This window comes from Triticum aestivum, chromosome 2A (genome assembly GCF_018294505.1).
Source record: "Triticum aestivum cultivar Chinese Spring chromosome 2A, IWGSC CS RefSeq v2.1, whole genome shotgun sequence".
NCBI lineage: Eukaryota > Viridiplantae > Streptophyta > Magnoliopsida > Poales > Poaceae > Triticum > Triticum aestivum.
The window spans coordinates 773,708,508-773,780,596 of NC_057797.1; the positions used below are offsets into that span (position 1 = coordinate 773,708,508).

Here is a 72,089-nt window from a genome sequence, read left to right on the forward strand (position 1 = left end):
GCTTCAATATGTCTTTGGCATACTTTTCTTGTGTAAGTAAAGTACCTTCATTTAACCTTTTAACTTCTGTGCCTAGGAAATAGTGCAACTCTCCTAGATCTTTGATTGCAAATTCATTTTTCAAATTTCTCAACAAAGCTGAGGTGGCTTCTGATGAAGAGCTAGCAACAATTATATCATCAACATAAATTAACATAAATATGATCACCTTCCTTTTCTGAAAGAAGAACAGAGAAGTGTCCCCCCTTGATGGTCGAAAACCAGGTTGTTGCAGCTTTGAGCTCAACCTTGAATACCACACCCTGGGTGCCTGTTTTAGACCATATAGAGCTTTGTCCAACCTGCATACATGATGTGGCCTTGACCCATCCTCAAAACCAGGTGGCTGTCGCATATAGACCTCTTCCTCGAGAACGCCATGCAAGAACGCATTCTGTACATCCAATTGCCGAAGGCTCCATCCCCTGGAGATAGCAATAGACAAAACAAGCCTAATAGTAGCAGCTTTTACTACTGGACTAAAGGTGTCCTCATAGTCAATACCATATCTTTGTTTGAATCCTTTAGGCACTAGCCTAGCCTTGTATCTGTCTATTGTACCGTCAGATTTCCTTTTAATTTTATATACCCATTTACAGTCTATAATGTTTCTTCCTTGCTTAGGTGACACTAGATGCCATGTTTGATTTCTCATAAGAGCATCATACTCAACATCCATAGCATTTTTCCAATTTTTGTTACTCAAGGCTTCTATCAAGTTTTGTGGTTCACCGGTGGCAGCAAAATTTGCAAACTTGAAATTTTTCTTATACCTGACTGTTCCGTCCTTAGGAACCGTTGGTTTGAAAATACCTTCTTGTGATCGAGTTACTCGTGTAGACCCAGAGGCACCAGTCGAACCGGCCGCAGAAGATCCTCCTCCCATAGCCGTATCAGGTTCGACAGCGGCCACAAACAATCCGCCTCCTCGTACTGACCGGACAGGAGGATCCGCCTCGGCGCTCGAGCGGTCGATCCGCCTCGGATCAGGCACAGACGGGCTGCCAACCTCATCATGGCGCGCAGGAGTTGTTGCGCACTCAGTTGACCCGGCCCAGCTGTCATCACATGAGGACAAAAGCGGACTGGACCCACTCGCCCGTGGGCCGCCGGATTCCGTCCACCTGTCACCATAGTTTTAAATAGCCGGCTATAGCCCCGCTATAGCTCCGCTATAACTGTTTGAGGGTGTTGCCGCTAAATGATTTCATGTACAATTTGCCGCTATAGCCCGCTATAGCCCAGCTATAGCTGTTTTTAAGGGTCGCTGCTAAATGCCATAGCCCGCTATTTAAAACATTGCTTGTCACGCACGGAGAGGGTGCTCGTGACCCGCGCGCCTGTTTCCACCCGTGTGTCGGGCGCATAGGGACTGCCATCGCCAGGCGAATCCTCCCTGGGATTTGCGCCTGCTGCACCTGCTGCAGCTATGTCAGATCTCTCGGGATCGGCTCCTGTCCCTTCCTCGTGTCCTGCGCCTATGGAGCCATGCAGAAAGAGCTGATTCTGCATAAAATCATGACCACAAACAATTTTTTTCTGTAAATCAGTGTTATGACTAGTTGCCAATTGATCAACACATTCATTACCCCCGTGATCTATTGGATTTAGAAGCTCCGGGGACAAAAGAAGAATTTCTGCTCGTAGGCGAGCGCCAGCATTTGGGTGCAATTCAGAGAAAGGAAAAATTGTTTCATCAAAGACAACATCTCTTGAGATGTATATATGTCCGGTAGAAATATCTAGGCATTTAAAGCCCTTATGCAAGTTACTGTAACCAAGAAAAGCGCACCTTTTGGAGCGAAACTGAAGTTTATGTGAATTATATGGGCGCAAATTGGGCCAGCAAGCGCACCCAAAGATTCTAAGAGATGAATAACTGGGTTTTTTGTTGAACAATTTTTCAAGGGGAGTTCCAAACTTGATCACCTTGCTAGGCAACCTATTGATGAGATAGGTAGCAGCAATAAAAGCCTCATCCCAAAATTTCAAGGGCATGCAAGCTTGAGCAAGGAGGGAGAGACCTACTTCAACGATATGACGATGCTTGCGTTCGGCTGACCCATTCTGTTGATGAGCATGGGGAGATGAAACATGATGGGATATCCCTATTTTAGTAAAAAAAGGAACATGTTTTGCAAAAAAGTGTTACGAAAAAGTAAAACGGCTATAACTTTTGCATACTATGTCGGAAAAAAAGTATAATATATCAAAATGTTCAGCACGAAAATCCGCATCCGAATTTGAATGATAACTCAACAATGACAAGTATACTGAAACAAGAAATACTCAAAATGAATGAAGACTAACAACTGATAGTTTCACACTTATCTTTAGAATAACTCAAAATCATTCTTAGGGGCACTAAGGACTAAAAGCTGAAAACTGAGAGTTGCCCTTCATTGATTTCCTTATGGTTTATGGACTGGACTTACATTGTGCAATTAATCATCTGATGTAGGCATGTCATGTGCTTAAAAAAGCTGATGTTCTTCATCTTTGAGGGAGTCCTGGATTGGGGGACTTAAAATCCGCATCCGAATTTGACAGTTGTTGGCCATTTTGCAAATTTCTAGAATCCTCAAATTCTAAAAGGAAAAAAAATTATGCTCAAATTTCAGTTTTTTTGTATTTTGGTTAAATCTAATCAAACTATGGTCAAACTTCTTATTCAAGAAGTATTAGTGTTACTAAATAATTATTCAAGAATATTAGTGTTACTAAATATTTATTTCAGTTTTTTAAATTTTGGTCAAATCTGGTCAAACTATGGTCAAACTATGGTCAAACTACTCATTCAAGAAATATTAGTATTACTAAATAATTATTGTTTTTTAGAATAATAGTTTCAAACTCAAACAGTGAAACATGTGACTTAATGCTCAAGCTAAACTCCCGAGGGTTAATAGGATTGACATCTTACTATTGTCAGGAAAACAACAAGTGCGGACTTGGAAACTATGCGGAATAGAACTTGGAGGTTAAGCGTGCTCAGGCTGGAGTTGTAACAGGATGGGTGACCGGCCGGGAAGTTAGACGATTTGGAATGATGAGGGGTGATTAGAGAATATAGATTATAGATTAAATTGAGCAGTGATGAGGGGTGATTACAGATTAAATTGTAAAATAATTTAGAAAATTGAAAATTAGGAAAAAAATTCAAAAAAAATTCTCGTAAAATCTCCTTTAGTCCCGGTTTGTAAAGATGGAGCACCAGATAGCGGCCACGTGGAGGGCCTTTAATCCCGGTTCGTAACAGAACCGGGACTAAAGGGGGGGGAGGCTTTAGTCCCGACCCTTTAGTCCCGGTTCTACTAGTGTGAACGAACCAAAAATTAAGAAAAATGCATCTCTATTTATTGTTAAGGTATAAATATATATTAAATAATGACGTACAATGTCGATCATTAATGCCGAACAAAAATAACTAACATATAGATACAAAAAAGAGAAAATAGCGTCAGTTGTTTGAACTGGCCTCACGATCTTCTCCTACATCTCCACAACCTACCGTTGACGCGGGGAAAAACATCAGATGACTAATGAAATGTATGATGTTGCTAGGCAATGCCTTCAAAAAGGATCACGACAACGTTGAGGACTCCAACCAAATATCTATGGACACTCTTCAGAATATGTAATATCTGATTTTATGTTTTGGGTGTTTAGGTTTAAGGACCCCGCTAGTAGGGAAGCGTCCATGTAATGGCTGCTACACCTCTCCTATCTTTATACTCTATGATGTAACATCATGCCCCTGGGAAAACTTCAATAAAGACACACCACGCGCACATCAACAATCCTGATCTAGTTGCAAGGCAACATACATCACTGCCACCAACTTCTCATCGAATCTAGCACCATCACCAAACCTATCTATCTGTTATGTCTTCCCGCTAACCAGATCCTACCGTTGAAGGAGCCGATGACCGCCATGCATTACAAAAGAAAATACTGGTAATAGATTGAGGACCTTGCCACTAGAGCCAGGTCGGTCCTATTCTTGGTAAATCTTATTTGACGCATGCAGGAGTCAAATGGATGTTGTGACGCCCGCTCGCGATGTGAATTGGGGCGACCCACTTCAGGTTTTCCTTTGCTACACAGCTCTAGAGTTTTACTACATATTTATGTTGATGTTTTTTCAGGTCTTTCCCTCGCAATGCTGCTACAACTCCTTTTGTTTTGGTTTATTTGTTTGTTTGTTTGTTTGTTTGTTTGTTTGTTTGTTTGTTTGTTGTTGTTGTTGTTGTTGTTGTTGTTGTTGTTGTTGTTGTTGTTGTTGTTGTTTGTTTGTTTGTTAGTTAGTTTTGGTTTTTCTCTTACTGTTTCGTTTGCACCGCGACAACGGCTTCTTTGGTTTCTATTGTGGTCTTTGTTCTGGTTTTTTCCTTTTTCTATTTTGGTTCTTTTTTATTTCTTTTTTTTTGTTTAACCTCCCCCCCCCCCCATTTTCTTTTCAAAATACAAGGTAAACAATTTAATACACGGTGAATAATTTTTAAAACATGTTGAACATTTATTTAATACCCAACAAACAATTTTTGATACACTGTGAACATATTGTTAAACATGCTGAATATAATTTTAATACAGGATGGTTTTTTATAAACATGGATTTTTTTAATAAACAACGAAATTTTATTAAACACCGTGAACATTTTTTAATACATAGTGAATATTTTTTTGAAGTACATGGTGAAGTTGTTTTAACTAGTGTTCATCTATTTTTATATAAACTAGCAAAGTGGCCCGCTCGATGCGTGGGCTAGAACTTTAGAAGTTTAATAATGAGCACATATTATTTAGTTTGTTTAAAGAAAAATTGGGATAAAACCTAATCACGTTGCAACTATAAGACTTTTGAGAACATAGTTTGGTCTTAGGTATGTTTGATTTTCTCATTTACATATAAACATATATGGTATGCACCCATCATTTTCCTTAATGCGTCAAAAATATATGGGAAATATACCTATGACTGTCTGATTGCTGGAATAGTGGATAAATCAGTTTCAAAACATAGTAGAAGTGAAATAAAATGTTTACACCAAGCACTATTTTAGTTCTCTAGAAGTTTTTGTTACGAACAAAGTTATACTTTGGAAATTTGACTACATATGACTTTTAAATAGTTGGATTTGGAACCTGAAAATTATAAGCATAAGTTTCTCTCAAACCATACCTTTATAATATATGTTTTTACAAATATATTTCAATATGAATTAGGTTTTACAAGTATGTTACAACAATAATTTGTTCACAATTATGTTTTCTAATTTGTGTTGACATCCTAAATGGAAGCTTTAGTTGATAATGAATGGTGTCTAAATTACTCTAGTGATGTAATGAATTTTTTAGGCTATATGATACGTTTAAGGAATATAGTAACAAACAATTATATAGATTAGTTACTGGAAATGCATTTGTTTGGTTGCATTCCAGTAAGAAAATTTACGTAGCGAATGAACATCACTTCATGTAACTCACTTTCAACTCGCTGGTATCCCACTGCCATATGCACGGTTACACATTCAATCCAAGTGTGATTGAAGGAGCAAACAACTAGACCTACACACATACAAGAGTGATGACCATTTAATCTATATAGTAGTGTGAATGGGTCTGTCAACGATGAAAAGCTACAAGAAAGGAGTGTCTTCTAGATTCGATATTGAGGGGACTTGAAGAATGAGAACTAACCACAGTAACAGTAAATTGGAGATTAGATCAACATCGTGCCATTGCCATGCTAGTGACCCGGGACTATGAGGTATGCAGAGATGTCCTGCAGTTCTCCGTAGAACTTGAAGATTCTAGGAGGCAATGGACAATAGAGGGCATGGGGTGAAGCGCTGGGCATGGTTTTTCTACCTTGAACCTGCCCAAATAAAAACCTTTCAGCCCAGAAAAGAAATTCACTTTCAATGATTGTAGATGTAAAGAATTATGTAGAAGTATGTATATTCAGTTGTATTTTAATTTTCACATATGTCAATGGTGTAAGGATTGAAATTCTAAAACTCTTGCATGTCGGTTTTCCAAGGTAAAAAAAACAGGTACAAAATGTACCAAACTTTGCATACTATATAATCTAGAATAAAAATCGATCCTGCAATCATGGATATGTGTCAATGGTGCAAGGATTTTAGACGTGACTGATTGTGCATGCAGCAATGCATGTGATGGATGGCCGTGGAATTCCATGGCCATCTACCTTACTTCGGCCATGTTGCACGTTTCTGAGGCTGATATTGCCATCCGGTGACCAGCTAGCCGGGGTTCATCACTCATATGTTTGTGTGCCCACGCTTTAAAAATGCAGTGTAGATCAGTGTGTATGGATTTGGCTTATTGATGGAATTGGAATACATGCGAGATATATACAGAAAAGATGCAATGGGAGAGATGAATAAGGGAACTCAATACCACAAATTTCTTTCCTTGTCTCTTCAGGTTGTTTTCGAGATGACTACTGGTCTCGTTGAGTTCTTTTTTCACATGTGAACAATCTTTATCTTCTCCTACCTTAAAAAAAATAAGCATAGGGATCGAGCAATGTAGTGTATGTTCTAGAAGAGTGTCCTTGGTGTAAAGAATTATGTAGAAGTATGTATATTCAGTTGTATTTTAATTTTCACATATGTCAATGGTGTAAGGATTGATATTCTAAAACTCTTGCCTGTCGGTTTTCCAAGGTAAAAAAAACAGGTACAAAATGTACCAAACTTTGCATACTGTATAATCTAGAATAAAAATCGATCCTGCAATCATGGATACGTGTCAATGGTGCAACGATTTTGGACGTGACTGATTGTTCATGCAGCAATGCATGTGATGGATGGCCGTGGAATTCCATGGCCATCTACCTTACTTCGTCCATGTTGCACGTTTCTGAGGCTGATATTGCCATCCGGTGACCAGCGAGCGGGGGTTCATCACTTATATGTTTGTGTGCCCATGCTTTAAAAATGCAGAGTAGACCAGTGTGTATGGACTTGGCTTATTGATGGAATTAGAATACATGCGAGATATATACAGAAAAGATGCAATGGGAGAGATGAATAAGGAAAGTCAATACCACAAATTTCTTTCCTTGTCTCTTCAGGTTGTTTTCGAGATGACTACTGGTCTCTTTGAGTTGTTGTTTTTTCACATGTGAATAATCTTTATCTTCTCCTGTTAAAAGGTAGATTGTAGCGTGTCAACTTGTGCACGTATATGTGTGTGCGTCGGTTGTAATCCTATGCGTGAGTTGTAACCAAGGTAGGTTGTTACAAGTCTGCCTTATCTTGTATAGCTTGGATTAGGGGCCAAGACTTCAACAACCTACCTCAAACCGCATGTAATCCTGTGCTATATAAATTAACACGGATGCGTCCCTGATGAGATCATCAAACGCTTAACCTAGTTTCTTTCATGGTAATCAGAGCCTATCTCGGATTCATCCATGGCGAGCTCCTCCACAAATTCGTTCCCCTCGTCTCCCTTTGCACACTTCGCCACAGAGAAGCTTACGAGAGGGAACGAAGCACTTTGGCGCGCCACCCTCCTCTCGGCCATCCGGGGGGCGCAGATGGTGTCCTTCCTCGACCTCGATCAGGTGGTGCCACCCGTGCACATTGAGGTCACCTCCGACGACAGCAAAACCAAGTCCAAGGCTCCGAACCCGGAGTTTGGCGCGTGGTATGCGCGAGATCAACAGGTTTTCTCCTACCTGCTGACGACGCTACCGCGCGAGATGTCCATCCAAGTGGCAACATGCCATACCGAAGCTGAGTTGTGGAAAACTGTGCAAGGGATGCTGGCATCGCATACCCGCGCACAGACTGTCAACGTCAGGATTGCTCTGGCGAACCTCCAGAAGGGCAACCTCTCCGTCGCTGAGTACGTCGGTAAGGTCAGAACACTTTGTGATGAGTTAGTTGCTTCAGGAAAGAAGGTGGACGAGGAAGATGTCATCTCCCACATCCTCGCTGGACTCGATGAGGAGTTCGATCCCGTGGTTTCTGCCATGTGCTCACAGGTCGAGCCTGTTGGGGTGCCGGAGCTGTACTCGCGGCTCCTAAGCTTCGACACTCACATGAACTTGCGTGGTGGGTTTTCTCAGTCGTTTGCAAATGTGGCGACACGTGGGCGCTTCAACAACAAGCAAGGCGGCGGTGATCGCGGTCGTGGCTTCCCCAACAAGCAAAGTGGCGGTGGCGGCGGTGATCGCAACCGCAACTACTCCAAGCTACCCAACCGTGAAAACGGGGGAGGCGGTGGCAATGGAGGCAGAAGCGGCGGGAACTACAACAACAATCCCTCCGCCAAGCTTACCTGCCAGATCTGCGGCAAGATTGGACACCCTGCATGGAAGTGTTGGAAGAGGTATGACTCTTCCTACTAGGGAGGAGAAGAACAATAGCACCATCGCTCGGCAAACATGGCGGCCCCCCAGTATGGAGTTGATACCAACTGGTATCTTGACATCAGCGCGACAGACCACGTCACGGGAGACTTAGAGAAGCCGACAGTTCGCGACTGCTACATGGGAAACGAGCAAATCCACACAGCTAGTGGATCAGGTATGACTATTGCCCACATTGGTCAATCACACATATATACCCCTGAACGAGATCTTGTTCTTAAAAATATCCTTCATGTTATCTCTGCTAGCCGTATTTCCGTTGATAACAACTCTTTCATTGAGATTCATCCCTATTCTTTTTTGTTAAGGATCAGGCAACGAAGAGAACCCTTCTTCACGGAAGGGGTAGGCGAGGCCTATACCCTATAAAACACATGGAACAAGATGCCAAGAAGCATGTGCTCAGTGTCACCTCTCCTTCTTCGGAGAGATGGCACCGACGTCTAGGACACCCTTCATTGATTATTGTTAGCAAAATAATTAGCAAGAATAAGCTTCCATGTGTTAGTTTATCAAATAATGAACTTGTTTGTGATGCTTGCCAGAAGGGCAAGAGCCATCAGTTACCATATCCAAAGTCTATAAGTGAATCCAAGTTTCCTTTGGAACTTATCTTTTCTAATGTATGGGCACCAGCTGTTGAATCAGTAGGTTGAAAAAAAAATACTATGTGAGCTTCATAAATGACTTCAGTAAGTTCACATGGATCTACCTAATAAAACATAAGTCAGAAGTTTTTCAAAAATTTCATGACTTCCAAAATCTTGTTGGAAGACAATTCAGCCGAAAAATCCTTGCCCTCCAAACGGATTGGGGGGGGGGGGAGAAAGTTTTTAAATTTTCCTAACTAGTAGATGTAGTAATATAACTACATCTCGAAGGATTTTATTTTTTAAAGTTTTTATCTTTTTTCTCAAAACTAAAATGGCGATACACGGGGGGGGGGAGATTGAGACACGAACCCTTTAGTCTCGGTCAGTTTGAGACACGGACCGGGACTAAAGGGCATCGCACCCTTTAGTCCCGGTTTGTTTCTCAAATCAGGACTAAAGGTCTAATCTTTTGTCCCGATTTGAGATACGAACCGGGACTAAAGGTCTCATTTGAACCGGGCCTAATGCCTTTAGCCGCTCGAACCGGGACTAATGCTCACATTAGTCCCGGTTCGTAATGCAACCGGGACTAATGTGTATATTGAGCTGTGACCAAAGCCCTGCTTTCTACTAGTGTCACGATATAGAATTATTTTCTCCCGTACCTATCTAAGGCGGTACTAAGTTTTTTATCTGTCCAAGCATAAATAAATTTTCGGGCTGGGCCTATAAACCGTGCAGTTAAGGGGCCTACTCCACTTTCTTTTCATTCTATTGGGCCACAGGGTGTTAGTCCATTAGATGGGCCAAGGGGCCTACTTCGCAGTTTTTCTTTGATTGGGCCACGGGAAAAAAATAAATCCACAAAAATATATTAGCGTTTTTTCTGTAACCCACGCTTCGAGTAGGCCGACTGCATTTACATAAGGATACTACGTTGGGCATATGTTGGTCCTGAAAAAAATCATCAACTCAATAAGTCATGCTCGTTCTATTATCATTAAATAGTACCACCTCGCCCTCTTAGAACCAAAACCACCAATTTATATACGCTTTGGAGTTACCTGTTATCGATCAACTCAATAAGTCAGCTTGAGAATCAATAAGTGAAATAGTGAATGATGACGTGAGAAGAAGAGAATGAGTCCCACTAAAGGAAGGAATACGTGTCCTATGTGGGCTAATTAGGTGGTGCATAATTAAACAGCTTGCTGCATGATTAAAGAAAGGTTGCACGCTATGCATACTGGGTTTAGTAAGTGGTGCGTAATGAAACGATGGTGGACGAAAGACAAGATGAATGCGAAGAAGCTCGTTGTCCGAGGTATGCATGCAGCAGGGTGGAGTGGGCTGCATCTTAGCAGAAGCGTGGGCGGTGCGTTTGCTGCTAAGACTATAAAGCCAGCCGTAATCCTGTTTATCAGCGGGGCAAGTGCTAGCCAGTTTGAGATAAAAAGAAAAGGCTGTACGTGCGGCCGGAAAAAAAAAGACGGTGCGTCTTCTACCTCCGTCTAGAGAGAGAGCTGCCCCAACATTTTATTGCTAGTAATTATTAATGTATGATTGTGTACATCGCATTGGTGTAGATGTCTAGTTTTTTTTTTTGTTTATTTAATAATCTTCATAGTTTGGACTGTACCGGGTTAATTCACATCGGCCAAATGATCCACTTAGATGACAGCCATGATGTTTCAGCTAAGTATGATACTACGCAGAACCTGTACTCGACTTTATCCATTGCCATGTCACGAAATGTTCAAACTTACCATTAATTGGAGGGCCCTCGTCGCCTTGAGGGCTCCCCTTGTAGCGTGGCCCCTCGACCTTAACTCCATCGAAGCACGTAAGCAACCTCGATTGCAGTTGTCCCCGTCCTCGTCCTCGTCCTCGTCATCATCTTCGTCTTCCCCCTTCTCAGGCCCTGACTCTGCTGAACTGGAGCGGCGCATCCGAACTTCGATTGATCGTTCTGAGGTTTAATCTTTTCCTCTGTCCATCCGACTCCATCCTGCAGTTTGCTGTGCCTGATTAGTTACTGCTTGTTGGAGAACTAATAACAGTTGAGCAGTTAGCTTTACCGATTGCCGCATGCTTAATACCAAGAGGATTTGGTTTGTTTTGCCTCCTTTTAGGCTTTGTTCGGTTTGGTTGTAGTACTTGTGTTTTTTTTTTGAGATGGAACATACGCATTACATTTATATCACGGCTGAAACGCCGGTTACAGCACGGGTTACATCCACCGGGTAGCTATGAAACCACTCACGTCGCTCACCTTGAGCTAGCCCAGCGCCCATAGTAGCCAGCAGGTGTGCTGGCATGTTACATTCTCGGGGTACGTACAACACTTGTGTGTGAATGAATAAACTGGGTCCCTAGCTTATCTTTGATTTGTGTGAACAAATTACCGAGAGGAGCCAGATCATAGCTGTTGGAGGTAACGGCTTGGACAAGATTTTGGCAATCAGTTTCGAACTGAAGTCTGCCCACACCAAGCTGGTCGGCCATATCAACTGCATTCATGAGCGCCAATGTTTCAGCATGGAGGGCGTCTGTCAAAACACCTGCCGCTCCCGCAGCCGCGAACAGAATATCCGACCCCAGCCGCCATTCCCTGAGTTCCTTGAGAAAGCACCATCAACATTAATCTTCACAAATTCCTGTCGGGGTGGCACCCAATTACATTGATATTTTGTTTGCACTGCAGGCTTTGATGAAAGGAAAGTCTTCCATTCATTTGCATGCTGCTGGACAGTATAGCGGAAAGCTTCAGTTTTGAGTCTCTTTTCCCCGTGCCTTTCACGATTGCGTTCAGTCCACCACAGCCAAAGAAGTGCAATGCTCAGTAGTTTCTTCTCTCCAGGGAGCTGCAGGATAGCCTGGATGACTTCCTGTGACGAGTGCAGGTTGGACAATTGGATTCGGATGTCTTCCAGATGAAGAGCGCGCCAACGGTGCCTCACAAACTTGCAGTTCAAAAATAGGTGGCCGCCATCCTCAAAGTATTTTGCACAGACTGCGCATCTGGTGCCCAGTTCAACCCCACGGCGTCTGATGTTCATGTATAAAGGGTGGCTGTTATGTGCAAGCCTTCAAAGGAAGTGATGTACTCTCGGTGGGAAATTCACTTTCCAAAGGGAAGTGAACATCTCTGTAGTCTGGGGTGCAATATTCGAGCTTTGCCCCGATTGCCTGGTTGTCTCCCGTTTCATCATATCTACATGGAGCTTGTAAGCAGATTTTACAGAGAACATGCCTTTGCTGTCCAAATGCCAGGCCAGGAAATCCTCATTTTGCTCTCTAATCGGTATGCTTAGAATTGCCATAACATCATCTTCATGGAAACACTCCTGTACCAGCCCTTGATCCCATGTCCCGGTCATTGGATTAATTAGTTCCGAGACTCGAGAAAGAATGTTTTGTCCTTGGGAAGAAGATGGGCGCCGGGTAATGCCTCTTGGTATCCAGGGATCCTCCCAAATTCTCACCTTTTCTCCATCTCCAATCCTCCAAATAAGTCCCTCCTTCAGCACCTCGAGCCCTTTTAAAATACTTCGCCACACGTAGCTCATTCCTTTTACCGGCTCCGCTGCAAGGACATCGCCCGCTGGGAAGTATTTTGCTCTGAGGACTTGAGCGCAGAGAGAATTTGGGTCTTGGACGAGCCGGCACCCCTGTTTAGCTAGCATGGCCATGTTGAAAGAGTGTAGATCCCAAAAACCCAGCCCTCCCTCTTTCTTCGGCAACTTCATTTTTTCCCAGCCAATCCAGTGCATCTTATTCTCCTCTCCCAGTCCGTTCCACCAATAGTGATTTATAAGTTGGCTTATTTCATCACATAGTCCTTTAGTCAGATCGAAAAATGCCATTGCATGAGTAGGGATTGCCTGCGCGATTTCCTTCACGTAAATCTCCTTTCCCGCCATAGAGAGGCACATATCAATCCCTCCTTGAATACGTCCTGCAATCTTGTCCTTGATGTAATTGAAGCACTGTTTTTTAGCTCTTCCCACTTAGGTTGGCAACCCAAGATATTTCCCTCCATTTGCAACAGTACCCAGCTGAAGTTCTTGCATCATCAAATTTTTGAAGCTATGGCTAGCATTGGCGCTGAACATTACCGAAGACTTATCCCGGTTTATTACTTGTCGTGAACACTCTTCATACGCTTGCAGCAATGCGTTTATAGTCTGAGCCGCTTGTACACTAGCCTCCATCACCAACAGGGAGTCATCCGCGAAGAGAACATAGTTGCAAAGTTCAAACTTTATATGTTGTTTTGTTGGGTACAAACACAAAGAGTTTCTGTAGTGCCAGAGCACGAAACTTGATGCAAAGTTGGATGGCCCAGATAGAAGGTGCACAGAAAAGCGGCGACAATGATTCGACATCTTGAGGGAATACATATATTTTTTAATGTTAAAAACTAATTAGCTAGTTATGTTGAGTGTTTAATACTGTTTGGAGGCAGTTCACAAAGTTGTAACTGTAGGCAATTAATGATGTTAATGATGCTTTTCATTCGAGTAGTACGGTCCAGTAAATTGCTACATCCTTGGAGATAATGGCGACACACAAGTTGATCGTGGAGGTGGCAAGTGCTCAAGATTTGTTTCCTAAGTACGGGAAAGGTTCTATGAGTGCCTATGTCAAGCTTAAATTTGGTGGTCAGCGTTTTTACACGACTGTCAAGCTGAAGGATCTAAACCCAGTGTGGAACGAGCGCTTCTGCTTTCACTTGTTTGATCTGTCGCATCTTCCCGAGCTTTCTCTTGAAGCATGTGTCTACTTTTTTTCTTTTTGAAAAGAAGGAAAACTCTAAGTGAAGCATGTGTCTGCTATGTCAACAAACCTGTTGAGAAGGCTCCAGGTCCTTGCTTGGCAAGGTTAGAATTGCTGGGACCTCATTCGTGCCCTTCTCGGATGCTGTTGTTATTCCTTATCAACTGGATAAGCGCCCACTGGTGGAAAAAGGGCCTTTGGTCGCGGTTGCGCAACCGCGACCAGACGGGCGCGACTAAAGGCCCCCCCCTTTAGTCGCGGTTGCTTAAGAACCGCGACTAAAGGCCCGTCCACGTGGGCGGAGGACCTTTAGTCGCGGTTCTTGTGGCTAACCGCGACTAAAGGCCACCACAGGTTTTTGAAAAAAAAAATTGAATTTTTTTTTCAAATTTCTGAATTATTTTAACCTCTAGTCTCTAATCACCACCCCTCATCACTTCTCAATTTATTCTTTTATCACCCCTCATCATTCCAAATCATCTAACTTCCCAACCGGTCACCCATCCCTCTCACTACTCCAGCCCAAGCACGCTTAACTTCCGGGTTCTATTCTCCCACGCTCCAAGTCTGCACTTGTTGTTTTCCTGACAATAATAAGATGTCAATCCTATTAACCTTCAGGAATTTTGCTTGAGCATGAAGTGACACATTTCACTGTTTGAGTTTGAAACTATTGTTTTAAAAAACAATAATTATTTAGTAACACTAATATTTCTTGAATAATTAGTTTGACCATTGTTTGACCACAGTTTGACCACAGTTGACCACAGTTTGACCAGATTTGACCAAAATTGAAATAATTAAAATAATTATTTAGTAACACTAATATTCTAGAATAATTAGTTTGACCATTGTTTGACCATAGTTTGCGCACTGTTTGAATATTTTTCAATTTTTTCCACTCTAGATCTTACAAGCCCCGTAACTTTTTTTCTATTAGGTTTTTGAGGATTTTAAAAATGTTTAACGGGGTTTCCCCGTTAAATTTGGATGTAACTTTTCGAGTAGATGATTTTTCATATAAAAAACTTTTTCATCCGAGTTAGTATGCAAAAGTTATGCCCATTTTTACAAATTTCAGAGAGATTTTGCAAATAAAGTCAAAATTCACATTTGCAAATTTTCCCAACAACTAGACCACATATCACATGAGAAACTTATTTTCTTTTATTTTTTTGACATTTCCATTATTTTCTTTTATTTTTTTTTAAACTGAAAAGGCGATCCCGGGGGGGGTAGAGTTTGAAAATGGGACCTTTAGTACCGGTTCGTGGCACGAACCGGGACTAAAGGTCTCAACCCCATTAGTTCCGGTTCGTGCCACAAACCGCGACTAAAAGGGAGGAGCTTTAGTCGCGGTTGGCCTGGCCAACCGCGACTAAAGGCCTTTGGGCACCTTTAGTCGCGGTTGGCCTGGCCAACCGCGACTAAAGCCCGCGAGCGCCCTGGGCCCAGGCATTTGGTCGCGGTTCATCTGCCGAACCGCGACTAAAGACTTCATTAGTCGCGGTTCCTACAGTTTCGCGACTAATGGGGCTGGACGGAAGCCTCTTTTTCTACTAGTGGCCAGATGTTCTCGTGTGTCAAAGGGACATTGGCTCTCAAAGTATATACCACTGATGACCCATGTGCATTGCAGCTTTAAACACTCTTGGGATGATCAATAGTTCTAACAATCTGGAAAGCATGTTACAGGATCAGAGTTCAAGACCACCTAGTATACCACTGCAACATTTGAAAGAAATCACAAATAACTTCTCTGAAGATCGAATACTTGGACATGGTGGTATTGGTGTGGTATATAAGGATAGTCTACCGTTGTGTGTATTGCTTTGTGTCAAACTTACCTTTGTCTACCTTTCAAACATATGGAACTATAGTTGACCCAAAAAGGCATATCCATACATAGTAATTAATGCAAGATCAGCTTTGACTAGCGAGTGCTGCATAATGGGGAAATGATTATTGTGAAGAAGATTGTATTGTCATTAATGCCGAGCCCACAGAAGCAATTTGAGAATGAAGTTTATCATCTTATGATCATTAAGAACCCCAAAGTAGTGCGATGTATAGGCTACTGCTACGAAATAAAGAATGCGTGTTTGGAGTACAATGGAAAATATGTTTTTGCAGAGAAGGCGGAAAGGCTGCTTTGCTTGGAGTATCTGCCCAAAGGAAGCCTCGACAAGTATCTATCAGGTACCACATTCAATATGGGATGTTGTTTCTCTTTTTAATATCTGTTCGAGACTCTAGTTTTTTGAACTTTGAGCATAGATCATAAAAGGGTATTTTATTCACATATAGTGAGAACACAATATATTTTTAAGGTAGCATATTTTGGTTACAATGCAGATGAATCTTCTGGACTTGAATGGAGCACATGTTACAAAATAATCATGGGGATTTGCAATGGTTTACGTCACCTTCATGAGCAAAATGATAAACCTATTGTACACTTGGACCTAAAACCTGCCAACATAATGCTCGATGACAGTATGTGTTGAGTATCGTGATTATTAGGAAAGCTAGGATAGCGTAGGATATTATTCTACCTTGCCTTGTACTCCAAAATGATCATGTAATCCTATATATATATATATATATATATATATATATATATATATATATATATATATATATATATATATATATATATATATGCCCATGAGGCTCAAGCAATACAACGACAATTTCACCAAAACCCTTTCTCCCTTCTAACATGGTATCTATCGCAAGTCGATCCTAAACCCTAACCGCCGCCGCCAGGACGGTCAGCCTCCATGACCGCCGCCGGGGGCCGCGCCGCCCGTACCTAGGGTTCGTCCGCCGGCCGTGCTGGTCGGCTGCCCTAAAGAGTCTTTTTCCTGATCCTTTGATCCAGGTTTTCTCTCTCTCGCCGGTCGCTTTGATCGGCGTCTATTTTTTGGTTTTCCGTTCTATGTGATCCGGTTGCGTCGCCCACCGCCGCCGTCGACCCCGTGCACCTCTACTCCAACACCGGCGCGATCGGACGGCTTCTTCAGTGACCCGACGGCCTCGCGCATCGTCCGCGCGTCTGCCAGTCGGTCGCCCCGATCCGGCGGCCTCGCGCGGTGTCCTTGCGTCGGCCCGCCAGTCGCCCCGACCCGGCAGCCTCGCGTCATGCGGCGGCTCTACACCGCCACCCTTCGTGCGACGGCTCGCCCGTCGATCTATACCGGTCGTCACCGCCCTGCTCCAACCGGGACACCTGCTTCACCCCGACCCGGCGGCCTCGCGCCATGTGGCGGCCAATCATAGCCGCCCTGCCGCCCGCCGCCGCCGGCTTCATCTTGGACTCCGCCGCCACCGCGCCTCCACCGAACGGCGTCTCCAACCTCCCGCGCGATCGGATTGATCACCCGCCCGCCGCTGCGATCCGCCTCATCTACGTCGTGCGACCAACCTGGCCCGTCGGTTGTGCGCGCCTCCGCAGGCCCCGTGAAGACCGTCCCGAGTTCAGCGCGCCCCTCTACCGATCGAGCAATGGGTTGCCACTGCGTCGCCCCGTCGGGCCGCAGCGCCGCCGCCCCGTGGTTCTTCTCCCAGCTGCACCGACCCGCGTCACCGCTGCGTCGCCCCTTCGGGCCGTAGTACCACGGCCCACGGTCCACCGCCGCCCAGAGACCGTCCGCTCCAGGTTGTCCCCATGGCAGCACTGACCCTCGCGCCGCCACTGCGTCACCCCGTCGGGCCGTAGCGAGCGTGGCACGCGGTCCACGCCGCCGTCCAGAGGCCGTCCCCGCGGTTGCACCGACCCGCGCTCCTCTGCCGCGCCGCCCCTTCGGGTTGTCGCACCGCGGCCCGCGGTCCCTGCCGCCGCCCCGAGGTCTTCCCGCCGTCACCCCGACCTGCCCGCCGCCGCTGCGTCACCCCTTCGGGCCGTAGTGCGGCGGCCCACCGTCCACTTCGTCGTCCACGCGTGTTGACTTTCCGTGGTATGCGTCGCGCCACCTCCCATGGCGCGGGAACGCCACCGTCCATGCCGGTCTTCGTCATGCTGTCGGGTTCTTCGCCTACTTCGAGCACCGCCGCCGCGCTCCTAACCTAGCCGCCGTCGCCGCCGTCAGGCCGCCGCCGCCGCTCTTCTTTGGCCGCCACCGCTACCCACGTAGCCGTCGTCGCCCGTCCACCTCCTTCGTCTTCGTCCAGCACCGGCCCGTCGCCAGCGTCGTCGTCATCTACCCCGACCACTTCGTCTACTCCGACAACCGCAGGCGACATTGGCTCCGCGCTGATTGACGCCGCAACCATCGTCGAGTCCTTCTTTGCTGGCCTCTCTGACTCCTCCGACATGGCGTACAACTTGTGCAGGTCCTCGTCTATGCATGCCCGGTGCTGGCAACACCGATGCGTGCCTTCGTCCATGATGTTTCCCCGGGCCTGGCAAGCCTGGTGTGGCGCTTCGTCAACTTCGTCTTCGTCCATCTACGCATGCCCGGTGCTGGCAACACCGGTGTGTGCCTTCGTCTATGATGTGTCCCCGGGCTTGGCAAACCCGCCGCGACGCGTCGTCAACAACGTCTTCTTCCCGGCGCACCACTACTTTGACACCACTTCGCCCATGCTAACTCGGCGCGCTCTTGCGCCCGCGGCTCCACGGCGACATCCTCGACACCGGCTCCCCGACTCGACATCGACCACGACATTCTATGCGCGGCTACCTCGACCACGGCTACACCACCCTCGGCTCTCGGCTAGATCAACAAACGCCACGACTCCGCGATGCGTCGACCGTTACGACTGTGGGGGGTCCGTCGGCTTGCATTCGGATTCTTCTCCAGTCTCACTGTCTGCGTGGCTACCTTTGTGACTGCAGGGGGATGTTGAGTATCGTGATTATTAGGAAAGCTAGGATAGCGTAGGATATTATTCTACCGTGCCTTGTACTCCAAGATGATCATGTAATCCTATATATATGCCCATGAGGCTCAAGCAATACAACGACAATTCCATCAAAACCCTTTCTCCCTTCTAACAGTATGGAGCCAAAAATTATAGACTTCGGTGTATCAAGACTTCTTGACAAAGAACAAACTATTTGCACTTCATCTCGTGATGGAACACTGTGTGTTGATGTCATGCATTACCTTTTCTTTTTGTAAGAAAGATATGTTCCATTTACACTCACATTAACAATTCAAGTTTATGTCCGTGATGCGATTCAGCGGTTACATGGCACCAGAATTCCTACACAGCGGTACAATTACACGAAAGTCAGACATATTTAGTTTGGGTGTAATAATCTTGGAGATAATAACGGGACGGAGGGATTACGTGGATGTTACTCCAAATTCTTCATATTAATTTATCGAGGATGTAAGAAAATTTTGTTTCGCATTTAAGATAGAGATCCTTCTCTAAAGAGATGATGTTGCACGTTACATTTTCGTGCTCATATTTTAGTTATTTGTTCTGATTTTACAGGCACTTAAGAAATGGAGAAATACCCTAGAGAGAGCACCCGGATATAGGTCCCTAGAAATAGAATGCCAACAGATAAAAAGATGCATTCAGAGTGAGGCATTTTTGCTCCCGGGATCATCTGCATCTGCGCTCAATAAAAAATCAAAACAAATACTAGAAAAATTCGAAAAATTCCATTTTTTGGCATGGTAGATAACTTGGTGCCTGATGTACGCTCCAAATTTCAAATCATTTGGACATCTGAGTAGCTCTCGGCAAAAAAAAAACAAATTTGGGGTCTGTTAAATAGTGTACTATTCATATACTGCTTTGACCCAATTTGTCTTTTTTGCTGAGAGCTACTCAAATATCCAAATGCTCTGAAATTTGGAGTGCACCTCACGCACCAAATTATCTCCCTTGCACAAAAAATTTGGATTTTTTTAATGTTTTTGAATTTTGTATGAATTGTTTCTTGAGGGGTCCAGATGAGCCCGGGCTCGGAATTGGATATTCGAATCAGGTAGCTCTAATCTGCATGAACTTTGAGCGTGCAGAAAGGCCTCGAATGATGAAAATTATCAATATGCTTCAAGGTCTGGAAAGTATTGACTTTGACATTACAAATGTGGAGACATCATCTGGATGTTTTGGAAGTACGGGTTAGTATTAAGTTTTAAAATAAATGTAGTATTCAATAAATCGATTGGTTTGCTTTCCATATATTATTGTAATGTACTTATTCATGCTTTCTGCAGATTTTGGTATGCCGAAAAAATTGATGAAGTTACGTTGCCAAGAGCTTCAGATAGCTCGTAGAGATTTTAGCAACATTGTTGGCTCTGTAGTCTGCAAAGGAACAATCAAGGATGGGCCTGAGGTTTCTATTATACAATTATGTGCCCGTGAAGATCATTGGACTAGCCAACATGAACTTTTATACCAAAAGTAGGTAGCTTTCTACAGTTATATAGAGCAAAGAAAAATAATTTGTCTGGACTTCTCAAGAAACTAAATGGAGAATCTTTTAGGTTATTGATCTGGCAACGTTAAACATGAGAACATAGCATAGTTCATGGGATATTGCAGAGAAAGTGACCCATTTTACAGGATGGTTGTCTTTGAATGCACATCAAATGGGACCCTATATGAGCACGTACACCGTAAGGCAGCCTCTTTTGTGTATAGTTATATTCTGCCCAATTATTGCATTTTACATGGGTCGTAATTAAACTTGATCTCGATATTTTATTTCCTTTAGATGGGAAAGCAGCTCAATTATCTTGGGACAGACGAATGAAAATAGCTATCAGTATTGCCAAAGGTTTAAGGTATTTGCACAGTGAGCTGCAACCTCCATCCACTATATCGAAGTTGAACTCCAAGTCAGTTTATGTTACAGAAGATTTTACTCCCAAGGTACCATATGCGTGTATTTCCTTAATCTTCCTCGCAAGCTTATTTTTCAAGTGCATATACTATCTAAGTTGGTGTATTGACCATTTTACTTCCCCCTGGTTGTTTTCACCTGGTTGATTTTGAATGCTGGAAAACAATGTTCTCCAAGCATTCGAAGATGCTCGGCCACTTGAATAATGAATCCTCTTTCCCTGGTCACCTGGACTTTTTGAAGGACATGCCTAGTGAAGTCCAATGCAATTCATTTGCTTTTGGAGTGATTTTGCTGGAGATCATTAGTGGACAGCTTCCTTACTGCAAGGACAACGGATATTTGGTTCACTGGGTGAGCCGATATGAATTTCCCCAGCCTCAAAAATCATATATAACATGAAATGAAATGTTGAAACAACCTTTTATTGCATTTGTAGCGAAAGTTGAAACTGCTCAGTCTGATTGCCTACATATTTTTGTAGGCTATCAAGTACCTCCAGCAGCCGAAGGAGATCAGTAAGCTGGTCGACCCGGAGCTGACCAACGTGAGACCTGAGGAGCTTGCTGTGATCTGCAACGTGGTGAGACGAGGCCTCGAACCCCGCCGTTCTCAGAGACTGTCATTGCAGACCATCGCAGGGGATCTAGAGAATGGCATTGGCTTATCCTTAACTCTAATGACCGGCAAACACGGAGGCGTCACCACTGCCCCCCATGACATTCACCACACAAACTGTCCAACACAATCAAACACAGAACATGGTGCAACATCATGTCAGGAAGGGAGCAGCACTGCATCTCTGAGCCCCCACACGACTAAGCCACACGGAATTGCATGGCGGCCAAGCATTATGCGAGGATCTGAGATAAACCCAAAACGCCGGCTCGCCAACTTTAGCAAGCGATTTATAAATAGAGCCAAGGAGGTGAGAAGCCAGCGTGCAAGAAATCAGTGTTAGCATTGGCGAAAATATACAGTAGGTCGAGGTGAGGCGTGTGCTACAATGACAACGTGAGCTCTACCCACGCAAGGAGGACTCCTTGAGGATGCGGGTCGCTGAGGGGTCGATGCCGGTCTCCAGGCCCCCATGATGATCTACATCAACGGCCGCTTGGACGGGTTGCACTGGTGGAAAACAGGCTTCCGTCCAGCCCCATAAGTCGCGAAGCTGTAGGAACCGCGACTAATGGGACCTTTAGTCGCGGTTCTGGAGGTGAACCGCGACCAAAGGCCTGGGCCCAGGGCGCTCGGTGGCCAGCTGGCGCACGTGAGGGTCTTTAGTCGCGGTTGGCCAGGACAACCGCGACTAAAGGCCTTCGGGCACCTTTAGTCACGGTTTGCCAGGCCAACCGCAACTAAAGCCCCTCCCCTATATATACCCATCCAGCAGCCAACACTTAGCCATTTGGAGCCATTCTCTTCACAAGTGGGTGTAGGTTTGCTTTTGGTTCCTCTTATGCACATAAGGTGTTTGATGAAATGCCCCAAGAGTATGAAACAAACATGACATGAAGTGTTGGAGCCACACTCCTCGATCGCGGTTAGCAACTTGATGAACCTTTGATGTGTCATTGATAAAATATGCATGTGTGCAGTTCATTGTTTAATTTATATTGTTTGTAGCTAGTTAGTTTAACAAATGCATGATGGTTAATTATATATTTTATATTATAATAATGCAGATGAATCGGCAATGGATGTACGGTAACCGACTCTCCGGCGAGTTCACTACGGGTTTGAAAGATTTCCTCGTAGTGGCTAATGCGAACAAGCAGGGGGGTTTTGTTATCTGTCCATGTGTTATCTGTAAGAATCAGAAGGGTTACTCTTCCTCAAGAGATGTTCACATGCATCTGCTTCGGCACGGTTTCATGCCAAGCTATAATTGTTGGACCAAGCATGGAGAAAGAGGGGTTATAATGGAAGAAGATGAAGAAGGGGATGATTTCATCGATGAAAGCTATCTTGCTCATTTCGGTGATACTTTCATGGAGGATGCTGAAGGTGAAGGGGAAGGTGAAGAAGAGGCACGTGATGATCCCGTTGATGATCTTGGTCGGACCATTGCTGATGCACGGAGACGCTGCGAAACTGAAAAGGAGAGGGAGAATTTGGATCGCATGTTAGAGGATCACAGAAAGGCGCTGTACCCCGGATGCGATGATGGTCTGAAAAAGCTGGGCTGCACACTGGATTTGCTGAAATGGAAGGCAGAGGCAGGTGTAGCTGACTCGGCATTTGAAAACTTGCTGAAAATGTTGAAGAATATGTTTCCAAAGGATAACGAGTTGCCCGCCAGTACGTACGAAGCAAAGAAGGTTGTCTGCCCTCTAGGTTTAGAGGTTCTGAAGATACATGCATGCATCAACGACTGCATCCTCTACCGCGGTGAATACGAGAATTTGAATGAATGCCCGGTATGCACTGCATTGCGTTATAAGATCAGAGGCGATGACCCTGGTGACGATGTTGAGGGCCAGAAACCCAGGAAGAGGGTTCCCGCCAAGGTGATGTGGTATGCTCCTATAATACCACGGTTGAAACGTCTGTTCAGGAACAAAGAGCATGCCAAGTTGTTGCGATGGCACAAAGAGGACCGTAAGTCGGACGGGGAGTTGAGACACACCGCAGATGGAACGCAATGGAGAAAGATCGACAGATGGTTCAAAGATTTTGCAGCTGACGCAAGGAACATAAGATTTGCTCTAAGTACGGATGGCATGAATCCTTTTGGCGAGCAGAGCTCCAGCCATAGCACCTGGCCCGTGACTCTATGCATCTACAACCTTCCTCCTTGGTTGTGCATGAAGCGGAAGTTCATTATGATGCCAGTGCTCATCCAAGGTCCGAAGCAACCCGGCAACGACATCGATGTGTACCTAAGGCCATTAGTTGATGAACTTTTACAGCTGTGGGGTGGTGTCCGTGTGTGGGATGAGCACAAACAAGAGGAATTTGACCTACGAGCGTTGCTTTTCGTAACCATCAACGATTGGCCTGCTCTTAGTAACCTTTCGGGACTGTCAAATAAGGGATACAATGCATGCACGCACTGCTTACATGAGACTGAAAGTGTACATTTGCCAAATTGTAAGAAGAACGTGTACCTTGGGCATCGTCGATTTCTTCCGAAAATTCATCCAGTAAGAAAGAAAGGCAAGCATTACAACGGCAAGGCAGATCACCGGCCGAAGCCTGCGGAACGCACTGGTGCTGAGGTATTTGATATGGTCAAGGATTTGAAAGTCATCTTTGGAAAGGGTCCTGGCGGACAATCAGTTCCGAAGGGAGCTGACGGGCACGCAGCCATGTGGAAGAAGAAATCTATATTCTGGGAGCTAGAATATTGGAAAGTCCTAGATGTCCGCTCTGCAATCGACGTGATGCACGTTACGAAGAATATTTGCGTGAACCTCCTAAGCTTCTTGGGCGTGTATGGGAAGACAAATGATACAAAGGAAGCACGGCAGGACCAGCAACGTTTGAAAGACCCTGATGACCGGCATCCGGAATGGTTTCAAGGTCGTGCCAGCTACGCTCTGACCAAAGAAGAGAAGGTCATCTTTTTTGAATGCCTGAGCAGTATGAAGGTCCCGTCTGGATTCTCGTCCAATATAAAGGGAATAATAAACATGGCGGAGAAAAAGTTCCAAAACCTGAAGTCTCACGACTGCCACGTGATTATGACGCAATTGCTTCCGATTGCTTTGAGGGGGCTCCTGCCGGAAAATGTTCGAGTAGCCATTGTGAAGCTATGTGCATTCCTCAATGCAATCTCTCAGAAGGTAATCAATCCAGAAGTTCTACCACGGTTACAGAACGATGTGATCCAATGTCTTGTCAGTTTCGAGTTGGTGTTCCCGCCATCCTTCTTCAATATTATGACGCACCTCCTGGTTCACCTAGTCGAAGAGATTTTCGTTCTCGGTCCTGTATTTCTACACAATATGTTCCCCTTCGAGAGGTTCATGGGAGTATTAAAGAAATATGTTCGTAACCGTGCTAGGCCAGAAGGAAGCATCGCCAAGGGCTATGGAAATGAGGAGGTAATTGAGTTTTGTGTTGACTTTGTTCCTGACCTTAAGCCGATTGGTCTTCCTCGATCGCGGCACGAGGGGAGACTAAGTGGAAAAGGCACGATCGGAAGGAAATCAACGATATGTATGGACGGCCATTCTCTGACTGAAGCACACCACACTGTACTGACCAATTCCAGCTTGGTGGCTCCGTACTTTGAGAAACACAAGAATATTTTACGCTCGGACAACCCGGGGAAGCCTGAATCCTGGATTAGGAAGGCCCACATGGAGACTTTCGGCAGTTGGTTGAGAAAACATTTAATGAATGACAATGATGTTGTAGATCAGCTGTACATGTTGGCCAAGACACCATCTTCGACTATAACGACTTTCCAAGGGTACGAGATAAATGGGAATACATTTTACACGATCGCCCAAGATAAAAAGAGCACCAACCAAAACAGTGGTGTCCGCTTTGATGCAGCAACCGAGAATGGGCAAAAGGTCACATATTATGGTTACATAGAGGAGATATGGGAACTTGACTATGGACCCTCCTTTAAGGTCCCTTTGTTCCGGTGCAAATGGTTCAAGCTAACAGGAGGTGGGGTAAAGGTGGACCAGCAATACGGAATGACAATGGTGGATTTCAACAATCTTGGTTACCTTGACGAACCATTCGTCCTAGCGAAAGATGTCGCTCAGGTTTTCTATGTGAAGGACATGAGTAGCAAACCGAGGAAACGGAAAGATAAGAAAACGATCAGTACATCATGCGATGATCCAAAGCGCCACATTGTTCTTTCAGGGAAAAGAAACATCGTGGGAGTGGAGGACAAGACAGACATGTCAGAAGATTATAATATGTTTGCTGAAATTCCGCCCTTCAAAGTGAACACCGACCCAAGCATTAAGTTAAATGATGAGGATGCTCCATGGATACGGCACAATCGTAAGCAAGCAGGGACACAAGGGAAGAAATGATGTGTAATAATTTATTGTACCAAACTTTGTTGAATGGATCATGTGAATTATATTACCCGTGATGTGTTTGGTGTCCATTTTCGAATGATACATGAAATTTGGAGTGATGTAGTCCATGACGCTCTGCAGAGTCCGGCCGTACCACCATAGCCGACGACCGGCCTCTGGTATATTATTTTGAATTGAATTAGTTTTATTTTTCTGAATTTTTTGATATATTATTTGTATTTTTAACATTTTGAATTGAATTAGTTTTATTTTTCTGAATTTTTTGATATATTATTTGTATTTTTAACATTTTGAATTGAATTAGTTTTATTTTTCTTAATTTTTTGATATATTATTTGTATTTTTAGAATTTTGAATTGAATTAGTTTTATTTTTCTGAATTTTTTGATATATTATTTGTATTTTTAGAATTTTGAATTGAATTAGTTTTATTTTTCTGAATTTTTTGATATATTATTTGTATTTTTAACATTTTGAATTGAATTAGTTTTTTTTTCTGAATTTTTTGATATATTATTTGTATTTTTAACATATTGAATTGAATTAGTTCTATTTTTCTTAATTTTTTGATATATTATTTGTATTTTTAACATATTGAATTGAATTAGTTTTATTTTTCTTAATTTTTTGATATATTATTTGTATTTTTAGAATTTTGAATTGAATTAGTTTTATTTTTCTGAATTTTTTGATATATTATTTGTATTTTTAAGATTTTGAAAAAGAAAAAGTATTTGGAAAATACCTTTAGTCGCGGTTGGCCTGCCCAACCGCGACTAAAGGTGGTTGCGCGCGGGAACGAAAAACCCGCCAAAAAAGTCCTTTAGTCGCGGGTCGCCTCCCCAACCGCGACTAAAGGTTACCCTTTAGTCGCGGGTCGCCTCCCCGACCGCGACTAAAGGTTCTCCTTTAGTCGCGGGTCGCCTCCCCAACCGCGACTAAAGGCCCTTTAGTCGCGGGTCGCCTCCCCAACCGCGACTAAAGGGGGGGGGCTATAAATACAACCGCCCGACCCGTCGCCTCCATTTCTCCGCTCGTTCTCTGCCGCGCCGAAGGCCTGCCGCCCTCGCCCTCGACGCCGCCCGCCGTCGACCTCGCCCTCGACGCCGCCCGCCGTCGCCCGCGCCCTCGACGCCGCCCGCCGTCGCCCGCCGCCCCTCTCGCCCACGTACGGCGCCCGCCGCCCCCTTTCGCCCTAGTACGCCGCCCGCCGGCCTCCCTCGCCCACCACCGCGCCGCCTCGCTGCCCTCAACGCCGGCGGCCGGCCTCGCCGCCCTCAACGCCGGCGTTGATCGAGAGAGAGAGAGAGAGAGCAGAGAGAGAGCAGAGAGAGAGAGCAGAGAGCAGGGAGAAAGAGCGATGATCGAGAGAGAGAGAGAGAGCAGAGAGAGAGAGCAGAGAGCAGAGAGAGAGAGAGAGAGAGAGCAGAGAGAGAGAGAGAGAGAATTTTTTAACTAGTTAATTAACAAAAAAACGGTAAAATTTGATAATTAACAAAAACGGTAAATAACTTAGTTTAACAAAAACGGTAAATAACTTAAAACTTGATAATTAACAAAAAAACCCGTAAAATTTGATAATTAACAAAAAAAACGTATATACGGAGAGGGGCGGCGAGGGGGGCGGCGATGCGCGCGGTGTTTTTTTAGGGATCGAGAGGGGACGGCGAGGGTTATAAATGTGTTGTCCTCGCCTCCCCTCTCTGTGACGCCGTCGTCTGCCGCCCCGTCTCGCGCTCTACCGCGACACCCTCTCCCACCCCTTCCTCGCCCCCTCCTTTTGCCACCGCCCTTTCGCCACCGCCACCGCCACCGCCCCCCTTCTTCACTTAATTAATTTGTTTTTACTACATGTTTTCAGGACTGACATAATGGCGGACGATAGAGCTGACCCGATTATGGACAACTATGATCCGGACGGTGAAGCACATATGTTCGGCATCATAAACGGCGATATTCTATATGTGCCGACCGGAGAAGAAGAAGATGATATCTCTTCTTATCTGAACCTTGACGGTGAAGATGAAGGGCGCCGTCAGCAAGATGATGCCGAACAAACGTCGATAAACGACGATCTTCAAATGGAAGTAGCAACCACCTCCGGCGCCGAGGTATATATATACATTGAGCCTCTGGTGATACAAACTAACTGATTTGAATAAATATGTGTGTACTAACGCGCGCGACTCTTTCTTATTTTAGCCCTCGGCCGGATCGTCGAAACAATCGAGTACGTCGTCAAAGCGTGGCGCAACCAAGACGATGAAACAAGGAGAAACATGCACCATCGAGGTTGTCGACAGTGCAACCGGCAGGCCGCTGGAGCCCCGCAAGAACGCCACCAAGTTTGTCAGCCAATGCGGAGCCATTGTTAGAGACAACGTCTCGATCACCGTCCAGGAGTGGAATGAGCCAAAGAAGGCACGAATTGATGGTTTCACTTTTGTCGATAAGAGAACAAAAAAAGATTGCTTCAAGAAGCTTATGGAACATTTCGTTCTACCTCCGGAATACAACAAATTCGATGAGGAGGGTAACAAGATTGAGGAAAACAAGGAGAGGAGGAGGCTAGTCAAACAGTTCGCTCTTCATAAGATGGCCGACGCATTCCGGAAATTCAAGCAAAATCTAGCCCATGACTTTGTCAAGCAGAACAAGACTCCGGATTTCAAAGGACAATATGAGAAACTGAAACATGATTGGCCAGAATTTGTGAAGCAAAAGAAATCGGAGCAGTTCATTCAAATATCGAAAAAAATAAGGAAAATGCGGCTAAGAAGGAGTACAATCATGTTATGGGGCCAGGAGGGTATCGCATTTGGGTGCCTAGGTTGGAGAAGATGGAGAACGAGCTGAGGGCGCGAGGAATCCGTCCAGGTACGGAGGGATGGGACCCAAGGGCCAAAAGCTGGTGGTACGGGCATGGGGGAACGCTGAACCCGGAGACAGGGGAGTGTGTTTACCGGGGCAAATTAATTAAACCCACCCAAGCCCTTATTAACGCAATGAGGGATGCTCAACAGGGGAAGATCAAGTTCAACAGAGAGAACGACGCGCTGACAAAAGCCCTCGGGAATCCTGAACACGGAGGACGTGTACGAGGCATGGGGCACATTCCGTGGAAAATAGGGTTCCCCCAGAACGATGACCCGTACGGTTACAGAAGCCGTAAGAGAAAGATGGATCGGGAAGCAGATGTTGTGGCGCGGTTGGCATCGGAAATGGATGTGATGAAGAAAACCATGAGTGTACTAGTAGCCGAAAGAGATGCAGCTCGGGTGCAGCATGAAGATCATCCAGCGGATCTCGGAAGCCAGCAGCGGAGAAGCAGCGTGGCTTCCACGGAGGCCCCACCGGCTGGTGCAGATGCACCGACGATCGAAATTACTGCACCGGAGCCTCTGGTGGTCGAAATTACTGCACCGGAGCCTCTGGTGGTCGAAATTACTTCACCGGAGCCTCCTCGCTACCCCGTGGACGATATAAAGGAGATGAAAGAATGTCATCTGTATTATCCTATCGGGAACATGTCCATGAAGGTAGCCATCGGCAGTGCTTTACCATGTTTACCTGGAGCACTCCACCACAACAACCCCATTCAAGATGGCTATGCTCGTGTCACGGTGGAGGACATAGTCCAAGGGTTTGAGGACCTGGAGATTGACATTGCTACACCTGAAGGGGAGAAAAGACTTGGAGATGTCAAGCGCCATTTCATTCTATGGCAAAAGAAGTTTATCAAGTTTCCAGGCGAGGCGCCAAGGACAACAAGTCCACCCCCCTACGGTGGTGGTGGTGGCGGTGGCGGTGGTGGTGGTGGTGGTGGTGGTGGCGGTTCACCTACACCTCCGTCACGTCAGCCGACGCCGCCCCCCAGTCCACAACGTCCGGCGGGTGATCAGCCGCCGCCCCCCAGTCCTCGTCCGGCGGGTGATCAGACGCCGCCCCCCAATCCACCTCCGGCAAAGAAGCAGAAGCAGTCCTGGATTATTAACCCGGACCCTTATGTACCTAAGACCACAAAGGTACCGGAGCCATCACTGAAGCCTCTCCCCACAAGGCCTTGGGAACGTAGTGCCGAGGAAGTCGACGCGGCCGCGGCTGCTGATTTGGAGAAATGGAAGGCGGACTGCAAGAAGAAAAGAGAGCCCGAGCCCAAGCCAGTATTTTCTGATGAGCAAAAGAAGTGGGCTAAGTCATTTTTGAGCACACCGTCCCAAGCCGCGAAGAATCTGCCTAACGACTATGCACGTGAACTTCGCAGGCAGGCACTCATGTTCAAGGAGAACAAAGAGCGGGAGAAGGCCGAAAGTAAAAAAAGCGGGAAACAAGTTGCCCAGCTCGGGGAACAAAGTAAACAATCGATTGCCCCGCTTATAGTGGAAGCCTTCTGTCCGGATGCCCCCGAGATCATACAAGCTGCGGCAGCACAGGGATTGACTGTAACGAGTGCCAGAGAACAAGCGGCCAACTTAGGTATTACTCTTCGTGAACTGTTAGGCCTTGATGAGGCGCCAGTGAAGGAGGTAGTAATTACATATGTCAAGAATGGGCCTCTCGTCGAGCCTGCGCAGGAAAAGGATCTACCTCCACAAATGAAAGGTCTGCTGAAATGGTACAAGGGTTACATAAAAAATAAAAACGCCAAAGAATATATTTATGCGGAAGTTAGACATGAGCATCACTTCAAACATTACTATGTACAAATTGAACTGAGTGAATTGTTCCAGCTTTTCAATCTGCGCGAGCTCGATAAATCTATCATCAGTTGCTACGTTCTGTAAGTGATTTATTAATTTCTACCCCATCTCGTTCATATTGCCTGCACTATATATATGTCCTAACTATATTGTTGTGTCCGCTATTATACATGCAGAATGAAGATTAAGGAATGCAGAGTAAGGAACATCCATGATGTTGGGTTCATTGACCCACACATCGTTAATGGACATGTGTTGGAGCGTTACCCCGCCGACGTGGAGGCAGACCTGTGGCAGTTTCTTACAAAGCAGGAACTCAAAAGTGATATTCTATTTCCTTACCATTTTGAGTGAGTGTTTCTGTCTTGAGCACATTCTCTTTTGTTTACTCCATGCATGGTATGTGGCCGGCTAATCGATGAGTTATGCATGACGTACTGTGCATGTATCGTGTCCGCAGGTTCCACTGGATTCTGCTAGTAATTAAAGTTAACACCTCAGAATGTCTCGTCCACGACTCTGTGAATATGGATCCAAAGCTTTGGGGCGGCATGAGAAGAATGCTGCAGAAGTAATTATTTTCATTCATTTGCGCTCTATATCGATCGGCCTATTTCGTTCATTTCCTAATATCAAGTAACTAATTAATAACTCTCTTGTTCATTTAATTTTCTTTGCCTCGTAGGGTTTGGAGACGGTTCGTAGATACAAAGGTCGGTGAATTCAAAAAAGAGCTAGAATTCAAAATGTTAAAGGCTAAGAATGCTGGGGATATTCAGCCACCGGAGACCAATCTATGTGGATACTATGTCTGTGAGATGATCCGGAGATACACCTCTGAGCGGGTTCCGAGTGATACCAATGCTCAGAGGAATAACCTCCGGTGGATGCTTAGTCCAGAAGCTCGCTTCCGACCACTTCAAGAGGAACTAGCTGGATGGTTCAGCAGGGAAGTCCTCCATCCTAAAGGAGAACACTATTACGAGGACGTAGAACTTTATATGCATTAAATCATGTATGGAAACTTGTTCAAAATTGTATATGGTCATCCGATGATATTGAATATATATTGTATATTCCTCTTGAATTCTTTTTGGTTCTAATTTCAAATTTATTTGAAATTGTACATTCTTATGCATGTATGTAGTACCGTAGAATATATGAAACTCCTTCAAAATTAAAATAAAGCACAAAAGAAATAAAACAATACAAATTAAACAGAAAACAGGTTTAAGGGGGGGGGCTAAAACCCTAAACCTGCGGCGGCCTTTAGTCGCGGTTGGCCAGAAGAACCGCGACTAAAGGTCCTCCGCCCCGACGGCCACCTGGCGCCCACGTGGACGGGCCTTTAGTCGCGGTTCTTAAGCAACCGCGACTAAAGGGGGGGGCCTTTAGTCGCGCCCGTTCGGTCGCGGTTGCGCAACCGCGACTAATGGCAGTTGCGAACCGCGACCAAAGGCCCTTTTTCCACCTGTGTTGGGGTCGACGCACTGGCTCATCTCGTGCCGCAGATCACCGATAGGTCCTCGGTTCGCACGTTTGTCAGCTCCCCAATCTCTTCGGGCTGCTGGAGATACTTTATGTCCTGCAAAAAATGTGGTGAAGCTGAACGAGCAGTTTGAACTTTCTTGTTAAGGACCTCTTCAGTTGGTGATAGATTGTTTCTACGGTTCATTTTACTTCTATGAAATTTTGAGTAAGACATTTGCTGTGAATGACCTCATTATAGTGAAGTTATGTTTTCATGCGTCCTTGGACTTTTTTTTCAAACCATGTAGGAGAGCTGCATGTCACAACTACAGAAAGAAGAAAGGGCAGCACCTCATAATACAAACGACCAAACAGCCCCATAATACAAACGACCGAAAAACAATAGTCTACAAAACAATGGAAACAAGACAACAGAAAAGAGAAACAATCGTATCCGGCCAGAACTAAGAGAGCATTTCTAACCGATCCTTTAAAAACATTTACAGGAGTAAAATATTGTTTTTACTCCTTTAAACCACATCTAGCCAATCCCTTACCTCCTTGGAGTGAAACTTTTACTCCACGGCCGCCCCGACTTTCAATACTCCCTCGATCATCTTTCTCCCCCGCTCGGCTGCATCCACTCCGGCCATGGCTGCGCTCCTCGTCGTTGCGAACACTAGTGCAGAATCGGGCAATAGCACCGGTTCGTAAGGCCCTTTAGTACCGGTTTGGTAACCGGCGCTAAAATGTAGGCACTAAAGCCCCCCCCCCCCTTTAGTACCGGTTCAGCACGAACCGGTGCTAAAGGGCAACCACGTGGCACGAGCCAGCATCGGGGGCAGGGAGCCCTTTAGTACCGGTTGGTGTCACCAACCGGTATTAAAATGTTGGGGGGGGGGTTGGGTTTATGATTTCTTTTTCATTTAATTTTGTGTTTTCCATTTAATTATTTTTCGTTTGCTGGTATTTTACGATACTACATATTGTACACGTTATGCATATATATAAATAGAATTTCTAGTAGAACCGATCAATATATATAGGGTCGCGATATTCGTTATCCTGGATGAGGAATAGTTATTCTTCACCCCCCTCTATTTTACCATCAATGCACCATAAATTTGCGTTCCATAAGTTTTGTCTTATTTCCGACGCAAAAAGCGACCGTAAGAAAAAATATAATCACCGTAAAAAATATTTTATATTATGTAAAATTACAAACGTAAAAACATAGTCTAAAATACACATAAACTGTAAATTTTCTTGTCTTATGACCTATATTTTTATTTTTTTATGTCAAATTTTACGTAGTGAATCAATAGGAATATAACTATTTGAATTTGAAACGTAATTTAATTATGAAATGATCGTAAGATTACCTGGGGTGAAGAATAACTTATTCTGCACCCTGGATGATGAATAATAACTATATATAGGTAAAATGTTTGGGGCACCTAGGTGCCTGGACACCTAGCTGGTTTTTCATTAATGCCTCGTGGATTCAAACCCATTAAATTTTGCATGCAAGATTTTCCATATGTGATACTAGCGCGCATGCATTTGTTTCTAAACAATACATACATCCATAACTTCGCTTCCATGCACGATCGTCCTTTATTCTTTCCAAAATAAAAATATATACCTTAGTACAGACGACATGGTTGATATACCCAAGGTACGGTAGATAGAAATGATATACCAAAGAAATATGCAAAATCAAAGAACATACGTATGGAGTATTGATAGAGATATATGGTACGTTGGGCTCAAAGGATATACGTAGGTATCACATACTCTCCACTATGTATGAAGAACTGGTGGAGATACACGTTGTTGGGTTCGATGAAAAAAATATACCCACATATGTATGGTCTCATACCGTGGGTATATAATACCTTGTAATTTTCTTAAAGGTCTTAAACATGTGTGGGTGTATGATACCTTCAATTCTTAAAATATTTACATTGAGTCGCAAGTTTTTGTATGGACGTTATATTCTGTTCCCGCAAAAAAATGGATGCTATATCCTAATTATTGGATAGCCATTTTTTGTATGATATATTCATCGTACGTATCACATACTCTCTACTGTGTATAAAGAACTGATAGTTATATCATTATTTATTTATTGTGCTGTTTAATAATTTCTAGACATGTCGATAGTTTTGCTAGTTTTCTTGATATATCAATTTTTATATTTTTTAAATATGGCAACTGTTTATTTTTTTGTGGTATATTATTGCTAGCTATGTCACATATCATGGGTATTTTTTTGGAATATGGTTTAAGGGTATGTCACACTTATTTACTTTTATAATGTAAAATGCATTGGATATGACATACCCACAATATTTCAAAATATTTGTGGGTATTCGATTCCGTGGAATGCTTTTCTAAAGTGACAAAGAACACATTGCATTTTTGTTCGATAGTTTTCTAATAGGTATCTAATACTAAAAGCGGAAAATGTTTCTGCCATGAAACAACTGTGGGTATGTGAAATTTATGGATATGCATGAGATATTTTGTCTAATATGTGAACTATGAATTATTCTCCTTGAACACATTACTACCATTTGTTTAAATTAGATAATATTTAAAAAATACGTCTGACATAACAGTACCATATACCTCTTATTAATTCAAGCATGTAAAAATATCTCCATATACCTGAGAACATGAATGTATACAAATCATGAGGCATTTATTTCTGATTTCTCTCTCCTATTTCTATTAATGACTCCAAATATGCAACATCGCCATGCATGTTATTCTCTTTCCTTTTTTCTACTACAGAATTGTTCCAATGCATGGTGTGCATGAGCCTTATTTATGGTATCCAATTAGCGATTAATGCATTTAATACACATACCTGTTGCAATAGCACACATCTAAAAGCAATTGAACGATGGAAAGGCAAGGAGTCTGGACACCTAGGTGTCCCAAACTGCCGTCCTATTTATATATATATATATATATATATATATATATATATATATATATATATATATATCATCGAATGTCTCACAACTACCATTAATTAATTCACACATATATACAAACATATATATCATCGAATTTCTCCTAATTGGTGCCTTCGGAGCCAGTGGCATTAGCCTAGCTAATTGGTGCCTTCGGAGCACGATAACAATTGAAAGTGGTTTATGGGGGCGGTAGCGGGTCATAGTATTCTCCTTTGGGATCTATAACCTGGTCGAGCAAAAATCCCGCTATTTCCTCTTGAATTGCTTCTATGCGGTCATGTGCTAGGAGCTTGTCTCGCACCTCTTTGAACTGTTAAGAAGGAGATCAATATGTATGTGTATTAGTTGTGTGACTAGATATCGATAATGGTGTAAAATTTGTGAATAGTGTTCTGACCATCGATATCGTACCCACTCCTATCTTTGAGATTTGCTCCTTTCGGGTGCCATCATGCGAATGTTCTCGCAAACGTAGTATGCACATAGATCATTCCCCGGCGCCTGCTTCAGGGCCTTTACGAGAATAGAATTTGATCAGATAATAATTAATCAAGTATGATAATTAAAGAGATGGCAGCTAGCTAGTACTACTTAATTACTTACCTTGGGTCGATACCATTTCAGACTTTGTTTCCATGGGCCTGGAGTGACCCTGATGAACTTTGCCCAAGCCCTGTCCGCCGACAAAGAAAATAAATAAATGGGTTATTAAATAGTTGTTATCAGGAAATGACGAACTAATTAAATAGGCCGAGATATAGTTAATAATGATTGAAATTACCTGTTGACTATCCCCTTCACGATGGTGTAGTCACTTGCTTTCTTAAGTAGTGAGTTAGTACTTCAACTGTTCCTTCATCAACTTTAATGATTAACAAGATCTAGTGAAATCTGCATGCACACACGTTTGCATGTCTTAATTAAGCGGGCATATGTAAGCAAAAACATGTAGCTATAGCTAGTAGGGAAAAACAGAATTTGTAGTACAAGACAGTGTGACTCACTGGAAGTTGTAAGGAAGTAGTATATCTTCATTGTATTTGAGTTCCTTGAAGAACTGTAGCATGCTTTCCTCTACACTATTTTCGTGATATGGATCTATTTTCCATGTGTATTCATTAATGGTATTTGGGTCAACGAACCCAATGCCATAGCATCCACCTTTTTTCATTTCATAAATCTTCATCCTGCATAATACCACAGAAAAGAATATAATGAGGATAATTACAGGTAATGATTGATCAAAATGATCACTACAGCTAGCTTGAGACTTAAATTACAGAAAGAAATCACTTACAGACAATAGCAACTGACGATAGATTTGTCGAGTGCGTCTTTATTGTATAGCTGAAATAGTTCTGAATACTCAACGGTCACAGCTTTCTCATGGTAGTAATGCTCCTTGTTGACATTCACCATGAGGGACTCTCGATTGGAAATCTTGGTAATGTCCATGTACCATTGATGCAATTCATACATTCTCGTTGGGAGCTTATTGACCTCCTCTGGCTTGACCAAAGGTTGGCCCCGGGCATATTTCCGTTTTATTTCCTTCTCTCTAGTCGGAGACATGGGCTCGATATCAAGGAGTTGTCCAACAGTGATCCCGATCGATTCAGCCTGCGCAATATGCTCCTCGGTTATTACCACATCGCCCACCCCGGGAACGTTAACGGTTTGCCCACAATAATATTGGGCGCGCCTACTCTCATGTGTTGTTGGCACAACAAGCGGGGGGGTTGATTGCGCCGCCTGTTCTCCTAGCTGGGGAACGGTTTTACCGCTGCTTTTGCCAGCTGATTTGCTCGAGCTCGAGCTCGCCTCTTTCTGTAGACGTGCTCGATTTAACTTCCTGAGGTGGCGCTCATAGTCTGTGTCAAAAGGCTTGGGAGCTGGTGGTCTAGCCATACGAATGAAGTGGTCAATCTTTTCCACAGGCACTTTCTCCCTTGGCGGCGGTGGCGGTTTTGGTGCAAAATGGGCTTCCACCTCGGCCTTCGATATGGCTACGTTTTCCTCCTCGGACTTATCGTAAGGCCTCTGCGGAAGAGGCGCGAGGCTTGGACCATATTGAAATCACTTGCCTCCGCCTGTACCTACAGTACTACCTCGACTTGTACCGCTACGCACCATAGCTGAGGCGGCTCTCTTCCGTGATTGCTGAGGCGGCGAAGACGGCTGACGTGGCTGAGTTGGAGGAGGAGGAGTGGCCTGAAGCTGTGCCGGACTTGGAGGAGGAGTGATCTGAAGCTGTGCCGGACTTGGAGGAGGAGTGGCCTGACGCTTTGCCGTACTTGGAGGAGGAGTGGCCTAACGCGTTGGTGGACTTGGAGGAGCGGGAGTCTGCTGACTCGGTGGCGGACTGCGACGAGGAGTCGGATGACGCGGTGTCGGTGGCCTTCGAAACATGATGCAATCATTTCTCCATAGGATGATACGATGGTTGGCCTCTCCTAGTGTGTGCTCATCGTCACCTCCAGGAACGTCAAGCTCTAGCCCCCAATATTGGTCCACCACCTCATCAACCAAGACACGAGCATAGCCCGCTGGAATCGGGTTGCAACGGAAGGTTGCCTCGGGGGGATTTGTAAAAGCAAGGGCGTCTGCCACCTTCATGGATATGTTCTTCATTTTGAAGTGTATCTCGCAGTTAGTGTTCTCCATGATGTCACCCACTGGGTAGCTATCCAGCAATGCGTCGCCCGGGGCGGAACCCACGCTGCTTCTCGGCATGGATGGGACGGTGCTATCCATTGGTGGATCATCCGCTAGCTGCTGAGACCCCCTTTGCTGGCTAAGTGAGTCGATCTGCTCCTGCTGCCGCTGGAATTTGATTGCCAAGTCCGCATGCGCTGATTCTAGGCCTTGAAGGCGTTCATAGTCTAGCTTCCTCTGCTCCTCCTCCATCTTCCTCTTCTTCTCCTCCGCAGTCTTCTTTCTCGCACGGGTTCTGTAGTCGGCGTTCCAGTCCGAAAACCCCTCATACCATAGAATAGTGCCCATGCCTCGTGTTTTTCCCGGGTGTTCAGGATTTCCCAGGGCACGCATAAGCTCGTCGTTCTCTCTGTTTGGCTCGAACAACCTGGATCGAGCCTCTTCTATTGTAACAAGTAGCTTATCTTTGGCTCCGTCCAGACATGCCCTCTTCGAAACTTTGCCTGTCTTCGGATCCAACTCCCCCCCATGCGCATAGAACCAAGTCCTGCACCTGGGGGCCAGCTCAATGTTTCTGGAGTGACACCTGCATCCAGCATCTCTTTCTCATACTTATCTCACTTAGGCATTCCCACCGCATAGCCACCTGGCCCCAGCTTATGGAACTTTTCGAGTAGATGATTTTTCATATAAAAAACTTTTTCATCCGAGTTAGTATGCAAAAGTTATGTCCATTTTTACAAATTCCAAAGAGATTTTGCAAATAAAGTCAAAATTCACATTTGCAAATTTTCCCAACAACTAGACCACATATCACATGGGAAACTTATTTTTTTTATTTTTTTGACATTTCCATCATTTTCTTTTATTTTTTTAAACTGAAAAGGCGATCCAAAGGGGGGGTAGAGTTTGAAAATGGGACCTTTAGTACCGGTTCGTGGCACCAACCGGGACTAAAGGTCTCAACCCCATTAGTCCCGGTTCGTGCGTCAAACCGGGACTAAAGGTGTAATCTTTAGTTCCGGTTTGACGCACGAACCGGGACTAATGGTCATCGAACCCTTTAGTCCCGGTTCATGTCTTAAACCGGGACTAAAGGGCCCGAGTGAACCGGGACTAATGCCTTAGCCGCATGAACCGGGACCAATGCTCACATTCGTCCCGGTTCGTGACTGAACCGGGACTAATGTGAATATTGCCCCGTGACCATATCCATGTTTTCTACTAGTGAATACTCCCTCGATCATCTTTCTCCCCCGCTCAGCTGCATCCACTCCGGCCATGGCTGCGCTCCTCGTCGTTGCGAACCCGGCGGCGCTCCCCGTGCCATCCCCGGCCACGAGTAAAGGTGCAACAGGATAGAGGAACACCCACATAGAGAAGTGGCCGCCGGCTGACCACACTATGGCCGGACTAGGAGAACGATGAACGGAATAACCCATTGTCCCACTCAGACGAAGAAACACCCAAGCCATTGCTCATGGAGGAATAATTTTCCCACTTTGTCGCACACGCTTACGATTGCGCACGGTGAGATTCTACCAAATTGCTTTGCATCTATCCTAGGTCCTAGCTAGCTCATGAATATCATCGAGTGGCGAGAAGTAGTTGTTGGCCGTGTGGAAGGAGGGAGAAGTAAGAAGTAAGAAGTAAGAAGAAGAGGGAAAGAGGCTTCCATGGGGAAAGTAGTGGCTGCACCCACCTTCGGTGGACCCACGCAAAGAAAACATAGCGAAACATTTCAAAAAATTCTGAACATGTGTGTGAATGATCATTTTGTCTTTTTTGTAGAGAGCTCCTCGAATGTTATTTGACCGCCAAACTTTGCAAGTGTCAATAACATTTGTAGATAATCATTCCCACAAAGTTTCAGATTTTTTTTGAACTGTTTTGATATGTTTTCTTGCGTGGGTGTACTGTGGGTGCACTGAGCTGGGGTGTAGAAAAACCACTCTCGGGTTCCATGTGGAGTCTAGCTTGTTTCAGGAGTTAAATTTAGGCGCTCGGCTTGATACCACTTTTTTTTAGCGGAGCAAATATAAGAAGTGAAAGAATAAAAGTCCATATAAAGGCCTAAATTATAAGTGACCGATTGAAGATGCAATAAGACAGGATTTATATACCACTTAAAAGTCCCGTCTCTCGTTTTATCTAACAGCCTCCGTATGGTTGCTTACGATGGATTGGCACAGCCGGCAGAACTCACGCGAGCGAGAGCACCTGTCCAAGGTTCAGAATGCGCTGGAGTCAGTGTAGCACTTGCTTGCTCGCTTATCTATTCCAAGCTTGAGGAAAATATTTTTTGCCGGCACTCAGATTTATCATCTTTGATGCTCCGTGGCCATACGTTTGACTCAGCTGCCGGCCTTTTGATGCTCCCACTCGGTGTGTAGCCATACGTTTGACTCACCTGCAGGCCGGGCAGAAAAAAGTACCCGACCTTATCCAGTGCCCAGCCACCAAATCTTCAAAGTTGCCCATGATTGGAAAGTTCTCTTGTTGTTTTTAAGCTAATTAGAAGCTCTTAACATTCTCCTCTCGGCCGAGCACAACCCTTGTAGCCCGGCCGGCTCCTTAATTAACTCTGCCGAAGCACACGGCATTCTCCTCTCGCAGGCATATCATTGAGGCTGTCTTCCTCCTTCCTCCTCTAACGGACTGGCCGGCGCATCGTATTTCGTATCCGAACTTCCATTGAAGGTTTAATCTTTTCCACTAACTCAAAATATTCCTTGGCCCGCCGTTTGCTACTGCTTGTTGGAGAAATATTTGCAGTTTACTCTTCCAAAACCATCGTCTAAGGTACTGCTCCACTCTATGTATTGGCTAAAACTGGGAGTATCTTTCGCAAGATGTGTAGGTTGCACATCTTTTGAGTATATTATGATAACAAATTTTGGCTTAAATTAGGAGCATCTTTCGCAAGATGTTTAGGTTGCACATCTTTTCAGTATATTATGATAACGAGCTCTGGCTTAAATTAGGAGTATCTTTTGCAAGATGTGTTTAGGTTGCACATCTTTTGAGTATATTATGATAACGAGTTTTGGCTTAAATTAGAAGTATCTTTCGAAAGATTTTTTGGTTGCACATCTTTATACTTGTAACCGACGATGGTGCTTCTCATTTGTGTAGTACAAATAGTCAAGTAAACCGCAACGTCACTAGAGGCAATGGTGACATACAAGTTGGTGGTGGAGGTGGCAAGTGCGCGTGGACTGTCCCCCAAGTACGGTAAAGGATCTGCCAGCGCGTGTGTAGATCTCAAATTTGACGGCCAACGCTTCTGCACGGCCATTAGGCTGGTCATAGTGGGGTAACATAAGTAGTATCATGTACTTAGAACTAACGAACATGCTTATGTGGCAGGCAATTAAAAAAGAGAGAGATGGTTATAGTAACATTGGTAGATATCGTAACATAATAAATATGGTGCTACTATGTGTCATGCATGGCAATAAATGAGACCAGCTATGATACTAATGTATAATACTATGCACTATAGATGTAGTAACATAGACTAGTAACATATGCATGTTACTAGTCTAAGTTACGCCCCACTATGACCAGCCTTAAGGAGAAGACACTGGACCCAGTGTGGAATGAGCGCTTTTGCTTCGACGTGTCTTATCCATCACGTCTTTCTGAGAGCATCTCCAGCCGCGCTCTCAAGAAGGCCCCCCAGACGATTTTTCGGCCGCCGGCGTCAAAAAATCGGCCCAGTCGCGCCCCCAAGGGCCCAGTTTTCGCCGGCTCGGGCCAAAATTGGCGCCGGCGGACCCAACCCGAACCCGGCGCGCTGGGGGTCGCTCGGGGGCGCCGGGCGAATCGTTTTTGGCGCGAAGAGCCGCGAGCCAGCCGCGTCAGCGACTCGACTCTCTTCTCGCCGCTTCGTCGTCCTCATCGCCTCGTTTCCCGCGACGAATCAATGCCAAAGCTGCGCGCTGCCGCGCCGGTCAGCCTCCATTGATGCCTCACGGGCGGCGCAGTGAAGGCCGGGCGACGCGCGTCCCCTCGGCCGCCACGCCATCAAGCCACGCGTAACGCTGCCGTCACGCCGAGCAGCTCGAGGCCACCAACGGCGTCGTGCCCTCCGGCAGGCTCAACTCTGAGGGCCGGCGCCGGTGGTGGGGCGTGCCCGGCCGCACGTTGGAGGCCGTCCTCGAGTACATCGAGGGCGGCAACACGCCGCGCCTCGAGTACCCCGCTCTCCCGTCCTTCTCACGCCGTTGTGGAAGCTCCTGGACGCCGAGGCGCATGGAGCGGCCCAGGGCGTCCTCCTCCTCGTCCGGCCGCTCGTCGGGCTCTCCCTGCCTCCGCCCCATCAAGCCGGAGGCCCAGGACACGCCTGTCAGCGCGCGCACCCGCAGCTCTGGCGTCCGCATCGGCGACTCCCCCCCCCCCCCCACCGGCCGCTTCGTCCTCGTCGAGCCCAAGCCGGAGCCCGGCGTCCCCGTGGAGTACGAGGAGATAACCCGGCGCGGCTTCTCCGATCAGGACGCCCTGCGGTGGGCGCGGGACGACTACCTCCGCGACGAGATGGTCCGGGAGCGCCGGGCCCTGGAGGAGATCGCCGCCCGCAAGCGTGGGCGCGAGGACGACCACGGCATCGTGGTCCTCGACAACGACGACGACGACGACGCCCCCGGACCGTCCGACCCGCCGCGCCAACCGGGGGAGAGATGCAGCAGGGACGGCGGCGGCGGAGACGACGACGACAACGACGGTGGCGACTACATGCGGTTCTACCGCCTCCTCGGCATGTAGAACTGCAAAGGCGGGCGGCGGGCGGCGAGGTAGACGGCGAGATAGACGGCGAGGAGCGGCGATGGAGACGGCGGGGGCAGCCCGTGCTAGTTTTTTTTTGTAAAATATGTTTAAATTTGAACGAACTCGCCGATATTTGCGTTAAATTTGAGCCGTGTTTGTGCCGTATTTGACTTTTTTTTTAAAAACGTGGGCGCCGCGACTGGGGGGCATCACGCCCGCAGTGCGCGATTTAGCGCTGGTGCACCTCCAGGGGGCGATTTTTAGCCTTTCCTAGAAGGCCAACGGCTGAAGATGCTCTAAGCTAGCTCTTGATACATACGTTTACAATGTCGGAAAATCTAACGACGGCTCTAGGTCCTTCGAGTTCGACCTCGGGAAGGTCAGAATCAACGGGACCTCATTGGTGCCCGCCCATTACGCCGTTTTCATGCATCATGTGCTCAAGAAGCGCCGGATGCGGTCGCATGCGAAAGGGACATTGGTTCTCAGAGTATACATCATCGCTTCACACCCTTTTGAACCGATAGGTAGTAGTTTGAATAGCCTAGAAAGCATATTACAAGATCAGAGTTCAAAACCGTGCAGTGTGCCACTACAATATTTGAAAGAGATCACAAATAACTTCTCTCGTGAGCGAATACTTGGCCAAGGTGGTGCTGGCGTAGTATATAAGGTAAAATTATAGCATATCTTTTCTATTGTTTGAAATTTATCTTTGTGCGCCTTTCAAATATATTTAACTATACTAGTTCCCAAAACCTCATGTCCTTGCATAGTAATTAATAGGACATCAACTTTAACCAGGGAGTGCAGCAAAATGGGAACATGATTGCTGTGAAGAAGATTGTATCAACATTAATGCCAGGCCTGCAGGAGCAGTTTGAGGATGAAGTTTATCATCTTATGACGCTTAAGCACCCCAATACAGTGTGATGTGTAGGCTACTGCTATGAAATACAGAATGTATGTCTAGAGTACAATGGGAAATATGTTTTTGCAGAGCAGGCGGAAAGGTTGATTTGCTTGGAATATTTGCCAAAAGGAAGTCTTAATAGCCATCTATGAGGTATCACATTCAATATGAGATGTTCTTTCTGTGTACAGTATGTGTTAGAGGGAAAAAACTTAAAAGGAAAAAAAATGTAAGCGTACTGCAATTGGGTTGAGCTAATGCTGCTATGATACACACGTGTGTGAGGAATAGTAGCGGGTCGCAAGGATGAACAGTGTACATATGAATAGCATTTCCTGTTTCTTTTTTTATATATAAACACAGAAAAGAAAAGAAAATCAAAATAAACAAATGTAATAAAACTGCTATGTAGGCCTATAATATAACAAAATTTTCAGAAAATACAGAGAATAATATGAACAATTTTTTAAGTTCAAATAAGCTTCACAATAATTCATATGATGCAAACAGTTGTATTGTTGCATTTAAAGCCAAAAAAGTTATTTTTAAAATACCAAAATAATTTCAAGTTTATTTTATTCTAGTTATTTCTTGGAAGGAATCATTTTACCTCATTTCAGTATTTTTATTTATCAGAAAAAATGAATTTTAATAAAACCAAATAACTCATAATTGGGTTTGAATTTGAATTTCAGACCACTTTCAAATCTTTTCTGTTTTCCCTTATTAAAATATATTTCAATTGTTTCTGCAAATTTGAAGGGTCACATTCCTTCTCTCTTTTGAATAAGTTTCTAGAGGATTTGAACTTCAAAACTCCATTTCAACTAAAAAAAGTGAATTTTTCAAAAGGAACTAAAGGGCTTTCAAATACGTTCTTTAAACTTCCAACTCTCTTTCTTATAATTTGAAGAAGTCATTTTATCTTCTCTCATGAAACTCATTGAGTTGCATAAAGTTTCTGAATTTGAAATATTTTCAAATGGAATCCAAATCTTTTCAAAAACCCAATTTCATTTCTTTGATGGAAGAAGTCATGTCATCTTCACTCTAGGGTTTTGTGGTTGAATTGAATTTGAATTCATGGAGATCAAATGAAAAAATGAAAGTTTTGGGAAAGCTCTTTTATTGTCTCTCATTCAATTTCCAAAAGTTTCAAATTTTCACTCAATTTCACACAATCAATCACTCAACAATCAAACAAGAAATCAATAATATTTATTTAATATAACATTCCAAAAATTAAAATGTTGGAATGTTACACCTTGTGAAGGATTTCTGCTTTGTTGTGGGAGCACAATTTTGTTTTATCTATGTGAAATCTACAGTCTGCGAGCACATATTAGTTCACTTCCGAAGCATAACTTTTGTCTGAAAAAACGTTCGTCAAAACTTATCAACGTGTGAACTAATTTTAAAAATCTTGGATGCAATGCTAAAAAGATATGTAATTTAAGTGCACGATTCACTAGATATTTGATGTTAAATTGACGGATCTAAGAAAACATTAATACTATCCTAAAAAAAGACCAGAAAGTAATTCCGTTATGACGTTTTTTATGGCAAGTTTAGTTATCCGAGAATGACAATTTTAGTTGTGAACAATGATAACTTTTTGTTTGGATATCAAGTTTTAGATTTTTTAGGTTTGTTTTTTATGGCAATTTTAGTGTAAAAACCATCAAAATGGTCTTACCTCATGCTACATATAGGTGGCCACAGGATACCTGGCCCGGCTGACCCGGCCCGGGCTTGGGCCTGAGTTTTGAGCCCGAAGCACATATTGGGGCGGGCCTAGGCTTGGGTATTTGGTGTTTTAAAGAAAGGGCCTGGCCTGAGGCCCAGCGGCTTTTTCTCTGACGGGCTGGGTTTGGGCCTGAAAACCAGGCCCGATGACCGAGCTGGGCCGGGCCCAGGCGTAGGTTTTCTGCCTCGGGCTTGGTTAGGCCCGGCCCGGCCCAACGGATGGCCAGGTATGCCACACGACACTTATCATTTGAGAAAAGAAAATTGCCTCAAAAAAAATTTGAGAAAAGAAAAAACCCATCAATACTGAATCTGGGATAACATTTCCAAGGCCACACATGTGTCACACTTTTGGCCGCAATGCACCCCATCGTCTCCGGCACCGCCGCCGCCGCCAGAAATCGAGGCACACCGACTCCAGCAACCTCCTCCAGTCCTTGAGCGCCGTCCCCTACCTCCTCCTCCCACGGAATCGAGCCCCCATCAGCCGAGTGTCTCCCCCGACCTGCTTCGGCCGCCGGTTTTGACCCTCACCGCTTCCGGCCTTGGTAATCTACCACCGGATTTGACTCTGTAGATCCACCCCAGTGTAAGCTTTCATTTCCATGCGTATTATTAGTGACCGCTATTCAGCTAATGGTGCAGCAACTTGCAGCAGCCTCTAATGGCGGATCCGGTGACTGCTGCTGCTGCTGCCATAGGATGGGGCCTGAAAGCCGTAGGCTGGGTCGCCTCGCCGGTCATCTCCGACCTTTTCAAGAAATGCTCCTCCTTCGTCAGCTTTGACACATCGGAGAAGCTGAGAAAACTTGAGCCGAAGATTTTTCTGCTGGAGCGGGTGATGGAGATGATGGCGGAGAGCCCTCACAGGGTTCGTCTCCAGCAGCTGTTCGAGGACCTCAAGACTGCTTTCTACGAAGCTGAAGACATCTTGGATGATGTTGAGTATCATCGCCTCAAGAAGGAGGTCCAAGATTACGAGCTCACCTCAGACCGTCAGACGGGCCTCCAAGTACCATGGATTTGCTGAAGCACAAGGTCCAGTCCCTGGCCGTCTCCCCCCTAACAAATAAGGTCGTTTGCCATCCTCAAGCTCTTCTGTTTTCAGATTTCTCTCTCGCCCTCAAAACTTATCGTGTATAAAATGTTCCAAACTTGTTCTTTTACTGAACCACTGCTCCCACTGAAGTATAACTACGTGTTGAGTTGTTAGTGACACTTAGGTCGGGCTATCAAATCTTAGAAAAATCAGGTTCTTTCCTCTTTTGATGCATTACAGCTTTTTGGAAAATCCACTTAATCTGTGACAAGCGAGAGTACTAGTCAGAGGCTTAAAGCATACAAGGAAGGACAAAATGGATAAAAATGAGCGTTGGCACAGCTGACCGAGGCAAGTGGCACTCAGCTTTTAGCTTGCGGATATGTTGGCGGGATGCCAGAGATTTCCCCCAAAATGTGTTAGCACTTAGCACTACCTATTTTCGTTATTAAGCGTGGATCCTTGCCTGTGATTTTGTTTTGCAGGAGACTGGTATGTCCAAAAAGCAATTAAAACGGAGCCTGGAGAAAATAGAAAAGGTTACAAATGAAGCACACCAAATTTTGGAATGGCTGAACTTGCCCACTGTAAATAAGGGACAGCCTAGTGCAGCCAATGCATGTACCACTGCAACTTCCCCAGTAAAGGTAATTGGTCGAGATGAGGATCGTGACAAGATCATAGAAATGCTTCATGAGAATGCCAGTCATGGTAAGACAAACATGAATAGCAGTCTATGTTATTCTGTTGTTGGAATTCATGGCATAGCTGGATCTGGGAAATCAACCCTTGCACAGTTTGTTTTTGCCCAGGAAGAAAAAGACAAGCTAGCCGAAAAAGATGGCCATTTTGGCATTCTATTATGGGTTCATGTCTCTCAAAAACCTAGCATCGAGGTCATTTACAGGCGAATGTTTGAGGCAATTGAAGGATATGATTGTGAACTTAATAGTCTTGATAGGCTACAACAAGAACTGAAGGATATCCTGACTAGCAAAAGGTTTTTCTTGGTACTAGATGATGTCTGGTGCAACAAGGATGTTGGCGAGCAGAATCTGCCACAATTACTTTCTCCATTCAAGATTGGAAAGAGAGGAAGCAAGATCCTAGCGACAAGTCGAAATGTAGATGCCTTCTCGGATCTTGGTCCTGATGTGAGATGCGCCAATTTTCCAATTAGTGACTTGGGTGATAGTATGTTCCTTGAGCTATTCATGTACCATGCACTTGGAGATAGGCACGCAGACGATGGAGTTGGGAGCACACTCTGGAATATTGGGGTTCACATTGCAAAAAAGCTTAAGAGGTCACCTCTAGCAGCCAGTACAGTGGGAGGACAACTACGTAAAAGAAAAAATGTTGAGTTTTGGAGAAGAGCTAGAGATCGGGACTTACTGAACGAGACGATGGGAGCTCTATCATGGAGCTACCAGCATCTTAATGAGCAGATTAGACAATGCTTTGCTTACTGTAGTATGTTCCCCAGAGGGCATCATTTCAGACCTAATGTGTTACTTAAGTTGTGGGTGGCAGAAGGGTTTATAAGAAGTACTAATGCAGGTAAGGAAATGGAAGATGTTGGTCAGGATTACTTTGATGAACTTGTGTCAATCTCATTTCTGCAATATGGGGGAAAGGAGTCCTGCGGTGAGGACTACTATTTAATGCATGATCTGATGTATGATTTAGCAGAGAGGATCGCTGGACACGATTGCTTTAGAATTGAGGATGGATGGACAGGAGAAATTCCTCCAGGTGTTCGCCATCTTTTTATTGATACTTATAATGGGGAGAAGCTTGCCATGAAGATTTTTCAACTGGAAAATTTACGCACTCTCATCATTAAAGTTATCAAATTATGGACACCACGTGATGAAGAAGTTTTCAAGAATATAATCATGAGGCTGCAAAAATTGCGGGTACTGAACGTGACTTTTGGTTTGACTTGGCATGTCAATTTCTTAGAACCTATTGGTGTCAAGCATATACGTCACCTTACTTACAGGATCAGCAAATCACATGGTCTCATTTTACCAAGGACCTTTAAAAAACTTCACCACATTCAGACACTTGATTTTGGTAATTGCAAACGTCTTTCGCTCTCCAAAGATGAAGTTGGGATTAATTTGGTTAGCTTGCGGCATGTAGGGAATGCCAGCATTTTGAAGTTGGTGAACATTGCCAGGTCGACATCACTCCAAGAGTTAGGACCATACTTCACAGTAAGTAAGGAAAGAGGTTGCAATATAAAACATCTGAGGGATCTAAACCAGCTTCGTGGCCGTCTGCGCATTAGAGGTGTTGAAAATGTTAAAAGCAGTGAGGAAGCTCTTGAAGCCAAGCTAGCTGATAAGGAGCAACTCACCGAGCTAGAACTATGCTGGGATTGTGATCAGGAGAGCTGCAATCCAGAAGTTGAAGTAGAGGTACTTGAGGGTCTATGCCCTCCGAAGGATCTTGAAAAACTGGAACTCTGCGGGTACAATGGAGCGAGATACCCTAATTGGATGGTGGGTAGGCAGAATGGTGGCTTAAAGTGCCTGCAAGTACTTAAGCTCTGGAAATGCAGCTTAGGGCCTGCTCCCGTTTTTGAGGTCTTCACTCTACTTCGTGTCCTCTCTCTTTCGGCATGCATCTGGGTGACCTTACCAGATAACATGGTGCGCCTGAAATCACTCGAGGAACTGTCCATTGAATTATGTCAGAATATCCAGTCTCTTCCAGCCCTGCCCCACTCACTCAAGAAACTGTCCATCAAATATTGTAAGAATATTCGGTCTCTTCCAGTACTGCCCCAGTCCCTTGAGGAATTGTCCATCGATTATTGCCCGAATATTCAGTCTCTTCCAGTGCTGCCCCAGGCCCTCACGAAACTGTCCACTGTTGATTGCCCGAATATCCAGTCGCCTCCAGAACTGCTCCGGTCCCTTGAGGAGTTTGAAGTTTGAACTCGAGCGCTGCAATGAGGTGCTCACGAGATCGTGTGAAACAATTGGAGATCCAAACCGGCAAAAGATTCAGCACATTCAGAAGAAAAAAATTGGACCAAGTAACTGCATGAGTGATTGGGTACACCATATAGATCCCCATGATGCTTACTTTTCCTATTGTGTATTCTGGAAAATTTCGCTATGTAGGTTCCATAAGTACGAGCCATTACTAGTTCTGATTATGCATCTTAAATTCCTTGGCTTAACCTGCCAAAAAACAAAGCTGTACAGTTTGATGACAATGTTTCCAGCATCTGAACACGTGGGTCGTCTGGGCGCATCTGCTTGGTTCTTTGATACCGGGTTATCTGGGACTGAAGGGTGCTGTCTACCGATCCTGTCATACAGCAAGAACGGTGCAGAATGCCATGTCCGAAGTTGATGAACAGTGAAACTACTCGTTTCCTATTGTTTGCGAAATCGTTGAATGTTAAGTGCTGAATTTATGAATTGCCCATGGATTTTTAAAATATGGGACGACGAACAATAGTTTCCTGTATTGTAATATCTTGCAGTGCTGAACCCTGAATTGACTAGTTCCCTTTGGTTTGTAATAGTGTGGAATGATGAACGCTGAATTTATACATTTCCTGAAGTTTGTGGTAATTTCCAGTTATGATGTGAGCAAGCCTGATTCGCAAAAAGGTAAAAATAAATGACGTGAGCATGCCTGAATTTGATAAGATTGTGCTGGTCGTTTGGGTATGAAGGAATGGCTGCGTTTTCTGTTCGTCTCAACTCTCAACTCTCAAGAGATATGTTGGATGATTTGCAGTAGATGGTTGCTGGGAGTGATTTTCTTTACTGTTTTTAATGAATACATATGGTACACGATTGTCTCGCTGAAGTAAATCTGCGTGTCCATTCATCTTTGACAAGCGACCATATTGCCTGACACTGCTTACGCTTCTCGGCGCAACGCTACCCGGGGCGCAGGATGTTGGGCGACAATTCAAACTCCCCTGCTTTGTCCCTAGATTTACAACCGAATTGGGGGATTCCTAGCGGTCCAAGTCCAAATGGGAGAACCTATTGAATCCTGTGTCTCACCACTTTGAATTATCTTAATATGTCTGTTTGCATATCATCAGAATTTATCAAGCTTAGAGTAGCTTCTTTGCGGACATATTGCAAGCACACTATTGTTAGCACTATACATCCAAGATCATGCAATGATTCAGGACTTGCTGCCAAACCTCGCCGCGAAAACTGGCGCGGTTGTGGTCACAAGGGTAATAACCAGGTACGCACTACCTGAAGCAGTTCCATGAATGATCTTTATTTTTTCTTGAGGCAGATCTCAATGTAGTTGCAACTTGCCCGTCCAGATTGATCAGTGAGTTCAGTGCTTTCGCAGTACGGTACGGGCTAACTGTTCTCATTAAAGTACATGAAAGAATGGCTAATAGTAGCAGCTGCTTCCAAACGAGACCTGTTTTGGATGAATAAATAAAATCACCCTTTTTTACCGACTGTATAGCCCTTTATTAGACTATAGGATAGTTTCACCGTCATCGATCTATCAGTTTAGACTGTAGAAGCGAGGAAATCTGGGGGATACTATGAGCTAACAAATGATTAAAACCATCTTGGTTTAGTACGTAGTGCTGCCAAAAATGAATCTTGATTTAGTTGCAGCATACTAGTACTTTGCTTCCTCCACAACTTCTGATTGCTGAAAAACAACAACGTGCAGAATTGAAACAAAAATGTGCAGATATTAATAGACGCATATATGTGATGTCCATGAGAGCAATGCTCTAAGTAGCTACTATCATCATTAAGTGGGGAGTGGTTGATGGCTCTCCCTCTCACATAATACTCCACACCAAACTCACCTCACCACCCCTGTCCTCACACCCAATGGTACTAGTCGACAACACATGAGGCCAAAAGTGTAGTCTAGAGCACAGTACCCTTGTCATTACATCAGGACATCTAGGTCTAGTAACTACAACACATCAGGCCAAGGTGCTCTGGTTGATTCTGACTCTAGTACTCCATCGCACTGTTCTTCCAGCAATTTCTTTTCCCTTCCTAGCTACTAGGAGCTGGACAAAAACTGCAAGGAAGAAAAAGTTGCAGTAGATCTTGAGATTTTCTGTCTGATTTTTGCTTTGTATGTTTGTATGGATATTGGATAGGCTTCAGTTGCAAGGCAGAGCAAACAGTCCTCAGTGCCAGTTGGCCATTGTGGGATATGTGGTATGGTGCAAGTGAGTAGTGAGTATTGAGTAGAGGGACTTTGGTGTCCTTGCTTAGGAGGATCTCCTCAAAGGAAAGGAAGCTGGCTGTACTCGCTTCAGACTCACACCAGTACACCACTGGTTGCCTGCTGCTTCACAGCTCACACACATACTGTCAGAAGATACAAAGTCAAAGAAAGGTACACTTTTTGATCCTCTCTTTATGTTAATTTACATGAGAAAGTTGCCAATGTCGAAAGAGAGGAAAAAATTGGTGAGCATTTACAAGTTGTGGAAGAGTTTGTCCAGTTTGCCTATGAAGAACAAACCAGACAAAAACTGAATTATAAGCCTGGTTTGAGGAGACAGTTTTTAACAATAATCCAGTTTGTTTCTGCAGAATCTATGCGTGTTGTCTGTTGAAAGACAACAAGATAGAGAGAGTTAGAAAGGTACACTTTTCAATCTTCACTTTATGTTAATTTACATTGAGAGATTTGCCACTGTTGAAAGACAACAAAAGATGTCAGCATGTATAAGTTGCTGAGTTTGTTCAGTTTGCCTCTAAACAAACCAGACAAAAACTGAATTATACGCCTGGTTTCAGGCTACTGTTAACCGGAAATAATCCAGTTTGTTTCTGCAGAATCTATGCATGTTGTCTGATATGCCGGGAACCTGGTGCGCGCATGCATTATCGTTCCAACACTAGTGACAAAGCATCATTTTAAAAAAAGCCGCCTTCTTCTTTCCTTTGTTTATTTATTAATCAAATCATGACACCGCCTCATCTTCCTTTCCCATTAACTACCTACCAGCTACAACTTTTACAAAAGCATCGCGTCATCAAAAGGCCACTAGCATGTGTAGCATCTGCTTGCTTCCTGGATAGATCATTAAGTACCGCGCTTTTGTCCTCTAATAACAACACTTTCTGCTAATGATAGTGCAATCTAATCAAGCAATCATGCTTAGCAGAAGCAACAGGTGTTGGGATCATGGCTGCCTCAGCCTGAAACCATTACATCTTTTTAATACTGAAATTGTTAGTAGTACATTATTTGAAGGACAAGAAGGATAAGATGTTGGCCATGGCTGCTGTAGCCATGGACGGATGGACCCACATGCTGATGATGATTTTGCTGAAGAGAATTAAAAGGTGGCAACATCAGAGAGGGAAAGGAAGATGGAGGGAGGGGGCAGCAGGGAGACCAGAAAGACCTGGCCCTCAAGTGAGCACATGCATGCCTTGAATATCCAAGACCTGCTTGCTTGTGGCATGAGTGCTACCATTGATCACAACTTCTTTTTTCCTGAATAGTACTATCACTGAGATGTTTAGTTGGTGTGGGGTGCCATCATCTTCTAGCCAAGGATAAAATAGGGTTTGCCAAGAAGAAGGATGTACAATCTAGGTATATTTTTTGGATAAATTGATACTAATACTCTACTCTGACAGTTGAAGGAAAAATAGCAAGTAGGATCTGTGACATGACTGGTAAGTGCTACTGCCCTGTTCTCAGCTGGAGACACGTACCACTACGACCATTGAGATCTCTAGTTGGTGTGCCATCATCTTCAAGCTAAGAATAAAATAGGCTTTGGTAATAATCTCTTATGCCAGTTGTAGAAAAGAAAAAAAAAAGTAAGTAGGATATGTGATATGCCTAGTAAGTACACTTGGCCTGATTCAGCTGGAAACGCTTGCACTCAGATCTCTAGTTGGTGTGCCATCAACTTGTAACAGGGACAAGGGCCACCACTTGCCCCCTCCAAGAAAACTACCTACACATTTCTACTGCCGAAAAAGGAAGATGCATGGGGTAATTTCTCCCCTGCTAGCCCAATAAAACAAGCACACTCTCTTGGCAGAAAGGAAAAAAAGAGAGAAAAGAAATAAAGGGGGCAGCCTGCATCTTGGAGACAGTTTTGCTTGCTTGCAGATGACTCGAGGTCCATGCGTTTTTCCGCAGAGGACATGGGATGGGAGTGCCGATCCGCTGCGAATGATGATGATCATGGCCATGTATCTGATGAAAATGCACTTATGATGCACACAAGTGGCAAGCCTGGCTTTCATTTCTATTCCGAAATTGCTTCACTTACGGATGATGATTACGGAAACTGTCGTACGGACATATGTGCCAGCGCCTAATTCATCCCTCCCCCCTGAATTTCGGAGATGATTTCATTTCAGTCCGTAAGTTTAAACGCGTTGAAAGTTGCCTGTAAGTGTAGCATCTCTCTTTCTATTCTATGCGTTTCTGCACGGCGTTCTGCCATGTTCCCTGCGCCTGGGTTTGAAGTTTGAACAAGGCTTTGGAATTTAGACGGTCTCCTGTTGCCAGACCAGAAATGTCTGCCTGCCTGCCTGCCTGGTTGACCTACTTCTCCTCCGTTGTTGCAATTTGCAGCCAACTTTCAAACTGCTCATTCTGAATCACTACATCTGCAGCCAGCTTTCAACTGTTTACTCAGAATCTATACATTCTTGCAGGCTACCAGGTACCTCGAGCGGCCTGAGGAGATCGGTGAGCTAGTCGACCCGAAGCTGACCAATGTCCGGGACGAAAACGTGAAGTTGATCTGCAAGTTGATCTGGAAGTCAAAAACATATGTCTTCTTAGCAAGTGGCTATTTAAACTATCATCTGAGACGGAAGCTACTTGGGCACAGATTTTGCGTAATAAGTATCTTTACGCTAAAACCTTGGCTCAGGTAAATGTGATACCTTCCGACTCACCTTTTTGGAAGGGTTTGATGAGAGTTAAACAAATTTTCTTCAACAAGTCCAAATTTATTGTCGGGAATGGTGCCACTACGAGGTTTTGGGAGGATACGTGGCTTGGGGAGACTCCCCTTGCACTTCAATATCCTACTCTGTACAACATTGTGCGACGTAGAGAAGCCTACGTTGCAACTGTTTTACAATCCACTCCTCTCAATATTAGTTTTCGGAGAACGCTAGTTGGAAATCGGTGGGAGGCCTGGCTCCACCTTGTTAGACGTTTAATGCAGGTGCAGCTCACCCAGCAACCAGATCAGCTGTCTTGGAAACTTACTAGGAACGGTGTGTTCTCAGTTAAATCTATGTATCTGGATGTCATTAACTCTAGCATTGTCCCTTCCTCCATTCACGTTTGGAGAGTTAAGGTTCCCTTACGTATCAAAGTGTTTATGTGGTTTGTGCATAAACAAGTCATTTTGACTAAAGATAACTTGGCAAAACGCAACTGGATGGGCTCATCTAGGTGTAGCTTTTGCGATCATAACGAAAACATCAAACACCTCTTTCTCGATTGTCCGTTGGCTAAGATTCTGTGGCGGTCAATTAATATTGCGTTTAATATCAATCCGCCCACCTCTATCAATATGTTATTTGGAATATGGCTTGATGGGGTTGATTCCGATACTGCAAGACACATTCGTGTTGGAGTTTGTGCTTTACTCTGGGCAGTATGGAACTGCAGAAATGACTTGGTTTTTAACAGATCAACAAATATTCATTTTTTGCAGGTTATCTTCAGGGCCACGGCTTTCATCCGTATGTGGTCGCTACTCACTCCGACGGAGGCCAGGGAGCGTTTGGTTACTGCGTCTACCCGATGGGAGATGGTAGCGCCGGCTATTTTCAACCGGTTTGGATGGTGGTCATGTAATAGGATAGGCATGTAGTGCTCCTATTGTGTTTGCCAGCCGGTTGTGGCTTTGGGTTTGAGCTCTTTCGAGCTTTTTGTATTTTTCTTCGCACCACGTTACTCGATGACTATGTTACTGGATTTATTTTTATTTATATGAGCCGTATGCATCTTTCTGATACAGAGGCTGGGGTAAAACCCCTTTTCGAAAAAAAAAACGTCGAAATGCATCGGTCCAACAGACCATCGCACAAGATCTAGAGAAAAGCATGCATCCATTCCCAACTCCTAACAGAAAAACAAGGTTGGGGCAAGGTGCAACATCATTTTAGATAAGGAGCAGCATTGCATTTTCTGAGCCCCCACACTGACACTACAACTAAGGCACACAGAATTACATGGCGGCCGAACTGGGCAAGCGGTATCAGAGAATCCAAGCTAAACCCAGCCCACTGGCTCACCGACTTTAGCAAGCGTTGTACTCCCTCTATAAAGAAATATAAGACCGCTTCGATCACTGAAGAAGTGATCTAAACGCTCTTATATTTATTTACAGAGGGAGTACAAGTAGAGGCAAGGAGGCAGAGAAGGCGGCGTGCAACAGATCAGTGTTAGCAATTGACGAAAATCTACAGTGGGACGAGGTGAGGCGTGTGCTACAACGACAGGGCGAGCTCAGCCCACGCCAGGGACGACTCCTTGAGGATGCCGGCCGCCGAGAGGTCGATGCCGGTCTCCAGCGCCCCCGCGATGATCTGCATCGACGGCCGCTTGGACGGGTCGGGGTCGACGCACCGGCTCACCACGCTGCAGATCACCGCCAGGTCCTCCGTCCGCACGTTGGTCAGCTCCGGGTCGACCAGCTTCCCGATCTCCTCTGGCTGCTGGAGGTACTTGACGGCCTGCAGAAATGTAGAGGATCAGAAATTCAGACTGAGCAGTTATTTGAACTTTCGCTGCAAATGACTTCTTCAGTTGATGAAATGATAGATTGTGCCAGCATTTCATTTTACTTGAACGCGATCTTTGAGTAACAAATGCACTGTTATTGCAATGAGGTTGAGAAACGGACTGGCTCACCCAGTCTACCAAGTAGCCTTTGTCCTTGCAGTAGGGAAGCCGCCCGCTGATGATCTCGAGCAAGATCACTCCAAAGGCAAACGTGTTGCCTTGGATGTCCATGTACTTATCCTCCGAAGAGTCCCGGCTAGGGAAAGAGGCTTTGTTGCTGAAGTGGCCGAGCGCCTTCTCGTGCCTCGAAAACAGCATTTTCCAGCACTCAAAGTCGACCAGCTGTTGTTCATTTCACCAAGTCAGAGACTGTGTTCATCTGAAAGGTAAGCTCCAAAGAGATAGTACTAGTCCACAGGTAAAATCCAAGCATACAGTACCTTGGGGGTAAAATCTTCTGTAACGTAAACTGAATTGGAGTTCAGCTCTGATATAGCGAACGGAGGCTGCGACTCGGTGTGCAGATACCTTAAACCTTGGGCGATGCCGATGGCTATTTTCATTCGTCTGAGCCAAGAAAATTGGGCTGCTTCCCCATCTAAAGCAAGAAAAACAAATGAGATCAAATCTACGATACACAGAAAATGCAAATATTTAGCCCGTCGTAACGAAATCGAAGAGATAGGCTTACAGTGTAGGTGCTCGTACAGTGTCCCATTTGATGCGTACTCAAAGACTAACATCCTCGAGAATGGGTCACTCTCTCTGCAATAGCCCAGAAACTTTGCTATGTTCTCATGATTCAGCCTTGCCAGATCAATAACCTACAATGTACATCCCATTTTATTTATTTATTTGAGCTACTATAAAAAGTGTTTCTGAGCCGCAATCTTAGACAAATCCACTACCTTGTTTTGGTAAAAGAGTTCATGCTGACTAGTCCAATGACCTTCAAAGGCGCATAATGATATGACAGAAACCTCAGGCCCATCCTTCATTGTTCCTTTGTAGACTACAGTCTCCGGAGTTGAGCCAATAATGTTGCTAAAATCCTCACATGCTACTTCAAGTTCCTGGCGACTCAGCTTTGGCAAACTTTTCAGCATATCAGAATCTGAAAGAAGCATGAACACATTGGCAACAATATATCTTAGACAAAATAATCAATTTATAAGATAAAGTTAATACCAACCAATGAGTACTGTTATCTCGTCGCTCCAACTTTTTGATCTACTCCATGATGATATTCTTATAGAAGGCTTTAGATTGCAGCTTCTGGAGGCAGTAATTGCAGCAGTGATCACGAAAACAAGCAGGAGAGCACCGGTTGCGATTTCCAAAACAATAAGCCAAGTCGGTTGCTGCACTTTATTATGCTTATGCTCAGAAGCAGGGCGTTTGAATCCCTTTAAATTAGCAGCTGTAGACGCGCCTAAAACAAGAGTAGATTTCAGTCGATGGAAGTTGAAGTTCACCTCAGGCCACTACTAAGTGCTAGTTATACATTAAATAGCTATAACCCATATTGGTGGTGCACGAGTTTCAACATAAGGTTTTGCCTAAGTATCAAAACTACCCTTGAAGAAATGAATATGCCTCATGAGCAGTGATGGTAAATCCTACAGAATTTTTTTATAAGGGCAGCATGTATATTATTATAAAGCATGATGTTCAGTACTTCTCGGATTAACTGAGTTGAATTCCAATGTCCATGCAAAAAATTCAAGAAATATGTCATCATTTCTAGTTAACACTGCAATAGTTGTGTAGCTTGTAGAGGCTGGGTCACATACTTGCACAAATTTGATGAGCACGTTGTCGGATAGAGTAGTCATCCTGGAGGCAGTTCCCCTGAAAACTAGACCTGCAAACTAGCCATGTAAATGGATGGACTTCTAACTGATATTAACAGTGGGAGGTGCCTTTTGTAATAATACCTTGGAAGATACTTCAAACAAATTGGGATTTTTCCAACAAGGAAGTTGAAGGAGAAATCTGCAACGCTTAATCGAGGAGACGGGCATAGTCCACTGTGAGGTGTGGACCTGACGAAGCAAACATACAGTATTCAGATATAGTAATAATTTACTGGAACATGGTCACATACTCACATATTGGTTTTGTTAAGTGTATTTAATGAACATGTTATCAACAGAAAATGGTAACAAAAGCCCATGGACAAATTCAGCAAGTATTACCACTGATACTTGTCCTTTTGGTCCTATTCTAGCTAATCATTACTCTGAAGTTCAGTTCAGTCTATTATTTTTGATGAATCATGAACATTTTGATGTCACAAACTAAATTTTTTTTCATGACCTTCTTAGTTCTTACATCATATCCAATTTTCCATCAGTATTGAGTTTATATAATTCCAATTTCTTTAATATATATAGCACCATATACAGAAAAGAAAAGGAGTTTGGAAAAGTCACCGACCCGGTATCTGCCATAGGAGAAAAACCAGTAGCATTGCCACCAGGAATTGACCCTTTCAGCCTGTTCCTGTCCAACCTAAGCTGAACAAGATTTGGTAGCTTGCCCAGCTGTGGTGGTATGTTCCCGGTTAGCCCGTTGGAATGCAAGTTTCTACAAGAGACGAATGAAGAAGGCATTAGTTTGAGTAGCAAAGAAGCAGCCAGACTTAAGAACTCCAAATGTACAGACAAATCAATCGGTATCTTACATTACGCTCACGCTGTTCAGTCCACTCAGCTCAGGAGGTATAGGGCCAGCAAGCCGGTTAGCGCCCAAATCCAAGACCCTGAGGTTCCTCAGCGATCCTACCTGCTTCGGGATCGTGCCGAAGAGCAGGTTGTGATCCAAATACCTGCCCAAAACACAGACATTCAGGGAAACCAGGCCCTTCAGTGCACAGCTGAAGACACAATGAAGACTGAAGCAGCACATACAGCTCTTGCAAGAAGATGAGCTGCCCGAGCTCCGGCGCGATGAACCCCTTGAGCGACGCGTTCGACAGCCTCCTGCAAAGCACAAAGCCAAATTCATCATCCAATGGTCGTAATCAGCGGTCTCATCCCGGCGTGATTTCGACTGATTAGATTATGCAAGTACAAATTTCGGTTGGCCTTTCCCTGTTGCCCAAACCTACTGCTGAATGAATGACTGACTGACTGACTGCTGATCTAACTGGCACATCAGTCCACTCTCACAAGCCATCTGCACATTTCCCACATCACCGAGCATCTATCCGCATCACAGCTGACCGAATCCACTTTGTTCCGTTCTGGGGAGGAGATTAAAGTACAAATCGTAGTCACCGAACCCTCTTTTAGGCTTTTACCCCCAACCTAAGCGCGTTGAGCTGGTGTGACAGGTAGGTGGTGGTAGTGATGAGCAGAGCAGAGCTTGAGTGAGATCTAGAGGAGTGAGGGGGGAGCTTACAGGGAGACGACGGAGCCGTGGGGCGAGGAGCAGACGACGCCGCGCCAGTCGCAGGCGTCCCCGTCGGCGTCCGTCCAGTCGGCCAGCGCCGAGTGCGGGTCCTCGATCACCGCCCGCTTGAAGGCCAGCAGCGCCGACACTGCCGCAAATCAACCGAGCCAAACATGTCATGTCATGTCAGAGAGAAAAAACGGCAAATTTGCATTACAGAGTCGTGATTCGCACGAATTCGAAGCTCTTCGGTCGGAAAAATTGCGGCTGGGGAAAAACAATCGAATCTTGGGCACTAATTTCGCGGGAAGAAAAATCTCAGGACAGAAGATGCGAGGGCCAAATTTAGGACGGCGGTTTGAAACTGGGAGGGAGGAAATGGAAGGAAGCGGAGGTGTGATCCCGGACGGACAAGGGAAGCGACAGGCGGCACGAATTCGTCAGAAAAGAACAGCATTTAAGCAAGGCGAGGTAAAAAAAAAGGACACGCCGGCGCTCACCGTCGCCGCCGATGGGAGGGGGCAGGGGCGAGGCCGCGGAGCAGGGGGGGAGCAGCGCCGCCACCCCGCAGTGCAGGGCGAGGAGCAGGACGCCGGGCCAATGCCGCCCCATGTTCCAAGCTAAGCTACTCCGCGCGAGCAGCAGGGAAGGGATCAGCGAGCCATGCTCCGGCCGCTTCCGCCGCTGTTGCTGCTGCTGCCGGGTGACCAGCACCGCGTCGACGTGGGGCCGGGGGCGGTGGGGGGTGGTTGGTGGGGAGTGGAGCAGTTGAGTAAAGAGCGGTGTAGTGTGGGGGGACGAGGAGAGGATCCAGAGGGAGGGAGGGAGTGAGAATGTTGTGGCGATCCAGCGAGAGGGGAGGGAGCAGGAGGAGGAAATAAATGGCGATGGCAGAAGAGGGGAGGAGCGGAGGGTGGCGGATTAGTTATTGCGCCCACTAACTCTGCTGTTAATTTTTGTAATGATACTCTATTTGGTCAGTAGAGGAAATTAGTACTGGTACCAAGTGGATTAGGGAGGGACAGTATCTTAGGGAGGATGATGAGTATGTTGAGGAGGAGTAATTTGTAAAGACTGCTTGCCGTGTCTGCTACTGGTCTTGTTGGCACTCACTAGTTTAAACTTGTTGACACTAGTTTAAATGTGTGTGCAGACTCTCTGTCTCCTTGAATCTTCTTCTTCAGGGAGGGGTAGGGTGTGATTTGTGAATGTGATTTCACTGTTCCTTCTGGCCCATGTGGTGTGGTCCTCCAGTTCCATTTCTTTTTGCATTTTGCAGTTTGAGAGAGATCAAACACTAGGGAGCTATGGTGAATTTGTGGATCTCAAGATCAAATGGATCAGTCTTTTAAAGGTGCTCATGATAATTAGATACGTGTGCCCGCATTTATATGGATGAGATGTAAGAGCATCTCTAGCCGATCCCCTAAAAATAATGGATATGCCGCGGAGTAAAGCTTAGCTGACTGCTTTTAATTCACTGTTTTTTGGCCGGATCTAGCCTATCTCCAAAACTTAGCGGAGTAAAAACGCTTTCGGATATCATGAACACAAATTTGATTGGAACAAACTTATACTTCACCGAAATTTGACACATAGCCATAATATTTCACATTGCATTCGACCAAAACATAGTCTACTTACTTAAATAAAACTAAAATTTACTAATCTAGTCGCTATCCGTATCATGTCCGAGTGACATCCACGTCCCCTGGACATCCCACCGACCATGTGGTCAGGGTTGTGCCACCATCCTCATCACCACGGAAGATTCTTTGCCATTCGGTCCGAATGCCGGCGTCGTTTGTCGCCTCCACTTTCGCTGCCTCCTCCGCCGCTTGCACTTTTCGCTGCCACCGTTATCCTCGTCGTCGCTTGACAGCACGACGACCTCCCCCGACCGCTAGCTGCTCGTACAGGCGACACTCTGCCTCCACTTGCTCTAGGTAGAGGTCGTGAAGCTCCACCATGTACGCCTCATCAGAGGCCCCAGCCTCAGTCGCGAGCCTTTCCCTTGCCTCCCGTGCGGAGACCGCCCCCAGCTCAACTGGATCCAACCGCGGGATCTCACCAAATTCAAGGCTTAGGCGGCCGTTGGCGTCGTGCAGCCGGACCGACTAAATGTCGTACTCTTTAGTTGCCTGCTCGGCGGGAGCGGAAGGGTCTGAGCCACAATTTATTGTGGGTGTGCTGATTTGTGATCTAGGCCACCCACGTCTCCATGCCCATTGCCACATGCCGATGTAAGACCTTTGTGGTGAGGGCGGCTTTGGGATCTCAGGGAAGCCAGCAAAGGCTGCCACAGGAGGAAGATCGTGCCGCTCTCGAGGATGCGCCGCGGCAGCGGCGTGAGGAATATGCGCCTGCACAGTGCTCACCAGATCCGCCCATGGCGGCACGGGGGGTGGTGCAGGAGGGAGGGTTGCTGGCCAGATGGAGGACGACGGAGATTTGTGTGGGGGAGGGGGAGGCGTGCTTTGCTTTTACTCCGAGCCCGAGCGGTTGAGTAAGTTTACTCGCTTGAAGCGGTGAGGAGTAATATGTGTAGCTTTTACGGGATCGGTTAGGTCCCGGTTAGAAGAGTAAAACCGGATTTTTTACTCCTCTAACCGGTTTTAGGCGATCGACTAGAGATGCTCTAAGGACATCTCCAATGCCACATATGCGGACACTGACGGGGGAGCTGACCATCCAATCAGATGAATTTTAACAAAGAAGATAAAGTTTGTGCAATCAGATGATTTTTCATATAACCAAAGGAGATAAAGGAATTTTAACTAGGCGCATACATTTCAAAGTGAATTTTAACAAAGGAGATAAAGTTTGTGCAATCAGATGATTTTCATATAAATCAAAGCACAATCATTACATTTTCAAAGAAGTTTCTGAAAAATTCATGTGGTGTGCATGGGGAGGCGATAAGGATGGGATCATGCAACACTGCAAAAGAGAAAAGAGTGAACCCAAGACGACGACGAAGAAGAAACAACAATAACAGCAACAACAATTGTTTTAGTAATCATTTTATCTTTTATCCATCTGAAATCAAAGGCGCCGCTGGATTGGTAGAAAAGAAAAAGATGAAGAAAAGAAATGAAGTACAGTTCAGAAGGAGGCAGCTCCGGCCTTGGTGACGAGCAGTACACGCCGAGTGATGTTTCTGGTGGATAACCCGAATTCGGATTGGTATAGATAAGCTCCATTTTTGGACTTGGGAGCTGGAGTTGGCTTGACATGTACGTCAGTCAGCGGAGCGGTGCGGTCAGCCGTAGAGCGGAAGCAGACAGCGGAGCGGTCTCGTACGTCGCACGTACGTACAGCAATAGAGCGGCAGTATTTTTGTACGGTGGCTCACAGATTAAGTTAAGGGGGTCCAGGTTGTATCCACCTCCTGCATGCGGCCGCGAACTTGCCACGATGGGGTGGACGGATGCACACGCACACACATGCTGCACGCATACTCCTGCCATGTTCCAAGATCTTGCTCAACGTTTTCTACAGTCCTTTTTACTCTGCATATTATAATTTTTTAAAGTCAAACTTCACAAAATTTGACCGTATTTATATGAAAAAATATCAACATCTGCCATGCTAAAGTTATATAATATGGAACTTTAAGTCATGACACATCTAGTGGTACTGATTTCAAATTATGAATGTTGGCACTTTTTTCTACAAAGTTAATCAAACTTTACGAGGCTTGATTTCAGTCAAATCTTACGTCATAGTATTTGCCTTATCCTTTCATTGAACAAATTTACTACTAGTATTTCACTGTTTTTTTTTCCTTTTTCTTTTAGATCCGGATAAGTGTCACCCATGTGGCACGGACACATGATAACTTCAAAAAGATTTATGTCAAGTTTAGTCACGCGAGTATGACAAAAGGAAAAAATCGGATGGCAAGTTTCAATTGTTTTGGGAGTTTGTTTTTTTATTTTCTTTTCAGATGGTAACTTTTAGTTGTAAAAGACGCAAGGGTCCAAGTTGTAGAATTGTATTGAATAATTGTTGATGCAATATTGTGCCGGTACAAGAGGTATATATAAAAGCCAAGCCGCACCTGACCTAGCCCTATTACAAACCGAGTAGGAGTCCTAATCCTATTACAAGTTGTATTCTAACATCCCCCCGCCGTGTCAATGGTAGGCTCGACGACGTTGAGACTGAAACGAATGTCTTGAAACGGAGTAGTCGCCAGGCCTTTAGTAAAGATATCAGCAAACTGAGCAGAAGTAGGCACGTGGAGAACGTGAACTTGACACAGAGCCACCTTCTCTCGAACAAAATAAATGTCGATCTCAATATGCTTGGTGCGACGGTGTTGAACCGGATTCCCTGACATGTAGACAGCTGAAATATTATCACAATAAACAATGGTAGCTTGCTCAATAGGACGGTGCAACTCCGACAGGAACTGGCGCAACCAAACCGTATCAGCAACCGCATGAGCCACAGTGCGGTACTCAGCTTCAGCAGACGAGCGGGAGACCGTAACCTGCCTTTTTGAAGACCAAGAAACCAAATTGTTACCAAGAAAAACACAAAATTCGGATGTGGACCTACGAGTATCTGGACAACCAGCCCAGTTTGCATCAGAGAGTAAGCTGTCAAGGAGGTGGGAGAGGATTTGTTGATATGAAGACCTAAGTCTAGTGTGCCTTTGAGATATCGAAGAATACGTTTGACATGATTGTAGTGTGGAATACGAGGATCATGCATGTATAAACAAGCTTGCTGAACAGCAAAAGAAATTTCAGAACGAGTGAGAGTGAGATACTGAAGTGCACCGTTAAGACTATGATAAAGAGAAGGATCAGAGAAAGGATCACCGCCGGCAGAGAGTTTGGAATCTGTATCAACAGGGATACGGGAAGTTTGACAATCAAGCATACCAGCACGAGAAAGAAGATCCAGAGTGTACTGCCGTTGAGACAAGAAAAGTCCAGAGGAGTCACGGATAACAACAATACCTAAGAAGTGGTGAAGAAGACCTAAATCTGTCATAGAAAATTCGTGGCGAAGAAGAGAGATAATATGATCTAAAAATTGTTGTGAGGAAGCTATGAGCATAATATCATCAACATATAAAAGAAGGTAAACAGTATTGGTGTTGTGATGAAAGGTGAAGAGGAAAATGTCAGAACAGGAAGGGGTAAAACCGATGGTTTGAGCATAAGTAGAAAAGCGCTGGAACCAGGCACGTGGTGCTTGGTTAAGACCATAAAAAGATTTTTGAAGAAGACAAAGATGATTAGGATAGGAGGAATGTTCGAAGCTAAGAGGTTGTTGACAATAGACTATTTCTTGAAGAGAGCCATGAAGAAAAGCATTTTTGACATCTAGTTGATGAATTGGCCATGAAGAAGAGACGACGATGCTAAGGACAGTGCGAGTAGTGCTGGGCTTGACAACTGGAGAGAAAGTCTCATCATAATCGATGCCGTGTTGCTGAGAGTAACCACGGCATACCCATCGAGTCTTATAACGTGCAAGACTCCCATCAGAATTAAATTTATGGCAAAAAACCCATTTGCCCGAAACGATATTTGTATTGAAAGGACGAGGAACTAACTGCCACGTGTTATTCTGCAGAAGGGCATCATATTCAGCTTTCATAGCTGCGGCCCAATTAGGATCTAGGAGAGCTGATTTGTAAGATTTGGGTAGAGAGGAAGGAGATAAAGATGCATGAAGATTGAGACGATCTTTTGCAGGTAAAAGAAACCTGGACTTGGCACGTGTACGCATGGTATGATCGTTAGTAGGAGCTGGAACGGGAATAGCATGAACAGGAGGGGTGGGGGAAGATGTGGTGGACGCGTCCGGCGCAGCGGAGGAAGCGGACGCGGGAGATGGCGGTGAAGACTGCGGTGGCAGGAGGTCTGCCGCGTCAAAGTGTAATGTGTTTTCCTCTTCCGGGACAGAGATGATGATAGAAGTGGTGGCGGCAGGATCCGCTACTGCGGCCGATTTCGCTGGATAGGTCGGCGGGTGAAAGAAGGGAAGATGATTGTGACGAGAGGGACTAGTGGACGGTGTGGATGAGTTGGGATCTAATTGTTGACGCTCGGGAAAGGGAAAAATATTTTCAACAAATATTACATGACGAGACACATGAACACGACCACTAACAAGATCTAGACAACGATAACCCTTGTGCTCGTCAGAAAAACCTTGATGGACACATGGGATAGAGTGCGGGGAAAATTTGTTAGGAGAAGTGGAGTAGGAGTTTGGGAAACAAAGACAACCGAAGACACGAACGTCGGAGTAATTTGGATGAGAGAGAAATAAAGAGAAGTAAGGAGTAGTTTGTGGGTTAACTTTAGATGGACGAATATTGAGTAAATATGTGGCCGTGTGGAGTGCCTCTGCCCAGAACATCAAATGCATGGAAGATTGAACAAGCAGAGTGCGAATGATGTCATTAAGAGTACGAAGAGAACACTCGGCTTTGCCGTTTTGAGGGGAGGTATAAGGATAAGAGAAACGCAAGAGAATTCCATATTATAGAAAGAAATTTCAATTTTTAAAGTTGTCAAATTCACGACCATTATCACATTGTATGAATCTTATAGGGAGGAAAAAGTGGACCGGAACACCATGAAGAGAATATAAATCACCGGAGCTATTGAATCGAGCGATCTCGGCCTTGGTCCGGTAGTCCTTCACAGACAAACCAAAGGGGTCAAACTCAACAGAAACAAGATCATTAGTGGTGATTTGGCGAACAAAAATCAGATTTTTTTAATAAGAGCAGGAGCTACAAGAACATCACGAAGAAGCAAAGGCTTAATTGGGGATTGGATTTGAATCTGACCGGCACAGTAAATAGGAATAGAAGATCCATCACCAAAAGTAATAGAGGGAAAATGCAAAGGTGTGCAAGAAGAAAGCAAATTACTTGATGCAGACATATGACGAGAAGCACCAGAATCGAAAATCCATTCCGCACCTGAGTTCCCTTGTGCAGCAAAGTTGTTCATGGCTTGTATAAAAGCAGCTTGGTCCCAGCTTGGTGTCGAAGTAGAGGCCGGTGTAGGCATAGGAGCTAGCGGGTGTGGTGGCGTCGGCAGAAGGGCCGACATCGGCATAAAGAGAGGAATGCCATCATTGTACTGCTGCATGTAGGGGGCGATGGAGCGCCATAGGATGCATAAGGACTGGTGTTGTAGATCGGTGGCGCGTAGGAGGGAGCAGCGTGATACGCGACCGTTGGCTGTCGGGGCGCGAGGATGGGCGCGCCGGTGTGAGGGCGAGCGCCGGGCTGCCAGCCATCGGTATAAGCGGGCGGGGCACCATATGGCGTAGGGGCAGACCACAGCATAGGCCACGCCTGTACCAGCCCTGTCCATGGATCAGGAGATGGGCGCCATCCGGGCGGCGGTGGTGGTGCAGTTGATGAAGCCGAGGGCGGTGGTGGTGCAATTGGTGGAGCCGGGGCGGAGCAGGAGTCGTGCGGGACTGCGGCGGCCTAGGGTTTTTGCCCCGGTAGTTGGGACTTGGACGCCAGCCGGATGGTTGAGGAGGTGCTGTTGGTGGAGGTGGCGGTGGCGGCGTCGATGCAGGCGGGCGAGGAGAAGCAGTGAAGATCTGAGGACGGGAGTTCTTCGTAGTTAGGGCATGATCGGCCCATTGGAGCATCGAGCAAACCTCGGCGAAGGAGGGACGCGGACACATCATAGGGATGAAGGAGGCCTGCTTCTCGAACCGCTCGCTGAGGCTGACGAGGAGGATGTTAATGAGCTGGTGATCTTCGATCGAATCACCAAGTTTGCAGAGTTCATCCGCGTCCGCCTTGAGGCATTGGCGGTAGACGTCGGCTGGTGCATCACCTTGCACCGTATTCTGAAGCTCGGTGTGGAGGTTATTGGCGCGAGCGTCGACATTGTCCTGGAAGAGCTGACAAAGGGCCGCCCATAGATCGGCCGCGGAGGCACCATCACAGTGGATGAGATTGAAGATTTCTGTGAAGACTCGCATTTAGATCCATTGAATAATGGCGAGATCATCCTTGACCCATTGCGGATCATGAAGTTGAGGAAGAGAGTCATCGGTAACGTGAGAGCGGAGATTGCATCGTCCAAGGTGGACGTCGAAAAGGTGACGCCAATGGTAGTAGTTGTGAGCAGCGAGGTCTAGGGTTACGGGGATGTAGGGGCTAATATTGGAGATGGTGTCGATGAAGGAGATGGAAGGGAGTATAGGTGGGGATAGAGCTAGAGTAAAGGTAGAGGTGGAGGAGGCCGCGGCCGCGGCTGTCAGGACCCCGATTCCAAGTCACATCGATCTAGCCGGTAACACCTCATATCACTTTGCGGCCTCACGCACGGTATCCCACGGGTGTCGTCTTACCATGGCCCGGGACCGTTTGTGCCTTTTGGCTCACGTATATGATAGTGTCGCTAGCATCCATATGACAGAGAACCCGGGCCGACATGGCTAGTCGTGAACCCAAAGCGACACTAACCTATGGGGACAGGCATACATGAATCACATCGAGCATGTCGGTCAGCAGCGTGTGAATCCGGGCTGTAGCACTGGGCTAACAGGACTCCGGGAACCCGGGCTGTAGCAGGCTAGGCAGGACTCCGGATGTCACCGCGTGACATTTCCCCGAAGGGACAGACACAGGAACAAAGTGAAACACATGCCGGCCAGTCAAGTGTCCTGAGCAGTAGTGCTGGGCTAGCAGGACTCCGGTGAACCGGGCTGTAGCAGACTACTATGGCTCATGGAAGCACAAGTCTACATTTCCCCATAAGAGAGGCTGCCAAGGATAAACAACTAGATTGTCGGATCCCACACATACCAAGCATTTCAATCATACACACAATATGCTCGATATGTGTAAATACAACATGGCATCACAACATAACTCTACGACTCAAGTATTTATTCACTAGGCTCCGAGGAGCGTGATATTACAAACATGGGTCTCATGACCCAACAATCATAGCATACAATGCAAGCACATGCGGAAGCTTAACATGTCTGAGTACAGACATCTACAAATGAAAAAGGCTAAGAAGCCTGACTATCTACCAGATCCTGCCGAGGGCACAAGATCGTAGCTGAGGTATCAAGCTAAACGTTGAAGTCCACGTGGAACTACTAGCAAGACTGAAGCCTCTCTGCAAAAACATAATTTAAGCAAACGTGAGTACAATTGTACTCAGCAAGACTTACATCAGAACTATCTACATATGCATCGGTATCAACAAAGGGGGTGGTGGAGTTTAACTGCAGCAAGCCAGCTTTGACTCGGTGGCTATATTAAACTACGACTGCAAGTAACTCTTTTGAGGTGGCGCACAGGAGTCCACATATTCACCATATCAATACACCACTATGGATCCACTTCCGTCTCCCTACGAGAAGGCCATCCATAGCACTCACACTTATCTTGCGAGTTTTAGAGTATCCACTTTCACTTGTCTATGAACTGTTATAGGCAACCCAGAAGTCCATTACCGCGGACACGGCTATTCGAATAGATGAGGTTAACCCTGCAGGGGTGTACTTCTTCACACACGCTCTCACCACTTACCGCCGTTTACACGACATGTACTCGGCAACCTTCAAGCGGAAGCCCAACGAGGGTGTCAGCCACGGCCTACCTAAACACTCAAGTCTCTAGTCCAGGTTTATCGCCTATCCAGGTTCCATCCGCAGGGAGTCCGGTCAAGGTTTCCACATACGGCCCTGAACGATGTGAACAGGGTTCCCGAGACACCAAACGGGCGCCCGGTACACCGTGCCACGGTGTATCTACCGCATCATAGCCCACCCCTAGGGTCAGCGCTACGCACGGCCACCAACACATATCCTATAAACACCAGAAACTAGTTGCAACTCCTGGACAGAGGACAAGGGTGATCAAGAAGCCGAAAGGGTCCATTGGTTTCGGGCCCAATGCGTGGTAGTAACTGTTTCATGGATCACAAACTCAGAACTCAGTTCCTGAGGACGGTTTCAATGAGACAACCCACCATGTACTCCTACATGGCCTCTCACCGCTACCTTTACCAAATCGTGTTCACACACTTAGCTCACACACAGTAGGACATGTTTACACACCTCCGATCCATACCTGATGAATCAGACCTGACTCAACTCTAAGCAGTAGCAGGCATGACAAACAAGCATGAATGAGTAGGCACATCAGGGCTCAAACAACTCCTACTCATGCTAGTGGGTTTCATCTATTTACTGTGGCAATGACAGGTCATGCAAAGGAAAGGGGTTCAACTACCGCAGCATGTAACCGTTGAATCGTTGTTGTCCTAATGCAGTAAAAGAGAGCAGGAGCGAGAGAGTAGGATTGTATCGGAATGAACAAGGGGGTTATGCTTGCCTGGCACTTCTGAAGACAATATAGTTCTTCATCGGTGTCAACGATCACAGCGTCGGAGCAGCGTCTACGAAGAGGGAACAATTTCCGGCAGCAAGGAAGAACACAATCAATGCGATGCAACAATATGATGCATGATCATGACATGGCAATATGCTGTTGATTGAGCTAATGCAACTAACAACAAGTTAAATGGAGTTGGTTTGAACACTAGGTTTAAATTCAAACTATGAATTCAAATAATGCATTATCATGTTTTGGACTAAACAGTGAGGTTAAGTTGTTCAAACATGCATGAAAATGCCATATTCAAATTCCTTGGATTTTTCTGATCATTTTTTATATATAAATCTTTTCAATCTGAGTTATAGATTATTTTCTATGATTTTTCAAAGTTTTGGACATTTTCTGAAATAAATAAATCATTTAAGATTTATTTAAATTCCAGAGAAAGGATTACTGCGTCAGCCTGACGTCATGATGATGTCAGCAGGTCAAAGGCGTCGACTAGGTCAAACCTGACCAGTGGGACCCACTGGTCAGTGACCCAGTCAACTAACCAAGTTAGTTAGCCCTAACTAACTGGATTGGGCCCACTGGTCAGCGACTAACCTAACTAACCTAAATAGGATTAGCCCTAACTAACTTAGTTAGCCAGGCGGGGCCCGCATGTCAGTGGCTCATCTAATTAGCTAAGTTAATTAACACTAACTAACCTAACACTAATTGAGCAGGCGCCTAGGCCCACACGTCAGGGGAGGTCAAACCCTGGGCCGATCAGGTCAAACCTGCCGGCGACTCGACGCCGGCGAGGCCAGACACGGCGGCGAGGCTCGGAAATCTTCTACAGGGCACCATTCGACGCGCGAGTTGCACCTATGGGTTCCTAGGAGCGAAGCGCAACCATTGGTGGTGGTGGTAGGAGCTACGGTGGTCAGGATCAATGGCGGCGACCAAATCGGCGGCGGACGGAGTTCGGGCACCTGCGGGTTTGGCGTTGTGGTGCATGGGAGGAGGAGCCGGTGGGTGAAACGTGCTCCTGGGGGTGGACTGAGTGCAGTGACGCGCTCGGTTTGGACGGAGGCATACCAAAACGACGGCGGCGACAAGTCCGGCGCCGGTGAGGCCTCGGTCTCGACGGAAACGAGGGCTACGATGAGCAAGTGGGCACGGGAGTAGGGGGGTCGATAGAGGAGCTCACCGCGAGTTAAGAGGTGGCCTCGGCGAGCTCGGGGAGGATCGGAAGGCGACGAATTCGTCGATGGAGTCCGGCGGCCGTGCTCGGGGAAGACGGCTCGTAGCGGCGATGTGGGGCTCCCGCGGTGGCATGGCTCGGTGAGGGGGTCGAGGAGGAAGTGGCGGAGCTTTTGGGCGCAGCGGCAGGGCGAGGGGTGGCCGGTGGCCACGAGTACGGCGACAATTGTTGGGGAACGTATCATAAATTCAAAATTTTCCTACGTGTCACCAAGATCTATCTATGGAGTCATCTAGCAACAAGGGAGGAGTGGATCTACATACCCTTGTAGATCGCGCGCGGAAGCATTCAAGAGAACGGGGTTGATGGAGTCGTGCTCGTCGTGATCCAAATCACCGATGATCCTAGCGCCGAACGGACGGCACCTCCGCGTTCAACACACGTACGGAGCAGCGACGTCTCCTCCTTCTTGATCCAGCAAGGGGGGAGGAGAGGTTGATGGAGATCCAACAACACGACGGCGTGGTGGTGGAAGTAGCGGGATTCCAACAGGGCTTCGCCAAGTGCTGCGGGAGGAGGGAGATGTGTCATGGGAGGGAGAGGGAGGCGCCAGGGCTTAGGTTTGGTTGCCCTCCCTTCCCCCCACTATATATAGGGACAAGGGAGAGGGGGATGGTGCAGCCTTGCCCCTTCCTCCAAGGAAGGGTGCGGCCAAGTGGGGGGAGGAGTCCATCCTCCCCAAGGCACCTCGGAGGTGCCTTCCCCCTTTAGGACTCTCCCTTTCCCCTCTTCTCTTGGCGCATGGGCCTCTTGGGGCTGGTGCCCTTGGCCCATATAGGCCAAGGCGCACCCCCTACAGCCCATGTGGCCCCCGGGGCAGGTGGCCCCACCCGGTGGACCCCCGGGACCCTTCCGGTGGTCCTGGTACAATACCGGTGACCCCGAAACTTGTCCCGATGGCCGAAATAGCACTTCCTATATATAATTCTTTACCTCCAGACCATTCCGGAACTCCCCGTGACGTCCGGGATCTCATCCGGGACTCCGAACAACTTTCGGGTTACCGCATACTAATATCTCTACAACCCTAGCGTCACCGAACCTTAAGTGTGTAGACCCTACGGGTTCGGGAGACATGCAGACATGACCGAGATAATTCTCCGGTCAATAACCAACAGCGGGATCTGGATACCCATGTTGGCTCCCACATGTTCCACGATGATCTCATCGGATGAACCACGATGTCAAGGACTTAATCAATCCCGTATGCAATTCCCTTTGTCTAGCGGTACGATACTTGCCCGAGATTCGATCGTCGGTATCCCGATACCTTGTTCAATCTCGTTACCGGCAAGTCTCTTTACTCGTTCCATAACACATCATCCCGTGATCAACTCCTTGATCACATTGTGCACATTATGATGATGTCCTACCGAGTGG

At 45.6% G+C, this 72,089-nt stretch overlaps 1 protein-coding gene and 3 pseudogenes across 1 annotated transcript; 3 read left to right on the forward strand and 1 right to left on the reverse strand.

The window, feature by feature from the left end:
- The first annotated feature begins 7,978 nt into the window (after positions 1 to 7,978).
- On the forward strand, positions 7,979 to 8,117 carry LOC123038466 (uncharacterized; annotated as a pseudogene).
- Positions 8,118 to 8,467: 350 nt separating this feature from the next.
- Positions 8,468 to 43,171, forward strand: LOC123038274 (probable serine/threonine-protein kinase PBL21; annotated as a pseudogene).
- Positions 43,172 to 45,537: 2,366 nt separating this feature from the next.
- On the forward strand, positions 45,538 to 49,532 carry LOC123191125 (putative disease resistance RPP13-like protein 1; annotated as a pseudogene).
- Positions 49,533 to 55,008: 5,476 nt separating this feature from the next.
- LOC123191126 (probable LRR receptor-like serine/threonine-protein kinase At1g63430) lies at positions 55,009 to 59,888 on the reverse strand. Its single transcript, XM_044603907.1, has 13 exons — positions 59,598 to 59,888; positions 59,107 to 59,245; positions 58,614 to 58,685; positions 58,388 to 58,531; positions 58,141 to 58,290; positions 57,639 to 57,746; positions 57,495 to 57,565; positions 56,894 to 57,133; positions 56,610 to 56,815; positions 56,393 to 56,525; positions 56,142 to 56,299; positions 55,831 to 56,043; positions 55,009 to 55,652 (listed from the first exon to the last, which is right to left on the reverse strand). Exons 1-13 carry the CDS (start codon positions 59,707 to 59,709, stop codon positions 55,407 to 55,409), a joined length of 1,992 nt encoding a protein of 663 aa, XP_044459842.1. The 5' UTR covers positions 59,710 to 59,888; the 3' UTR covers positions 55,009 to 55,406.
- Between the last annotated feature and the right edge of the window lie 12,201 nt (positions 59,889 to 72,089).

Bases quoted from the DNA above. Each gene is read 5' to 3' on its own strand.
- LOC123191126 (XM_044603907.1), bottom strand. From the start codon at position 59,709: ATGGGGCGGCATTGGCCCGGCGTCCTGCTCCTCGCCCTGCACTGCGGG. The intron at 59,246-59,597 runs GTGAGCGCCGGC...GATTTGCGGCAG, and splicing joins CCCTCCCATCGGCGGCGACG to TGTCGGCGCTGCTGGCCTTC. The intron at 55,653-55,830 runs GTGAGCCAGTCC...ACATTTCTGCAG, and splicing joins AAGGCTACTTGGTAGACTGG to GCCGTCAAGTACCTCCAGCA.